Raw genomic sequence first — 72,089 nt, 5'->3', positions numbered from 1 at the left:
GATCAAATTTTAGAAGCCGCTGAACTAGCAGGGAAGGATGCTCTATCAGCCACCTCTGAGGTTACAGTTGATATTATTTCACACAGGTACTGCGATTCGGATTCTGTTTGTATACTTTGCTGGACCAGGAATTTTTATATGTGTGCAGGTTGAAATTGCAAATATGAATTTTATTTGAGTGCAGGTTTGGGGAGGATGCTGGGCAGGTGACAAGCGACACGCTTGCAGTTGGGGGGCATGCTATGGGAACTGCGTGGAACGTGTTTAAGATTCGGAAGACCATCGATCCTGTAACGAATGGAAGGGTATCAGCATCGGCTTTGAAGGTTGTAAAACTCAAGAAAACCAGCGACGCAATCAGGACTGCATCCAAAACTGCATCCAAGAATTTACGTTAAGCGTGTTGCTCGAATTGAATTGCTTCTCTTTCTATATTTTGATATTGATGGAGTGGAATTGCTCCCCAGATTTGTATATTTATTTTGATGTAAAGAGAATGTGGAAGTAGAAAGATAATTCTAGCAGGAGCACAACTTGGGTCAATGGAAAGGCTGTGATTTGAAGTATTTACGGGAGAGCATATTGACGATGTAACCTCCTCTGGATCAAATTGATGGTTTTAACTGTGTAGAATGCCCGTAAAAAATTGAAGCCCAGTAGAAAACTAATTGGATTCTCTTCTCATATTCAAATGAGAACTCATTTAATAATATATGTAATTGGAAAACTAATTGGATTCTATTTTCATATTCAAATCTCATTTACTTTTTGATTTGTTAACAAATTGGGCAATCAGAAACGAGATCTTGAACTTTCATCCCGATGGCCCATGTGAACCAATCAGGAACGAGATCTTGAACTTTCATCCCAATGGCCCATGTGAACCAATTATCGTTGGTCTGTTTAGTTGGACAACATTATGGAGACAGACAAGGTTTCCCAATAGCAGTGATAGATCTGAGCGAAATTGGATTTGGTGTGGGGACTCCACCCCATCGGCACTCTCAACAATTAAGAGGGGGGTGTGGCACCCGGCCGTTATGTAGTTCCTGTGCAAAATGAATCTCCTTTAAGTTGATGAGAGGGTGTATATAGTTATTGGTTTATAAGGACCTTTTGCTTGAGAATTTTTCAAGGGACTATTGAGTTATTAGTGTTGCTCGGTTTTTGTATGATGGAGTGTCTGTTGGATAGGGACTATTGAGTTATTAGTGTTGCTCTGTTTTTGTATGATGGAGTGTCTGTTGGATTTGATTTTGGAACCTGTGATTAGAAAAAAGGTAAGGGACTTCTTTTGTTTCTTACGTTAATGATAGAGATTTTAGTGATCACCTCCATTATGGGGAGTATTGGAATTTTTTTATTAATTTTGGTAGGAATTTGCTTCATTGTTGGGCCTAGGTTTTTAGTGTTCAGTGGTTTTCGTGGTGTTTTGGGGCTTGGCCAGAAGGGGCATCATTGTGTTTGATTCTCGGCAATTCATCTTGTTTGTTGGTCACCTTGGAGGCCTCAAGGTATTCTGTAGACACAGGGGCCGAATTGGGGTTCCGAGGTCATTCCCTACTACTCGAGCCCTGGGGTCTAGCACTAGGTTAGGCAATGTATCATTTCCCTCTTGCTAGTGCTTGTTTGGTGGCGTTTCTATTTCTTGGTGGGTCTAGGTCATTTTCTTAGGGGCCATGTGAAGACACAATTCCTTTCCTCCCAGGTTTTCCTGTGACATTTTTTTGGGTGGTGGGGACCTGAGGCTCTATTTCTGTTGATATCTGGTGGAACGTGAGGTACAAACTGTTAGGTCCCTATAATACTAGTGTATTCCCTTATTATTATTGTCATTGTAGCCTTTATTGTTATTGTTGTGCCCATGTTGTCCCCATATTATTATTATTATTGTGCCCCATAGAAGCCCATTGTTGTTATTGTTGTGCCCTTACATTATTATTGTTATGTCGGCTCTGATTATATTGTGACCCCTTAGACTCCTATATATAAAAAGGAAGTCTTGTCATTTGGATCATCCAAGAATTGTTCATTTTTGTAATGTAAATGAGGTTTCCCCCTCAAAGAGACTACTTTTGAAGTCCTTGATCTATCTCTTTCTTCTATTTTGTGAGTTGGATGCATAACACAAACTTATTTGTAGGGTATATTACTTTGAAGTTCAACTGATAATGCATCATTAGAGCGGGAGAGTAAGAAGAAGTATAGGATAGAGGGGACGAAATGTGGCCATATTTTGGGGACCCTAGCCTTAGTGAGGTTGTCAACCCCAACCTAGCACAATCACTTGGAACTCTGGAACTCCGCTGCCCACCCCTCTAGATAATTTTGACATCCAACTATGACATATTACCCTCCTCGTGGACCAACTCAACAGGGACCATCATGATGATAGGAATGCAATCATCATATTTATGAATGAGCTCCAATGTAATCAGTGGAAAATGCAAGGCTGCCTGGCCGGCTAGCAAAAGGGACAAAGTAGAATACAAGCGAAATTGGGATGCTTTGAAGGAAGGTTTTCCTTCATGGAGAAACATGTCCACTGTGACTTTAGACCTCCCCCATCACTTGCCTTTGGTTCAAAGAATCCCGCTCCGATCAATTTTTATGATCCTTAAACGCTGTTGGCTACATTCTAATTTTGAAATTTTTCTAGTATCACTTGACAATTTGGTTTTGGTTAATACGGTTGTTTTGACAATGAACTATATGTTTTAGTTGTCACCTACTAGCCATTAAATTTGATAAATGTGAAACCAATAAAATTTTGAAAAAAATTATCAACTATATAATCGTTTAAATAAAAAATAAAAACCATTGTAAATTCCATATATCACATTATGTAAACATAAAAATCACCTTACTTAAAGCCTATATATGTCACATTAAGGAATTAAGGAATTTATTCTCATTAAACTCAATTAACCCATACATACATACATATTTTTTGAAATGAGTGGGAAGAATCATTTATCTTTTATATGGGAATGAAAAATAATAATCGAAAACATGCAACTTTGCCCTTTTGTGTTTCTTAATTAGCTGGAAGAATCATTTATCTTTTATATGTGGGTGAAAAATGTAATTGAACACATGCAACTTTTCCCTTTAGTGTTTATTTACTAGCCATGAAATATTGAATATGAGGTAGGTGGTATATAGGTTATCGAATTTAAATTATTTCCAAATGTTTACCACCCATCTAGTATTAAACAATGAGTAGATGATATATAAGTCATCAAATCTGAATTATTTCTGAATCAGATAACCTACCTCACCTCAATAACCTAGTGAAAAGACATAACGAACTTGCATATTTCGTGGACATTCACCCGAGCTAACATGAACAAATATTTCCATTCAGTGTCATTTACGGTTTTAAGTGAAAATTAGATAAATAATCTGTGAGAATTACCCTTACTAAAAGGAATTTAAGAACCCCTTCTATCTAGTATCATTATCAAGTGAAACACTTATGTCCCACTTAACGGAAAGTCATCGGAAAGAAACGATGATAATGATGGGAAAAGAAGAAAGTAAAGAAATTTGTATGTATTATCATTATCAAGCGAAACACTTGTGTCCCATCGAACCGAAAGGCATCGGAAAGAAACAGTGAGAATAATTCCAAAAGAAGTAAAGAATTTGATTTGATTGCGAACCAAAGAAGTCACGGACATATTATGACATTTAAAATTCGAGCTCATTAAGCTACTCTCGAGTTTATATTGGTTGAGGCTTACGAGGATAAAATACTATAAAGTGTAAGATAAAATACCATAAAGGCTGTATTTTTTCTAAACGCATAGTCAATAAGGTAGAGGAGTTGTCTGTAAAGTTATGGAAATTTTGGTTATATTTAGAGAAAATATGGCAAGGATATTTGTAAATTCAAGTTATAGTTGCTAAACTTCAAAATCTTAGGTGTCTTAGACGTTTTTGATGGTGCTGAATCCATTTCCACCATCAAAAACACGATTCAAACATTGCCTCTACAAGATTTTTTGAAATTTTTTTGCCCGGCTTCTAGCCACTTTTAGTTGTATGGGCAATTCCTCCGCCTCATTAAACTACTCCTTTTCTAAATGAAAAGAGCGTTTATTATTATTAAAATTTTATAAGTGAAATTTAACTATATATATATATATATATATATATATATATATATATATATATCTATGGAAAACTATCTAATAAGTTTATTCATTCTCATGTTATAATGATTTCATGGATTATTATTTATTATTTATCTTGTTATTTAAAATATGAATAATTATATTAATAAAGTGGTTGGTATATAAATATAGTTAATATTTTTCACTTATAATGGTACTAATTGACACATGAAAGGTGTAAAATGAGGTTGATCAACATATATCAATCACTTTATTAATGTGATTGTGTTAGTTGATGGACAACACCCATGCCACTGATTAATAGACCATAGTTGACAATGGTCAATAAGGTTGATCATGGTTGAGGAGGGTTGACCATAATTAACTAATGCTAACCATGGTTGACCATTAATATAACATTGTATTTATGTTACAATAATCTTGACCATTGTTACATTAATGGCTAACCAAGGTTGGCAAAAAATACCATGATTGACCATTGTTAGCCATTATGTTTGACAACATGTTTATGTCACATTAATGTAATATTGTTGAACACGGTCAACCATGGTTAAACTTGGTGACCATGTTTGACCATGGTCAAGCGTGCTTGACCATGTTTGAACATGGTTGAGTATGATCAATCATGGTCAAGTTATGGTTATCCATGAACATCGTAGTCCATGGTTTGACCATGTTGAGCATAGTTGACTATGGTTGACCACGATCGAGGCTTTTTTGAACAAGGTAGTGTATGGTTGAACTTGGTGACCATGTTTAACCATGGTTGAATAGCTTGACCATGTTTGACCATGGTTGATCTTATTTAACCATGGTTGCATTTGGTCAACATTAAGAGATTAGTGTTGTCAGCATTTACCTATAGATGACTGTGGTCGACCATCGTTGACCATGATGCCCATGTTGACCATGGTTGACCACAATTAACCATTGTCAACCATGTTGACCATGTAGATCATTATCAATCATGGTTTGGCCATGTTTGAACTTGGTTGAACATGGTTGGCCATTGTGACCATGGTTGACATTATTGTCTACTATTGACTATGTTCAACCACATATGACCATAATTGTTTATGTTTAACCATGGTTAAAGAGGGGAAGAACATGGTTGATTTGGTCAAGCACGGTTTACCATTAGTGTTAATGGTTTTATTTGTTGCATTGCGACATTTTTTTTTGTCCAATTGCAATGACATTTGATGTTCATCAATTGTGATGTCATTTATTCTACATCACATTGCAATGACATTTATTGTTCATCAGATTATGATGTTGTTTATTGTTTGTCACATTCTTGTGACGTTTGTTGTTCATCAAACTGTGATGTCATTTTTTGTTTGACACGTTGTGATGTCATTTGTTGATCATCATATTGTGATGACATTTTTTGTTCATGACGATGCAACGATGCTTTTTGTTCATGATGTTGCAATGATGTTTTTGGTTCATCACATTATGATATTGTTTATTGTTTGTCACAATTTGATGCCCATTATTGTTCATCATATTGTGATGACATTTGTTGTTCATTAAATTATGACATTTTTTTCTTCACATTGCGATGATGTTTGTTGTTTGTTACATTGCGGCATTTTTTGTTTTTTTCATAATGTGATAACAATTATTGTTTGTTACATTGTAATAAAGCTTGTTGTTTATAACATTGTGACATCCATTTTGACCATGATTTTCCATTTTAACCATGCTTACCATGATATACCATTGTTAACAATAGTCAACCATGTTGACCATGGCGTGGCCATATTTGACCTTGGTTAAACATATTTGGCCATCTTAAAATTGTTAACCACATATGACCATCTTGTTGTCTACAATTAAGTATGCTTGAGCACATATGACCATTGTTGACCATGTTTGTCTTTGATCAACCAAGGGAATATCATGGTTGACTGGGTTAGATATGGTTTCCACGACTCTCAATGGTTTTTTTATTGCATTACAACATCATTTTTTTGTCCAATTGGTATGGCTTTGATGTTGATCACATTATGATGCCATTTGTTGTGCATCATGTTGTGACATAGTTTGTTGTTCGCCATATTGTGATAACATATATTATTCATGACATTGCAACATTATTCATCACATTGGAACATTGTTTATTGTTAGTCACATTGACACGAAATTTATTGTTTATCACATTGTAATAATTTTTGTTGTTCCTTATATTACAACGATGATTTTTTTTTGTCATCTTACGAAGATGTTTATTATTCATTACATTGCTATTAATTTCATTGTTCAACACAATGTGATGACTTTCATTATTTATAACATGGTGATGACTTTCATCGTTCATCATATTGTGATGATTTTTATTGTTTATTACATTATGATGATGTCTATTGTTCATCACATTGTTAGAACCTTGACTATGGTTGACTTTTGGTTCATATGATTGACTTTGGCTAACTTTTGTTCATAATGGTTGACCACTGTACATATAATTTCCAAAACATTTATTCCCATATTGATTATGGTTGACCTTTTTTACTATCGTTGAGTATGGTTGACTAGTATACATATAATTTCCAAAACATGATGCCCATGTTGACTATAGTTTATTATGGTTGACTTTTGTTCCTTGTGGTTATTTTTTGTTTATCATAATTGATTATGGGTGATTAATGTACATGCAATGTCTAAAACATTATGCCCATGTTGATTATAGTTAACTATGTTTGACTTTTCTTGACTATGCTTGATTAATGTTACATATAATTTCCAAAACATGATGCCCGTGTTGAATATAATTTACTATGGTTGACTTGTTGAATATGGTGGACTTTTGTTAGCTATGGTCAATTTCTATTGACCATTGCTAAGTACAATTGACTTTTGTTGACTATGGTTGACTTTTATTGACTATATTTGACTTTTGTTGACAATCATTGATTCACCTGTTGAATTTTCTTGAGAATGGTTGATTGATGTACATACAATTTCTAAAAGATGATACCCATGTTGACTATGGTTGACTTTTGTCAACTATGAATAAATTTGGTTGACTTTTGTTGCATATGAGTGACTTTTGTTGACTATGTTTTATTTATGTACATGTTATGTTGAAAACAAGGTGCACATGTTGAATATAGCTGACTATGGTTGACTTTTATTGACTAATGTACACATAATTTCCAAAAATGATGTCCATGTTGACTATAGTTGACTTTCATTCTAAATTTCCAAAATACGATTTGAATGTTCACTAGATTTCACTGTGGTTCTATAATCTCCAAAACATGATTCCCATATTGACTATTGTTCTCTATGGTAGACTATTGTTGGCTATGGTTAATTAAAGTACATATAATTTCCAAAAGATGATGCATGTGTTGAGTCTCAATAGAGTAGTTAACATCCTTGGAGTGTGGGGGATAGTGTCCTGTAAAGTGCCAAACTAAGATTAGATCATATCAAAATGTTGGGAACTTATGATAGTCTACCACTTAATCGCTCAACCTTGCATTGCAATGCCAATGGAAATGGGTGGTAACAATGATTTGGTAAACCAATTTGTTGAAAGTTCATTTAAAATCTTTTCCCTGATGAGGTCATTCCTCCTTCTCCATTCATGGATATGATCATAAATATGGCGGGTAGTGTTTTGAAATAATGACATCAAAATACCTACTATAGTTTCATACAAAATATTTAGCTGAAATTGCTTTAAAATGCCATAGTTAAGGAAACTATATCATGATAAGAAGTGATTCCTAACTTAATGTACCATTTAGTAACACTTCTAAACAAGGTTCTCTAAAAAAGGCACAATCAAATATTGTCCTCAACCAAAGTGTTTAACAAGCACTAGAGGTGGTGGGCCATAATGTGGTTTGAAGGGTCTTTTTTCTGACTTTCAACCAAACTTAGGAATAACTGATGGAAATTTCTTGGGAATTGCTAGCCACATAGGGTAGTGTTACGTGGGGTCATTCATTGAAAGTAATAAAATAGGAAGATCTAGTATTGTTAGGAAAAGGTAACACATTGTTGAAAAATGAATTGAGGTCAAACAGAGGTGTGGCTTGTAACTTAGATGGACCTTATCTTTTGCCCATATAATAGTTTCTTGAAGAATACATTTCTTAAAAGGTATTTCCCCTAAGGATACTTGTTCCCCTAAAGAAATTACTATGGTTGGGGATATTAGAAATCCCAAAAAACATTATTACCCCTTGGTATATGAGTTCTCTCAAAGAGATCACTGCCCTTGGGGATATTATGCATTTCCAAAAATGTTGTTGCCCCTTAGTACTAGTGAAAAGACTAGAAGTAGGACCAAACCATTGATTAATGTTCCAACCAAATGGTAATCCAACATTTCGTATTTCCATGCCACCTATAGCGATACCAAAAGAATTGGGGAGTCCACTCTTAGTGTTTCTATCGATGGATTGTCCCCCATTGAAAACAAATATGGATGTGAGATTTGGAAAAGAAACAAAGGGAAAACTAACGCTAGATGGATCATTATCGTAATTAGATCATTATATTATTTGTCATCTATCTTGATGTTTTTAGAGTGGAAAATTTGGAGGAAATATTTGGCAAGGTCAATTTTACGAGCAAGACTCAGTTTAGAGCATTGGGGTTTAAAACACTTCAATGCCATTTTGATGCCTTAAACAACATTTTTTTGCATGAAAAATTTCCTACTTTTGCATCAAACCCTTGGAAATTATTCTACACGTAGTGACCTTTCCTATGGTGCATGAATCACATCAATTAGAGTTCATATGCAAAAGATGTGATTCCTACAAGTTGACCTATTATGTTGACCACCATGACATGAGTGGATGCCACATCATCCCTCTTTACTCATGTATATGGGGCTAGCCACATATGGACTATGAAGAATAATGTTGAAGTTTTAAACCCACAAGTCTAGTTAAGGGTTAGAGGATTCAAATCTAACCCCTAGTTGTCTATCAGGTACTATTATATACTATGCTACTATTTGGTATTATTATATCTTGTCCCATAGTAGAGTAGAGAATTTATGAATGGGAGTTAGAGAACATAATAGAGGGGCTTAGTGTTTTATGCAAACCTAAGAGGACATAGGTATTAAGTAACTCCATAGAGAGTGCCTTCTCCTTTGTATTTGTATTATCTCCATATTAGAGAAAAGAGAGAAATACAAGCTCCCCTTTAGCTAGTTTTCTCTCATAAGGGTCTCACAATGAAAATATTTATGTGCATTGTGGGTGGCATGTGATTTTGTTGCTCTCTATTTTCTACATTTTTTATATTTCATACATAAGTGAGAAATAAATAATTAACAAAGCTAGAATCTAAAGGAATCTAACCTTCACTATGTATATTTTGGGTTATTTTATCAAATATGTTGTGATGAAGTATCTAGTGGAATATCCACGATAGTTTAGAGATCATACTGATGGAAGGAAATGATATAACCAATGGAATTATCCATATGAAATAAGTAAATGTTCTAGGCATTGTGGTGGAAGCACTTTACCACTAATAGAAATGAAAGATGAAGTCAAAGAGACTCCCTTCGATCTAGTAGGTGATGTTGAGACATGGCCTCCCATGCTAGGTGAACCACTCACACTCAGCATGTTTGGTCCCTATAATACTAGTGTAGCCCCTTATTGTTATTGTTATGCCCATGTAGTCCACATATTGTTATTATTGTGCCCTATAGAATCCCACTATTGTTATTATTATGTCATTACATTAGTATTATTATGTAGGCTCTGATTATATTATGACCCCTTAGAATCCTATATATAGAAATGAGGGTTTTTCATTTGAATCATCCAAGAATTGTTAGTTTTTGTAATGTAAAGGAGGCTTCCCCCTTGAAAAGGATAATTTTTAATTTTTTGATCTATCTATTTGTGAGTTGGTTGCATAACATTTGGTATCAAAGCTTTGGATTCTAGGGTTTCAATGCTTCAAGCATGTCATCGTGGAATTTTCACTATAATTTTTTTTATATGAAGACTAAAAAGTTGAAATTGCAACCATGTGGAGCCGAAATCTCGAATAAATCCATGTACAAATTTCATATCTTGTCTCATTATATTTTTGGAGACATGATTCTAAGAAGTTAGGGTTACTGCAAGCTCTAGAATTCCATCTCAAACACGTGACCTAAGGAAAATCGTCATAACTTTCTCTTTGAGCATGAGATTTAAATTTCGCAAAAAGTGATGGAAATGAGATAGACTAGAGTTTTTTGGGTATCATTTTCAGGGCCAAATGTTGAAACAATGATACATGGCACTCCATACAAGTTCTCTCTACTGAACTAGTCTATAATCAGGTCATCGTGGGAGATTGGGCATAACACTTTCTTGAAGAATCCAATATTGGTATGACTTGTTGGGTTGGAAAGAATACTTAGAGGGATACTACAGGACATAATTTTAGAGCTTGGAGATTCACAATTATAGAGATACAACAATTGCAGTATCTATGTCCTACTAAGAAAGAGAAAGGTGTGTATTTTTTAAATTTTGCGTAGCTTTTGTTTGAAAAATCAGTTTGAAGTGATTCAAAGGGAACAATAAAGAACATATATCATTGTTTTATTTCAAAATGCCTCAAAACAAAAAAATGGACACACCTAGTAAGAAACTATAAATCTCTTCTACGACTCATGAAGAAGAGGAAGAAATGCAACATGATATATCAAAATTATGAGACTAAGTGCAACAAATTTCTCTCTCGCAAAGGTTAACCAAAAATGAAATGGAAGCTAAGATAGATATTTAAAGGATCGTTTAAAATCAGACATGGAAGATTTGAATAATGGTTTAAAAGCAAACATGGAAGGTTTGAAGGAAGGTTTGATAAAGTTTCTACAAGAAATGCTTCCTAATGGAAAAAAGGTATTAGATGAAACTGACGATGAGAATGCAAGAAATGTTACTCATGATTTCATAGAATCTAACATTGGATTGAAGACCCACCATATTCCAAAGATAGATATGAGGAAGTTTGATGGAAAGGATCTAGTAACACGGATACTGCAGATGGAGCAATATATTGATCTCCATAATGTTAAACACACACAAAAGGTATGCATTGCAACTTTATATTTAGAAACCAATCAGTTTGTATGGTATCGATAACTTTGTTGTCGTAAACCACTTGTCACTTGGTCAGTTTTACAGAGGAAATGATAACACATTATGAGGATATAAAGAGAAACACCTTCTTAGCCAATTGATAAATCTCAAACAAAAGGGTTCAATGGAAGAGCACTTTGAGGACTTCTAAAAATTGAGTATAAGGGTAAATTATATTTTAGAGTAGCATATGATTGATGCCTTCATAGGTAATTTAAAGGATAACATCCAACATGAGGTTCACCTTTGGGAACCTGATTCATTGAAGAAGGAATTCAGGATGGAAAGAAAAATTGAAAGAAAAATTATGGCAACAAGGAAGCCTACGACTCACAACTATAAAGATGGAATTATTGCTACTCCTAGCCTTCCACAACCTAAAAGGTTGACACCACAATAATTGGAAGAAAAAAGAACAAAAGGGCTTTGTCATAGTTGTGATAGCAAATACACTAAAGGTCATAAGTGTGCTAAGAAGAGATTATTTTACATAGACTGTGAAGAGAAGGAAGAAAAGGAACAAGGAACTTCAAAAGAAGAGGATATACACCAAGAACTAATACATGGGGTCAATTTAGTGCTCAAAATTCAAAGTGTTCGATAGATTTCAAAACCTGTATTATTGAATAGATCTCGATGATCTGAATCCGATGCAACTTGTTTCACTCAAAACCAATATCATATGCTCCTGATATCATGTTCTGATAGAATCTCCAAACAGGGAAAATTTTGCAAAATTGATAGGTGACTGGACATTTTGGGCTAGTGGCAGGCTACGACTTTACCACTTCTGATTGGTCCAAAATTTCAAATTTTCTTGGCTAATGGGTTTTTTCCATTTGTCCTTTTGTGATTGGCTCAGAAATTATTTTATTAATTAATTGGATGTTGACTTTGTAATTGGAGGACCAATGGGGGAGGGTCACGTGGGCCAAAAGGAGGCAACCACGTGGCCTCCCAAGGGTGGTATATATATATATATATATATATATATATATATATATATATATATATCTATATATATATAGATATTAATGGAGGCTGTGCAACCCACTGAATTCGAGCCCGATACCTCTAACAAGCAACACAAGGCCTTTACCACTATGCCACATAATGTTTCTTAACCATATGCATTGGCAATTTTGATTTAAAATGGCGCATGTTTCAGATCGGTGATTGGGGATAAGGCTAAACCCCAGCCCTCGTGCTCGTGCCCTTGGAACCAAGGGGCAAGGTCTTAGCCCCATCCCCATGGTCACAGACCCAGCACCACAATACAACAATGTAGGAGCATGACCGTAGGCAGAAATATTGGGGGGAAACCCTAGGTCACATGGGACTGACACAAGACCTTACATGCAGAGTTAAAAAGGGACCAACCCTTGGGGCCAACCTGGGGTCACATGACCCGTAATATGCCTAGGTGCACAAAGATAATGGAAATGGGCCAACCCTAACGGCCAGCCCCCGTGTCACATGACCCTTCACAGGACCGAGAGCGCGACGCACGAAGTGGGCCAGTCCCAGGCAACATTTGTGCCTATGAGAGCATGCCACAACAAAAAAGGAGTGCCTATTTAGCCCACGACCCCGAGAATAAAGGCCTATAACTTTTTCCTATGCGCAACCACATGACTGAAATTTTCAGAACTAGACATTAATGGGTAGTTTAACTGTCCTATCATTTCTCCCATCGAGTGGGATTGTAGGTGACATTTTTGCATCGATTCCGGGTTTGGGGCGCTCAAGCTAGATTTTAGTCGAATTGTAGGATGACTAGCCATAGAATTTGGGAAAAACTTGTAACATGCATAACATTTTCAATTTTTGGCCAAATGAGGTGTAGAAAGAACCTAGATGGGGGTTTTTGACAGTTTTGGATCCATTGGAGACATCGGTTTTGTTGTTTGAGCATTGTAAATCCATGTAAAATCTTTTTAGCACTTAATGAAAGAGGCCCTACATTGGAAGCTAGATCGAGAGATGTAGCCTAAGAGAGAGGTCATTAGGGTAATTTTTAGGTCTAAAATGGGCCTCCTAAGAAAAATGTACAACCAAATAAAATTTATAAGAACCAATAGGATTAAAGATGATGATGTCAACCACGGGGGATGATTCACCATTTTTGGAGTAAAAGAGTAAAAAGATAATAAAATAATAACACTACATTTTCAACTCTTATTTTAAACTTATCTCCCTAAGTTTTTACTCAAATTTTGAGCGGGAGTACTCGTTGGATGAAAAATTTAATTTCTCATCCAAGGAGTACCCATGTTGCATACTTTCGATGGACCCTACTACATGAAAAATGATAAATACATGAAAAACGTGATTGCAATCACATTTTTTCATGTATTTCTCATTTTTCGTGTAGCATGGTCCATCAAAAGTATAAAACATGGGTACTCTTTAGATGAGGAATCAATTTCTGCATCCAACGAATGTTTTCACTCGAAATTTGAGTAAACTCATAGCGAGATAAGTTGAAGATACGAGTTGAAAAAATAGTTTTTTCTTTTTTCCCTCCAAAAGTTGATGATATAATCAAATATTATTTTATTATTTCCACTATTAATTTATAATTTCCTTAGGAGGCCCATTTTAGACCTCAAAAGTCCCCTAATGGAACTCTTTTATCATGTTTTGTGTTATGTGTTTCAGATATGGTTATTTGTCTCTATTTGGCTGTAAAATTTGGTTAAAAATCACTTGTTTATGTGTTTAGTAACTTGATCCATTACCCAAAACACATATAAAATTTCACTTGCAATTTGTATATCACCTTCAATTTTCAATTACAGATCATTTTGGTATCATAGCATCAGGTTATTGTGAAGGTTTGATTTTGTTTGCAAGTGTTTTTCTGATGCTTACAAGGTTGAAGCTCAAAAGAGGAGAAGGAGAACTTGTGGAGCCAAGATATCAAATTGTTTCAAGGAGAACAAACACACCTCAAGATTCAATAGTCATGGCACATGAAGAAGGTCCTGAAGGGATGTTTGAAGATGAAAGAACTTTCAAAAAAACATTCTTTGAGATGTCTGAAATGGTAAAGGTTATTTATGAAGAGAGAAATGCAAGGTTGTATGGAGAGAGATCAAAACCTCCAAAGGAGATGGGGGAAAGGGAGACAAGCCTCCAAAAGGGAATGGAGGGAATGATTTCAAACTACCACCTTCACCTCCATCATCCTCATCTTCTACTTCTTCTACCCTTTCACAAACACCTCCAAATTCTCTAAATGGACATGGTAATGCTCCTATGCTAAAGCTTAATATTAAGTTTGAATGGCCTATGTACAATGGCAAGGTAGATGTAGAGAAATTAGATAATTGGGTTCGTCGGATTGAAGTAAATTGCAAGTCTATACAAAGAATCAAGGATGATGAGACCAAAATTTAGCTTGATTCTCTTAGATTGGAAGGTTCAACACTTATTTGGTGGTAACCAAAAACTCAATAGGACATGAAGAAACATGGTAAGGCTTTATCCTCTTGGAATGATTTTAATGTTGCAATAAGAAGACAATTTTATCCATTAGCACAGATGCAGAAGCTATTATGGATTGACAAAACTTTAGGCAAGATAAAGTTCAAAATGTGCAAATCTATACCCAAGAATTTAGTAAAAGAGCTTTAATTTTGGGTATAAATTTGTCATATCAAGATAAATTTCCCAAATACATTGGAGGATTACATGGTACTTGAGAAATACCATTTTCATGTTTAACCCTACAAAACTAGATGAAGTTTGTGTGTAGGCGACTCATTTAGAGGCAAGAGGGAAAAATTCTTCTAAAGAAACTACTCAGAAGTCATTCAAGTTTGGAGAAAAAGGAAAAGTGAAATTTAAATGTAAGGATGAAAAGAATGTTGCAGTCAAGAAAGAAGGGTAAAATCTCATATGTAAACAATATTCAAAAGAAGGCCATGATGAAGACCACTATTGGAAACTTCATCACGAGTTGAGACCCAAAAAGTTTAATAACAAGAAGAAACAAAAGATTGTTGCAACTACACAACAAGATCTAGGATCTGATTCTGGAGATTAAACAAAGAGTATAGCTATGGGATTGAAAATTAAGGATTCAATTTCAAGCACTACTTCTTCTAGCAAACTCGTAGAAACTCAAAATGAAGAGAAATAATAGAGTTGCTCCATATTAGAATCATTACAAAACATAACAAGGTAGATACTTCGTTTGATATTGGTTCACAAGCAAACCTCAATTTAGAAGAACAAGAAATTTAATTTTGAAACCATTCCTCATCCTAAACCATATCCTTTGGGTTGGGTATGTGACAATGCCAAGTTGAAAGTAACAAGAAAATGCATACTTAGATTTTCCATCACTGCAAATTTTATTGATGAGGTAGAACTTGATGTGGTACCACTTGACATTTGTGTGATTGTTTTGGGAAGCCCATATCTATATGATAGGAAATCCATCTTTCATCACCATGAGAACATGTACCACTTGTTCAAGGATGGGACTAAGTACATTGTTAGAGAACATAGCAAAAAGATGAATTTATTTATTGTGAATGCTGGACAAATGAAAAGGTTTGTAAATGCTAGTTAGAATTTTACGTTGTTGATGATTAAACTTAAAGGTGATGATGAATTTAAAGTCTTTCAAGGATATGAATCATGTTTGAAATTTGATTTTATTGATATTTCTAAGCCCCGTGATAAGATATTTCAGGAGTCTAACATGTTGCCTCCTAAAAGAGGAAAACAATGTGAAGTTCATTTGTAGTAGGATGCATCATTGTTGAACATTGGTATGAACAAGATACTAGTGTTAAAGAATGCAAGGGTCAAAAAGAAATTGAAAAATCTATTTGACAAAGAAGACATTGGTTCTAAAATATCTTCTTGTGGGTTTCATAATGTTTTCACTCTGAGGAAGAATGGTGAATGGAGATGACATTCACATTTGGTGAAGAGTCAAGCCAAAACCAAGGCGAAACATGTTAATGATCATTATGACTACAGTGGTCAAGATGAAGTGAACTTGAAATTGAATAATTCTCCTTTTCTTGAAGGTTGAGGAGAGAATGTTCATATTTATTTAACATCTATTGAATAAAGTTGTCATTGATGGCATCATAGTTGAATTATTGAAGCAAACTCTAACCCTAGATATTCTACAAACCCTAAGAGTCTTAAACCCTAAACCCCAAATTAATCCTACAAATTAATGTCAATTAAATTACAATATAGTAAAACTCTTCATATAAAACCCTAACCCTAATGATTGAAGAGGACATAACGAAACACTAATTATTAATTATTAATGTCTACTTGTTTTTATAAATCCTAAACATTAGTTCTAAAATCTTAATTCCTAAACACCTACGCAAACATCATAAATATATACCATTACCATATACATAAAATTACTTTTTTTAATGGAAAACAAACATGGAATACATGTTCCCTATGGCCATACATATTACACAATGTATAATTTCAACATGTACATGGCAAATGGGATACAAAGGCACGCAAGGTCTTTTACATGGTAGACATATGTAATGCATTTATGATACATCACATGGTAGACCAATAAAATGTTTGTTAAATAATATCTCCCCACTAAAAGATCACCGTTCATTTAAAAATGCAAATCGAATCCTCTAAGTCTTGGCTATTAATATTAAATAAAATGAAGTAAAAATTAATCCACTTTATGTCAACCAGCAAAAAAAGGGACATGATAGTACTATCAGCTTCTCCATAAACAATGGTGTCTCATCCTCCAAAAGGATATAAATACGATGATAATCAAGTCATTTTTGCACAAGGAAGTTTGGTGAAGGCAATTTGGTGAAGAATATAATAGAAGAAGAACCAAAGAAAACATGAGGTTGAGGAGGAGGAGAAAAAAATATTTCTTTTAGGCATAAAAAAATGGACTGTTCTAGAGAGGACATTGAGATTTCTGTTTGGGCCAATTTATTGGGTTATCATTCCAAATATCAAGAAGCAGACTTTGGTGTACTTGTGACATCAAACTCAGATCTATCTAGACCAGAATTTTAAGGTTCGGGTAGTTTTCCTGTAACAATATTTCTCTCACTCTCTCTACTTTTCTAACAGGTTGATCATTGTAAGGAGTGTCGTGACTACTCCATTGTCGTCTCCAAGGCTAGCCAGAAGTTCTTTAGCACATTACTTGGAGATGTCCTTCTTGCTTCCTTGGATGCTTTCAGTAAGGCACTGAATTTATGTATTTATTACCAAGCTTGAATTTGAATTCGTATCTATTACTAAGTTTAAATTTGAATTACACTAGGATTTAGGATTTAGAATTTCCATTAATTTGATTAAAAATTTTCAATTGGAAAAAACTCATCAATATATTTTAAGAATTTCCTTGTAATTCAAGCTCTTTTGGAATAAGGATGTTTGTTGCTTTGGCTTGCCTCACTGACTAGCCCCTCTTTCTTCGAGTTATTAAAAATATAAATGATAAATGATAACATTAATGTTTTTGAGACAATTTTTTGCCTATAATCACATCATAATTCATTTGTCTACGCCACCAACAAGTGTGGTTCATCGTTAGGACAATATATGGTTCATTGTCTTATTGTCCTGATGATGAACCACACTTGCTGGTTCAAAACGCGTCGGCAAATGAATGTTGATGTGATTATCACCTAAAACTTGTCTCAGAAACTTGATATAGATCACAAAAGCCTTAATTCAATAAATATTGATGTATTTTAATATTTTGGATAATGGCTTGTTAGACTCATTATCTTTTGCTTTTGGATGGATCATCATGCACTGAAGTGATTAACATAACTAGTTTCTTATTAATAGAAAAGTCCTACCAACTTACCCAAAAAACAAGTTGGACATGGAAAAACTATTATTAAATCAGTTCTGATGTTCCATCCCATGTGATCTTGAATAGGCGAAATTTTGAATTTTTGTTACGAATTAGGTCAAATTGGGTAACTATGGTGTATCCCACTACCTTAACAGTTACTAAATAAAGTTTTAAATAGTATGTCTGATAATAATTAGGTTTTTATTCTTGAGTTTCAGATCAAATTTTAGATGCCATTGAACTAGCAGGGAAGGATGCTATATCAACCACTTTTGAGGTTATAGTTGAAATTGTTTCACACAGGTACTACGATTCAGATTCTGTTTGTATACTTTGCTGGACTAGGAATTTTTATATGTGTGCAGGTTGAAATTGCAAATATGAATTTTATTTGAGTGCAGGTTTGGGGAGGATGTTGGGCAGGTAACAAGTGACACACTTGCAGTTAGGGGGTATGCTATGGGAACTACATGGAACATATTTAAGATTCGGAATACCATCAATCCTGTAACGAATGGAAGGGTATCAACATTGGATTTGAAGGTTGTAAAACTCAAGAAAACCAACGACACAATCAAGACTACATTCAAGAATTTATGTTAACGATGTTGCTCGAATTGAAATGATTCTATTTCTATATTTTGATCTTGATGGAGTGGAATTGCTCTCCACATGTTGTTAGAGATAATGGATAATATCTTAGAATAATGAGTTGGTTCACGAGACCTCAAGATAGGAATTAGTTTCAATTTTTTAGGTTATGGTTCTAACTTCCATAAATTTGTGATTACTATATAATGTGTGATATACATGAACAATGTAGAGCATTTTGTAGAGCTAGACTCTCCTGGTTCAGACTCTCTTTCGCAGAGCTAACCATTGGGTTTCATTTTATTTAATACAGAACATTGCATTTTTAACATGGTATCAAAGCGTCAAGGTTGAGGAACCTGTACACTGAGTGGAGGGTGCGACTGAGCCGAAGTCATTGCAAGTTTTAGGTGCACAAACAAAACGATCCCACTGTAGACCTTCTGTGTGTTTTTATTTTGCCACCTGTCGCTGATCTGAGGTGTACGGTCATGAAGACCTTCGCAAGTTTGTGGTGCTAACTCGCATCGACTTTGTAAACAACTAAAGGGATGCATGGAGGCCAAGAGAAGGTTGTGTCCAAGTAGAGGCTGACAACAGAAGGCTGCCTAGAGGTTGAGGTTTGCCAAGGAGGCCATGAAGGAAGCCACGGTGATTTGCGTGTGTGCTGCAAGATCAAACAATATTGGAGATCAACGATCTTTGTCTTTGACACAGATCTAGGGTAAATCTAATTTTTTTTTGACCTGCCAATTTTTTTAAATCGCCAAGATGAATAATCAAATGTTTGAAGCATGCTTGAATGAGCATAACAAGCTCGATGGCTCCAATTATGCGAATTGGAAATTCAAGATGCAGACTCTGCTAGAAGTGCAGAGTGCTTGGATGATTGCAAATGGGGATGAGTAGAAGCCAGCAGCTGGATCAACATCAGTCCCAGACTAGGAGAAGTGAGAAGGTAAAGCAAGGACGCTGCTGAAGATGTCAGTGAAAGACTGTATCATACCACACATCAGAGAATGCAAATCAACAAGTGAAATCTAGGGAATATTGAAGGATTTGTATGAGATCAGGAATACAAATCGTCTTTTGTTTCTGAAGAGCAAGATCTTATCCCTGAAGATGGAGGAGAATGAAACAATTGCTTCCTTCATAGCAAGGATCAAGGATCTGAAGAAAAAATTGTCAAACATTGGCGATATAGTTGCAGATACAGATCTTGTAACAATTACCATGAATGGTGTGACCGATGACTACCAAATGTTCATCACTGGGATAAATGCGAGAGAGAAAATCCTGAAGTTTGAAGAATTGATAGGAATACTGATGCAAGAAGAAGAAAGAAGATCGACTCTAAAGCCCCAGAGTGTCAATCTTGCATTGATGGCGAAAAAGAAATTCTTCAAAGGAAAAGGAAATCTGCAACAACAAAACGGAGGAAGCTCACAGAAAAGACCAAATCCGACCCAAGGTATGAATCCAAATAGAAACAAATCTGTAATTAAATGTTTTTATTGCGGAAAACTTGGTCATATAGCTAGGGAGTGCAGGAAGAAGAAATATCATGAAGAACAACAAAGGTAGAAATGATATGCAGGTCATCTCGCGAATGATAATCATGATCAGAACTTTAGATTGTTCACAGAAAACTTTGATGAGAACGTTGATGTAGACATCTGGTATGTAGATTTGGGAGCATCAACACATATGACAGGGAACAAGAAATGGTTCGAAGATTTTAAAGAAATCAATGACGGAGCACAATTCTACCTTGGTGATGATAGAAGTCATCAGATCAAAGGGTGTGGGAATTTTTTTTTCATTTTACCTAATGGTAATGTAAGACAAATTCATAATGTCATGTACATGCCCAGTGTAACAAAGAACTTGATTTATGTTTCCATGATTACAGATCAAGATCTTAAAGTTGAATTTTTTAAATCTAACTGTTATATTAAAGATCTGCTAGATGGCATGAATACTATTGCTACAGGAATTCGAATAGGAGGTCTGTACAAATTAGATGTAAGACCAGCACCAGTTCGAGCTTTAACAACAACGGGTTTGACTACAGAAGAGCCGTGGCATCAAAGATTTGGTCATATCAACTACAATGATTTGCTGTTACTTCAGAAAAAGGAAATGGTAAGAGATCTTCCAATTTTAAAACAAGTTCCTAATTATTGTGACGCCTATACATTAGTAAAGATGCATAGAGAAGAATTCCCTGTCCGAGTAGAGAGGAAATAGAGAGATATACTTGAATTAGCGCACACAGATATTTGTGGACCCATGCAAAAAAAGTCATTAGGAGGTGCACTGTATTTTTTACTGTTCATTGATGACTGCACAAATTTTTCTTGGGTATATTTTTTGAGTAAGAAGAGTCACAAATTTGAATATTTTAAGTAGTTCAGAAACATGATTGAAAAACAAACAGGGAAGTAGATAAAAATTCCCCGCTCCGATCAAGGGGGAGAATACATGAAGGATGAGCTTATCAAGTATTGTAAAGACCATGGGATTTTACAACAATTCATAGTATCCCATACTCCTCAGAAGAATGGAGTAACAGAAAGAAAGAACAAAAAATTAGTGGAATGCACTAGAAGCATGCTGAAAGGTAAGAATCTTTCGAATGGTTTTTGGATTGAAGCATTGAATACTGCGGTTTATTTGAAAAATAAGATTCCTAAAAAGAGTCTTGATTTTAAAATTCCTTATGAAGCATTATATGTATTTAAGCATGCAATAAAACATTTAAGAGTATTTGGGTCTAAAGCATTTGCCCATATTCCAAAAAGACAGAAGAAAAGTAGATTCAAAAGCCATAAGATGTACCTTTATAGGGTATTGTTCAGAATATAAAGCTTATAGATTATTTAATCCCTCTACTCACAAGATTTTTGTTAGTAGAGATGTCATATTCCATGAGCAGGATCATGAAGAATCTAATAAGCACAATGAGGAATGGGATAATCCGTTCTTGGTGGAAGAAGAAAGTGAAGAAACAGGAAACAATCAGAATCAGCAGACAAAGGCAGAAGATGAACAACAACAGATACAAAAGATACAACAGATACAACAACATATACAACAAAAAATGCAGCAACGGCAACAACAATGGGAAGAAAAAGAAAATGATGATCAGATAAGGTTTGAAGCTACCCCACCACTCAAGAGATCAGGTAGGAAATCTCAATTGCTTGCGAGATATAGAGAAAATGATTTTATAACTGTTAATCCTTCTAGTTATAAGGAAGAAAATGAATGTAGTAAATGGAAAACAACTATGGAACATGAATATGAATCTATAATCAGGAACAACACTTGGGAACTAGGAGAAATTCCTAGAGGGAAACAAACCATAGGTTGTAAATGGTTGTATAAACTCAAGATTAATGTAGATGGAACCATAGATAAATTAAAATCTAGATTGGTAGCAAAGTGGTATTCACAAAACGAAGGCATTGACTATGAAGAAACCTTTGCCCGTGTAGCTAAACTAAATACCATTAGAATGTTGATTGCTTTAGTTACTAACAAACATTGGATGATTCACCAACTAGATGTAAAGTCAGCATTTTTAAATGGAGAATTGAAAGAGGAGATTTATTTAGAGAAACCTGAAGGATTTGTCCAGAAAGGGAAAGAACATTTAGTTTGTAGATTAAAGAAATCTCTTTATGGACTAAATCAAGCACCCAAGTCTTGGTGTGAAAAGATTGATTCATTTGTTTTGCAATTTGGCTACAACAGAAGTAAAAACGACCCTAATCTATATACCATGCAAAATGAACAAAGGAGCATAGTGTTGACTTCTTTGTATGTAGATGATTTGATTATTACAGGTGATGCTACTTATCTAATCAAAGAAATCAAGCAATAGATGTCACAGGTGTTCGAAATGAAACACGTTGGTGAATTAAGATATTGTTTAGGTCTTGAGCTTTGGAGAGATTCAAGACAAACATTTTGTCCCAGGGAAAGTATGTCAAAGGAATATTAGAAATATTTAGGATGGATCAGTGTAAGGTTGCAGCAGTACCATTACAATAGAACATCAAACTGCAGAGTGAGGATGGCTTTGAAGAGGCAGATGCGACACTTTACAAACAGCTGGTTGGAAGCGTAATATACCTGACCACTACTGGACTGGATTTGGCTTATGCAATCAGTGTGTTAACTCAATACATGTCTAAGCCACTTGAAATTCATTGGAATGTAGTGAAATGTGTTTTGAGGTATCTACAAGGTACCGTAGATTATGGTATTATTTATACTGATTCCTCTTATGTTAGATTGACAGGATTTACAGATTCATACTGGGCTAGAAATGTAGATGATCGTAGATCCATAACAGGCTATGCATTTAGCATTGGATCTAGGGTGATTACATGGAGTAGCAAGAAAAAAAACACAGTTTCCTTGTCATTAGCGGAAGCAGAGTATCAAGCTATGTGTGCAACAACGTGTGAGGTAGTTTGGTTGCGAAGACTTCTCTAGGTTGTTGGGGAAGAATAGAAAGATGCAACAACAATCTAATGCAACAATTAGAGTTCAATCAAACTTGCTAATAATCTGGTGTTTCACAAAAACACTAAACACATTGATACACAATTCCACTTTATTAGGGAAAAAGTGCAATCAAAAGAAATCCATTTGGTATATTGTAATACATGTGATAATGTTGCAAAAATTTTCACTAAGCCTCTTGGGAAGATCAAGTTTGAAATGTTTAGGGAGATGTTAGGCATATTTGTGAACCCCTTCTCCATTAAGGGGGAGTGTTAGAGATAATGGAGAATATCTTAGAATAGTGACTTGGTTCACGAGACCTCAGGATAGGAATTAGTTTCTATTTTTTAGGTTATGGCTCTAACTTCCCTAAATCTGTGATTACTATATAATGTGTGATGTACATGAAAAATGTAGAGCATTCTGCAGAGCCAGGATCTCTTGGTTCAAAATCTCTTTCGTAGAGCTAACCAGTGGGTTTCATTTTATTTAATACAGAACATTGCATTTTTAACACATGTATATGTATTTATTTTGATGTAAAAATAATCTAGAAGTAGGAAGATAATTTTCACAGTAACACAAGTTAGGTTTATGTAAATGCTGTGATTTGGAGTGTATATGGGAGAGTATATTAACAATGTAACCCCTTCTGGATAAAATTGATGTTTCTAATTGTGTAGAATACATGTGAAAAAATTAAAGCCAAGCAAAGCATTTATTTTTTATATATGTTTATATATTTGAATTAGACTAAGTTTATGCAGGCCAGTCCTAATGTCATTGTCAAATGTTATCACCAAGATTGCGGGAAGCTCAATCCAATTTATATACTCCTTGTGTTAGTTTAATTTCCTTAGAGGTGCTTCCACTACAACACAGGGGTTTTAAGACAATTTTTTGGTAAATTGTCTTAACTTGAGACAAAATACAACTTGTGTATTGTCTTAAATATTGTCTTTAAGCAGTGTCTCAAATTAAACTGTCTGAAAATATTGTCTCTATAAAGAAAATATACAACACATCCATTTTTGTCTCTCTAGAGACAAAAGTTGGCATTAAAGAGATATTGTCTTTAAAGAGACAATGTATTTGATCCTAACTATTTTCTCTCCAGAGACAATAAAAAAATAAATTCAAAGATAATACACCATCACTTTTGCCTCTTCAGAGACAATATAAAATAATGAATCTAGAAAAATATCTTACCATTGAAATAAACCAATATTAAAAGTACTTAATTAAAAATAAACTACAATATCATTGATTAATTCAAATTAGGACACAGTGGAATTGAACCACCAACCTCTTAGTTATGAAGCAGACACTCTTCCATTGAGCTAGCGCCCTTTAAAGAATTATGTGAGAGTTATGGTAGTCCATGAAATTACATATATAGGCATTGATTTTAAAACTATCAATTGCACTGAGAGGTGCAAAGGAACAACGATAGAAGTGGGAATGTGGAACTGAGTAAGTAAGTGAAATATATGAAAAGTGAAATAAAAATGAAATTTGAGTTTCTATATATCTTCTAAAGCATGTAGCAAGGAGGTTAAATTTAAGAAGAAAATTACACTAACATAAATGTCCCAAAACATTGCAAATCTTTACAGGCACAAAGTATATCAACATCTCACAGAATCCAAAAAAAATGGAAATTTTGTAGAGATGTTACACAAATCCAAAGGAACAATGGAAATCATGTGTTTACTAATGTTGGAGATGTCCAATCCCCCTTGATCACTTGGTAAAGTGCAATTACAAAAAACTCAAAGACACCATATCAATCCTTTTTACCCCACCTTGCTTGCCCAATAAAAGTTTTGGAGTACTTATTCCAGCATTTTATAGGCTACTTGAGAAGAAAAAAAAGACACAAAAACCAATGTGACCCACTGTTAGAAATTGATCAACAATTTCAATCTTCTTGGAAGATAGTAGGTCAATATTACTTCAAGCTTGAATTTTTCTTTTTTGAAACTTGGCTATTATCCATCTCCAACAATCAACAACTGAAAAACTATTTATCGAAGGACCTGCCCAAATAAGAAATAGTCTCCCCAAGATTCATAAGCTTTCATTTATGATTCAACCAAGTAGGGGATTCATCTTGGCCAAAACGAAACCCTGTTTTTCCTTTCTAACAACTACTCTTGCTCCTTTTGCAAAAATGTCAGAGCAAAAATTAGTACCCTCCATAAACTGTTGAATCAATGAATGTGTTAAATTTGAGCCATCTACAAAGTGGAAATTTGGGTATGTTACAATACATATCCTGAAATTTGATATCATATGAATAACTTACATAAGATAAATAATGAAAATCTTTGACAAGTGAGTTTCCGTGGTTGAATTTCAATTCTCCAACACCTTTATTATAGGTAATAATACTTTGCTATTTTTTCCAAATAATATCTAATACTAAAATAATGAGGTGGAGATTGCAAGTTACCTTTAAGTTGGTGTTCATCACTCATTCCAACCACTGAAATGGTCTATATATCAATGCATGTTTTGTACATAGTAAAAGTGGTAAGCTTTTAGGAGCACTTTCTAGTGGACAAATTCTTTGACTAGCCCGGTGATCTTACAAGGGTGTGAAAGGCTTCACCTAACGCTCAATCCATTGCCCGCATCCCATAAACATCTAGCACTATTTTGTGATCTTTCTTCTAGCAGGTATCCAATCTTGCAAAAACTAAATACCTTCCCTAAGATTGTATCTAGATACAACAAATCTTGTTGCTCTTTTCTTTTATGTTCAACAAACAGAAGCAAAGAAACAAAATTTTGGAAAAACTATCTTCTACAATGGTAATTGTGTCCTCCGACTCCAGGTAACAAGATACTAGAAATAAAAGAGAACAGTGGGGCATGAAACTAGATCACAATAGTGCTTGCCAACAACAAGGCTGACACTACCAAGCAAATAAAATTTTACATTACCCGTGTCTTCTCAGAAAGACTAGTTGGGCTTTGATCCTAAATCTAGCAAGGTCAAGGATCAACTTTTTGTTAATTTAGTGTTGATCATCTTCCAATGCTTGGAGTATACATTGTTGATGCAAGATGATAGAGATCAGGAATCAATCAATTTTCCTTGTAAGAGGGAATCACATACATATAATTGTATCTTGTTTTAGTATCGCCAAAAATCCCCACAAGAACACATTCCATCCTTGAAATGATGATACCGACTGACATCCCTCACAATAAGTTCTCACCCTGCAATTTTAGAAACGAGTTTGGAAGTAGTATGATAATCACCAAAAATGCAACGATTTTTGATGATTCAAATAGGCATTCTCCCACGAATACTAGTAAGCCCAAACTCAATTTCCAGTTTCTCACTATGGTAGGATAAATATTGTTTTTTTGCTCATCCTCTACACCGTGCAAAACAAAGTTTGTATTGGGCACATATCTTGCCTCCTTCATCAGCTTGGTTAATTCCTCCAACTTCTCATAGATCACTTTTATTTGTGGATGCCTTCTGTATTTGACAGTGAAACTATGCACCCTACCTTTGACCTCAATCCAGCTAACTCTTGGTTACTTTTTTCAATCCTTTCTCTTTCATCTTTTTCCTCACATTTGCAAGACAATCCCACTTGCCAGTTGCAACATATATATTGGACAAAAGCACATATGTTGGAGCATCTTGTGGTTCCAACTTGAGAATATGTTTTGTTGCTTGTTTCCCTAAATCCACATTTCCATGGATTCTACAGGAAGACAACAAGGTCCATCAAATGATTTGAAAATCACTCGTGAGTGATCTCGGTTAATTAATTAATGAATGAAGGTATTACAGACTCATGTGCTGGTGTGTGTCTATGTTATCTTAGGCAATGGATCGATCAGATTGGAAAATACATAGACATTGGAAAATGGAAAACAATAAGGGAAACACAGTAAGCAAACACAAGAACACAACAAATTAAAAAGGAGTTCACCCAATCCTCTTAGGCTACGTCTCCGATCCAACTTTCAGTGCTGGCCTTTTCTTATTGTGTCTTTAAAACAAAGTTTTTATAGTGAGGAGCTCAATTTTGAGTCTCCTAAAACAGATACTGCTTAGTAGGGTGGTTCTTGGATTCCGCAAGCCACTAGAGTGCATAGACTCTTTCCTTACCAAGTCTTAACCTCAACTGGTCTTGAATGGGATGAGTCCAATGTGGTTCTCAATTCCTGATAGATATCCTCACAGGGATTGCTTGATCCTCTCAAGCCTTCTGTCTGCTCGATGCTGCCTTACGCTGCAGGTCAACTCAAATCTCTATTTTTTTCTTCTTGCTTATTCTCTGTTCTGTCTCTCTATCCCACTGTCTCCTTTCTTTCTTACAGTGCTCGCTCACTTTCGCTTCATGCTCTCCTATCCCTATCTCTGTTTCTGTCTGTTCATGGCTTAAAGCCAATACAACTCATGACTATTCGCTTCCTCTTCCACCCCTTTGGATCGCCTACTGCTATTCACTTGGAGTTCCCTGCATCTGCATCATCGCCAACGTCTCATAGGGAAGTGGCCACTTGTCCTCTCACGAACTACACCAGGTCTTCCTCAAACAGTTCGGTATTTCGGTTACGCTATGTAATGATTCATCCGCCAACTCAGTAGTCAAATCAGACTTCAGAATTTTATATGCCGCAGCTTAATTCTCCCTCCAAACCCTGTCATTCATCGGGTGCAATCTCCGCCATCAGATCTGGAGCCCCCAGATCCTATGGTGTTCGCTCTTATCATGCGGTTGACTTGCTCAATCGTTAGCCCGCGATGAGAGGCAATTTTCTCTCTCATCCGCTGGACAAGCATTGTGCAATGTATGGAATCGCTTGTTCTCCTGCCAAATCTGCTTAGTGCCCAATATGCCTCCGATATTCCATCAGTTTTGGAGCACGGGGCCCGCCTTTTGCTATAGCGCTTTCCCTACGATTTCCCAGCTTCCCATGCGACCAAGCGCTTCGAGGCTTTTCCTTCTCGAGGGGTTTTTCCCAAGTGCTATTCGCACATCAAAAACGGACTCCGTTTTCCGATCTGGACTTCCTAACTGCTAGTTTGCATCCTGCGCAGTCTCCATGGGCCTCGGTCAGCGCACTTTGACTGACATCCTCGTCGTTCCTTGCTGGCTACAAACTGCCAATGTCCAGAGGTCCTTCCTAATAGCTCTTTGTTCACAAGTTTTGAAGTCTGTCATGATTTTTATACAGTCATAGCACTTTCAGAATTTCTAGGGATCGCATTCAGATCACGTCCTTCCCACTGAAAAAGTTTTTGGACCACCAAAATTTGGTTTTCAAGCATTGATTAAGTGAGGGTATAATTGTCTCACTTGTCCAATCTCTATCCACTTTGCACTGCTCGGCTTTGAACCCTTGAGCCCAACTCTGAGCTACTCAACATCTCCCCTGCACATTGTCCTCACCTTCCTGTCCAAAACTGTGGCTTCCTGCAATTCATTAAGATATTTAGGTAACAGGTCATCAATAGAAGGCAATTGACTCTACTCTTCAGGATCTTCAATTAGTGACGTTTCAAACAATCTCAAGCAATTTGCATTCATGACTGAGTAGATGTGCATGTAAGTTGGTAGATCAAGGCGAAAAGCATTCTCACCAATATTCTAAAGTATCTTGAAGGGTCCATACCTGATAGGCTTTGGATTTTTACCTTCACCTTGCATCTCGTCCTTGCTGATATACAACCAGACTTGGTCACCAACTTGGAAACTATGCTCCATCCGATGCTTGTCATGCCTTGCCTTGTATTTGGCTTGGCTCTTTTCCAGCTGTTCCTGTATTGGCTGGTGGATCTCTTGGATCTGTTCAATGAACCTAGTTGCCTTGTCCACATCACTGTGTCCCTCAACTGTGGTGTATTTACCAAAGAAAAAATCCAAAGGAGACCTTGGTGTGAAACCAAAACATGTCTCAAAAGGAGATCTTTGTGTAGAAGAATGTCTTGCTCTGTTGTAAACATGTTGCACATAACAGAAGTGTTCATATCAAAGCTTAGGATGCTTGCTGCAATATCCCATGAGTAACTAGATCACTGTCCTGTTAACTACTTCTATTTGGCCATCAGTTTGTGGATGGAAAGTTGTGCTTTTCTTCAGTTTGGTGTCCATCAGTTCCCACATACTTGACCAAAACTTTCCCACAAATCGGGTGTCTTGATCAGATACAATGGAAGTGGGTAATCCAAAATGAACCCATACATGTTGAAAGAACAGTTTTGCAGTTTGTTCAGCTGTAATCTATTTATTGCAAGGTATCAAAATACACATTTTGCTGAACCTATCCACAACAACATATAGATAATCATGACTTTCCTAGATTTAGGTAGTCCTCCAACAAAATCCATGGAAACACTTTCCCAAGGGTGAGAAGGAACCGGTAATGGAGTGTACAAGCCTAGTTTTCTATTGCCGGGCTTACTTTTTGCACACATAGTACACCCTCTTACATATCTAGAAACTGTCTCATTCATTTTTGGCCAATAACAAAATCTTTTCAGTTGTGAAACTGTTTTACTTACCCCAAAGTTACCTGATATTAGAAAAGTGTGTGCTTCTCGAACTATATTTACTCTCTCAGTTTGTGGAATTCATAACTTCCCGTAATGATATAAGAGTCGGTCCTTTACATGATAATCCAATTCTTCTACTCGTTTGCCTTGACATAAAGTTGCATGTACATATTTAAAGTCTATATCTTGAGCATATTGTTCAATGTAACTCTCATGTAACACAAAATTATGCTTAAGTATAGTAGATGCATTTATAATGGGTCTAGATAACATATCTGCAACTTTATCGTGTATGCCCTTTTTATATCTGATGAATAAATGAAAATGTTGTAGAAAACCCATCCATCTATAGTGTCTTGATTGCTGCAACTTAGTTTTGGAGTGTAGATATTGAAGTGGTTGATGATCAGTATGTATTACTGTCCCTTTGCCCATTAAGTAATGCTTCCACTTTTTCACACTCTGTACTAATGCATACAATTCTTTATCATATGTAGGATAGTTAAGTACTGTAGAATTAAATGTCTCAGAATGGTAACATATGGGTTTACTGTGCTGTGTCAACACTGCTCCCATGGCATAGTCACTGGCATCTACTTGGATCTCAAAGGGTCTTTGAAGATCAGGGAGTGCTAGTACATGTGTTAAACTAATCTTTTCTTTCAAGGTGTCGAAGGCTTTCTGCTGTTTGCCTCCCCACTGAAACACCTTGTTCAATCCTGTTAAAGAATGTAAGGTAGCTGCAATTGAGGAAAAGTTAGAAATAAACTTCCTCCAATATTGTGCTGCTCCTAAGAAGCTTCTAACTTCTGCAGCGATTTGGGTTTAGGCTAGTTCACAATGACTGCCACTTTAGAGGGATCTATCTTCAATTCACCACCCCCTACTATATGACCCAAATAATTCAAATATGTTTTGCCAAATTCACATTTTGAGAGTTTAACATAAATTTTTTCTCTTTTCAAAACATCTAATGTCTTCTTAACATGCTTTAAGTTTTCTTCCCACGTTTTTCTAAATATCAAAATTTCATCTAGATACACAATAACAAAATCATCAAGAAAAGGTCTGAGTACATCATTCATTAATCTCATGAAAGTAGTAGGAGCATTAGTTAAGCCAAAAGGCATAACTAGTCACTCACACAATCCCTGCTTTGTTTTGAAAGTAATCTTCCATGCATCTTGTTCTGCAACTCTGACCTGATGGTATCCACTATCCAAGTCTAGCTTGGAAAAATAAATAGCTTCTTTCAATTGATCTAAAAGATCATTGATGCGAGGAAGGGGATAATGAATTTTGATTGTTATCTTATTCAGTGCTCGATAATCAATGCACATTCTCCACGAGCCATCTTTCATTCTCACAAAAACGATTGGTGACCCACATGGTGATGTGCTAGGTATGATGAACCCTTTCTTGAGCAACTCCTGCACCTGCTTCTTGATTTCTATGTTCTCTAAAGCGGACAACCTGTACATTCCAATCTTAGGCAATGGAGCATCTTGCTGCAAAATAATATCATGCACCATTTCCTTTTTGGGTGGTAGACCTTTACGTTCTTGAAACAAGATATCATACTCTGAAACAACCTTCTCTATATCATCTTGTTGTTTAGCATTACAACCCTCAAATACATTGGTTTTATCAGGTTTCTTTTCCTTTACAACCATCAGTAAGAATTTTTTTCATGAATTTATCATTCTTTTCATCTACCCTAAGTTTATGAGAGTATAATTATTCTTGAGATTATGAGCTCTTACAAAGTATTTGATTCCATCTTTAACAAGTAGATACTTGTTCTCAGCTCTATAGAAAATAGCTTTTCTGTCATACAAGTAAGGACTACCTAAAGGAATTATGTCTAACTCAACCTCATCTACAAATGTTGATCCAGAAGAAAACTTGAATTTGCATTGTCTAGTCACTTGTAGTTGTGCTTTATCATTTAACCATCCTAATGGGTATGGTTTCTTGTGAGGTGTAGTCACTAATCCCAAATTCTTTACAATTGCTTCAGAAATTAAATTTACTTGTGAGCCACTATCAAACAAAGTATTAATCTTTTGATGTTTGGAAATAACTCGAATATGGAAAAGCTCATGTCTTTTTCTCTCATTTTCTTCATCGATAATAGACTGTGCAGAATTACTAGTAGATGCTTTAGAATTCTTACCTCTTATACCTGTGGCTGCAATAGTTGTTTCATCTCCCGAGTATGACCCCAAAACTTTCTGAATAGCTGTAGTAGTCTTCTTCTTCTTGCCCTCGAACTTCTTAGGTCTCAGCTCTGAATGCAGAATCCAACAGTGCTCATCACCATGCCCATCCTTTTTACAGTGAGTGCATGAAGCCTTGCTTTTCTATGCAGTGTTAGCCTTCCTTGATTTCCATTTCTACCTTCTTTTCTCCTTACTCTTGCTTGTAGTGGGTTGGGATGACCCCCCAACTTCTGGACTTCCATTCTTTCCTCTAGCTTCCAGATGAGTAGCTTGTACATATACCTCATCTATACTAGTGGGATTAAACATGAGGATAGTGTACCTTATGTAGTTGTGTAGACCACCAATGTACTTCAACAGAGTCTCAGGTGAGTCTAATAAGATTCCTAGAATCAATGCTCTCTTTCTAAATTCTTGAGTGTATCCCTGTACACTTTGCCCTTTGAACTATCAAAGAGTTTGCCAGCTCATCATGGCTTGTTGCATGTAGGCCAATGGATAGAACTTCTTTTTGATTGCAGAAACAAATTCACTCCAGACAGAGATATTCTTACCATGTCTCTTCAGGTCAGCTTGGGTCCTGCCTTCCCACCAAACCAAGGCAGTGCCTCTAAGGCATAAGCTTGCCAGCTAAATCTTTCTCTTGTCTGAATCGATATTCTGCACTTTGCAATAAAGATCAATTTGTCTAATCTAATTATCCAACTTTTCTACATTCAACTCTCCATCATATATAGGTAAATAAAATTTAACATCCAGTTTAATCAAAGATGCCTTATTTTTATGTTCAGGGCTATTAGGTGGTGTGAGAAAGCTTTCTTCTTTCCGCTTGCCTTTTGAGTGGTCATGGAAGTGAGACTCATCTTCTCCTTTATCTTGTTTGGAGCCTGATGAATCTTCATCTTTGTGTTTTCTAAAATCCCTATACATTTCCTCTACCATGGACTTTATGGCTAGGAAACTATCTATGAATTGAGGGTCTGGCCCCATAGAACCTTCCTCTGAAATTGTCTTCTAAGGATAGACTCTCCCAATTTCAGGATTAGTTTCAACCAACTCTCCTTCTCCAAATTCGAGCTTTGATGTAGTTAGCATTCAACATCTAAGTCCAACACAAGCTTGTCTAACCTTAACAGCCTTGACCTCTGATACCACTTGATCTAAAAATCACTCGTGAGTGATCTCAGTTAATTAATTAATGAATGAAGGTATTACAGATTCATGTGCTGGTGTGTGTCTATGTTATTTTAGGCAACAGATCGATCAGATTGCAAAATACATACACACTTGAAAATGGAAAACAGTAAGAGAAACACAGTAAGCAAACACAAGAACACAACAAATTAACGAGGAGTTCACCCAATCCTCCTAGGCTATGTCTCCAGTCCAGCTTTCAGTGGTGGCCTTTTCTTATTGTGTCTTTAAAGTAGAGTTTTTACAGTGAGGAGCTCAATTTTGAGTCTCTTGAAACAGTTACTACTTAGTAGGGTGGTTCTTGGATTCCCTAAGCCACTAGAGTGCACAGACTCTTTCCTTACCAAGTCTCGACCTCAACTGGTCTTGAATGGGATGAGTCCAATGTGGTACTCAATTCCCGACAGATATCCTCACAGGGATTGCTTGAACCTCTCAAGCCTTCCATCTTCTCGATGTTGCCTTACGCTGCAGGTCAGATCGACTCTCTATTTTCTACTTCTTGCTTATTCTATGTTCCGTCTCTCTATCCCACTCTCTCCTTTCTTTCTTACAGTTCTCGCTCGCATTCGCTTTGTGCTCTCCTGTCCCTGTCTCTGTTTCTGTCTGTTCATGGCTTAAAGCCAATATAGCTCATGATTGTTCGCTTCCTCTTTTGTCCCTTCAGATCACCTGCTGCTGTTCGCTTGGAGTTCCCTGCCTCTACGTCATCGCCAACGTCTCACAAGGAAGTGGCCACTTGTCCTCTCATGAACTGCACTAGCTCTTCCTCAAATGGTTCGGTATTTCGGTTACGCTGTGTAATGATTCATCCGCCAACTCAGCGTCAAATTAGACTTCAAAATTTTATATGCCACAGCTTAATTCTCCCTCCAGATCTGGTCATTCATCAGGCGCAATCTTTGGCATCAGATCTGGAGCCCCCAGATCCTACAGTGTTCACTCTTATCACACAGTTGACTTGCTCGACCGTTAGCCTGCGATGAGAGGGGGTTTTCTCTCTCATCTGCTAGAAACGTGTCATGCAATGTATGGAATTGCTCGTTCTCTTGCCAAAGTCGCTTACCGCCCAATATGCCTCCGATATTCCGCCGGTTTTGGAGCACAGGGCCCACCTTTTGCTTTAGCGCTTTCCCTACAGTTTCCTGGCTTCCCATGCGACCAAGCGCTTCGTGGCTTTTACTTCTCGAGAGGTTTTTCCCAGCGATGCACAATTAGTGCTAAGCGCTAATCACGCATTAGAAACAACCTCCATTTTCCGATCCGAACATCCTAATTGCTAGTTTGCATCCTACACGGTCTCCATGGGCCTCGGTCAGCACGATTTGACCAAGGTCCTCGTCATTCCTTGCTGGCTACAAATTGCCACCATCTAGAGGTCCTTCCTGATAGCTCTTTATTCACAAGTTTTGAAGTCTGTCATGATTTTGATACAGTCATAGCACTTTGAGAATTTCCATGGATCCCATTCGGATCATCAAACCAAAGCATTTGGTTCAAACAACATTTTATGTATTAAATATTCAGCCTCATTCAATTTCATAGTCTTTATAATGCCACATGTTGTTTGCTACATGGCTATAAGTTATGGTCACAATGACCTCAGATTGTGCGTTGGATAATCTGACTAAAGAAAAATTCAGTTGTGTGTGTTGTGATGTTGAGACTCGAGAGAAATGGATGGAACAATATCAAATGTCTGATGATGTGACGGAGTAGTGAATTAATGCTAGTAACAAACAACACCCTATAATGTTCAAAATCATCAAAATTTTGACAAAATAGAACCCACACACAACAAGTCGACCTGGATTGGGGCATAGAATGCAAGCCACTTGTACTAATGGCCTGGAATGAGGGAGTCTTGTGCAAGCAATAACAAGGATAACTAAGAAGGTCATGAATGAATCCATCTAAAAATGAATGATGACGAGGATAGGAATAGGTCATAAATGAATCCATGTGAAAACTAGAATTCTAGATTGAATTCTTTAAATGCAGGAGCTAACATGTGATTACATAAAGCCTCTGGGATTGTATGTAAGAAAATTCCATGGGATTTCTACGAACCATTTTAGAATGAAAAAAATCTTGCACAAGATTGCTACATATTCTCACCTACATTTGTTTTATTGTCTTCAACTCCTTAGTTCCCCTGCATCGTCGTGCTTCAACTTGCATCTTTCATTCAATAGAGACAGGTTAAGCAAGAAAATTATTATATCGAATTAACACTTTTGAAATTTACTCGAATATATATGATGTTACATGTACCTTTAGCTTTTGCTCTGCACAATGTTTTTCACAATATGCTTTATGTTGAACCCTTCCACCATGAGTACTCACAGTCATGTAAAACACAGAGTCTCTTGCACATAAGGGATGAAAAGTACTTTGGCAGTGGCCAAAATTGCACTGTGAAACCACAAAATATTTCTATCAATTAGTGCAGAAAAAAATATAGATTCCGTGAGAATTACCAAGGATAGAACAATCTACTAAACCATCAAGTGTTATTATAAGTTTCAAACTTTCATATACACTGAAACCTAACCTTCAAACAGGCACTTTGTCGATGAAAAATACTGCATGGCAACATATATCATTCTCTGAAAGGTATTTCTTGAATTTCATAGCATACCAATCATTAATTTTAGCATTGCACAGATCCACCTTCATCAATATGTTAATGATCAAATCATTTAGTAAGATGCTAATATAGATCTCTAACAACATCCCACTAGACAGAATCCAGATGCAACAATCATGCAAAAAACAAGTAAAACAAAATAGTTGAACATGATCAAACTTATATCCATTACTGGTAGTGAAGAAAAATCTCAATTTAAACATACCAACCCTTCAATAAGCTCCGTTTGACCCCTCTTGAACGTGTTATCCAACAAACACTGCAGGTTGAAAAAGGAAATGAAGATACCATAAGGGAGAAAATATATTGCTCCTCACCAAATCATTAACACACAAGATAAAATCAACAATAAGATTTTGGATAATTAAATTCTTGCATTCTTTTGAAGTGAACACCATTCAATCAGAGATTTTTACCTCAGTGCAAAATACATGAACCCACTCGCCATCAATAGTCCTCTTAAAATCACCACTCAAACCACCACATAGAGAAAAGTTCACACCACAACTATGCATACCATGGCTAGCTACAGTTGGACGCCTCATGCCTTGGAGTTGGTATTGCCAGTTTAAAGCTTCACATGGCTGACAATACCATCCTCCAACATAATTCCTTAAAATACCATAGCAATTTTGGTAAACTGCTACTTGCAATATAATGTTGACGTGGAAATTTTAAGATAGTCAGTATAATCCACTATAACAATACCGCAGAAAATAGAGAGATAAAAATAAAATAGAGAAAGAAATAGCTAGATTACCCTGCAGTAATTTCAAACGCAGATCTTGTTTGAGTGAGTAGATTCTGGAAATCTACAAATATTGCACAAAAGAGATTCTTCTCTTGGTGAGCTAGATGACACCTGGTAACAATCAAAATGCCTTTCTGATGGAACTTTTGCAACAAGGGGTCGAGACATTATCTCTTTAGCCCACAACATTGTCTAAGAAGAAGAGATTGAGCATCTAGCAGTAATTTTCCCTTTCAAATGTTTCTACAGTGATACTTTCATTGGTTGTGATGTAGAAAATATGCCATAAAAAGCAAGTTTCACATTATTCCAATCATCCAAGTGTGAATGCTTACTAGGAAAGCTAACTTGACGCACACTATGCTCTTCAATTTCATCTCCAATTCCATCCTTCCTGGATGAACTAATCATAGGATAAGTTGTAGTTGTTGTCGTGGCTGTAGCCAGGATAGCCTATGCCTCCTTACTCCTCTCTTTCCTACCCTTCTTCTGAGCTTCTCTTGCCTAATTGAGGTAATTGTTCACTAACAATGCATCACATATTTGCTTCCACAATGCCTGGTGCTCTTCAAACAAATTCATTATCACCCTAAGAATTAAATTCTCTACAAAGATATTCATGGCAATATGATTATCAAAACAAACAGGAAAATAGATATTAAATCAAGATATTCATTGATCTAGAAAAGAATGGATGTGAAGGGTCCAACCAGAACTAGAGTGATTTTACCTTGCATTTTTACGAAGTTTGTTTTGCAAGAATATAATTTCTCCTTCTAATTCATCTTTTGGTGCCATATCTAAAACTTCTATATTCCCCACCTCAGAAAGTTGCTTCCATTGAGAATATTTTGATATCATTTCAGTATTGGATAAGATAGAAGCAACGATTTCTTTCTTGGCATATGGTATTCCACAAATTCAATTTTCTATGGTGTTTGGCCCCTATACTACTAGTGTAACCCCTTATTGTTATTAGTACAACCCCCTTATTATATTGATGTACCCATGTAGTGCCCATATTGTTACTATTGTGCCCCATAGAAGCCCACTATTGTTATTATTGCGCCCTTACATTATTATTGTTATGTCGGCTCTGATTATATTATGACCGCTTAGACTCCTATATATAGAGGAGGTCTTTTCATTTGTATCATCCAAAAATTATTCATTTGTGTAATGTAAAGGAGGTTGCCTCAAAGAGGCTAAATTCTAAGGCGTTAAACTATCTTTTCTATCTTTTTGTGAGCTGGTTTCATAACATTTGGTATCAGAGCTTTGGATTCTAGGGTTTCGCTGCTCCAAATAGGTCATCGTGGCATTTTTCACTATAACTTTTTTTTTTTCTTCGACATTTCAGAAGAGATAAAAAACCCATTTGAGAAGAAATCGCACTGAACCTTGGATCTTAATTTCAAATATTTTTGCACTATATTTGCAGAGATATGATCTGAGGAAGTTGGTTTTTTTGCAGAATCCTGAATTACATTCCAAACAGGTGACCTGGCGAAAATCGTCATAACTTTCTCTCTGAGCATCAGATTGAAATTTTGTAAGAATTTACAGAAAGAGGACAGAATTTAGTTTCCTATATATATTTTTCATAGCCAAAGGTCGAAACAGTGACACGTGGCATGTCATACAATTTCGGTCTACTGAACTAGTCTATAATCAGGTCACTATGGGAGGTTTGGCATAACTCTTCCTTGGAGAACCCAATTTGGATCAGACTGGTGGCATTGAAAAGAGGATGCAGAGGGCTACTTTAGGTTGCAATTTCAGAACTTAAAGATCCAAAAGTATAGAGTTAAAGTCATTTCAAGATCGAGCTCCTAAAATCAAGAAAAAACAAGATGAGGAAGTTTGATGGCAAGGATCCGGTAAATTGGATATTTTAGATGGAGCAATATTTTGATCTACATGGTGTACCACTATTAAAAAAGGTATGTATTGCATCTTCATATTTGGAACCGAATCAATTTTTATGGTATAAAGGGCTTTGTTCTAATAAACAACTTGTTACATGGTCAATTTTCACGGAGGAAATGATAGCACATTATGAGGATACAAAGAGCAACACCTTCTTTAGAGCAACACCACAACAATTGGAAAGAGTTAAAGGGCTTTGTTACATATTGGAAAGTAAAATTATGGCAACAAGGATGTCTACCCCTCACAACTATAAAGATGGAAGTGTTGTTTCTCCTAGCCTTCCACAACCTACAAGGGTTACACCACAACAATTGGAAGAAAAAAGAGAAAAAGGGATTTGTTACAATTGTGATAGAAAATGCACTAAAGGTCATAAGTGTGCCGAGAAGAAATTATTTTACATAGAGTATGAAGAGGAGGAAGAAAAGGATCAAGAAACATCAAAAGAAGAGGATATACGCTAGGACCCAACCCGAGAGAAAGAAGAAATGAATCAGACCATATCTTGTAAAGCATTGGCAAGAATTACCACTCAAACTCTCAAGATAGAAGGAAATATCAAGAAGAAAAAGGTGCAATAAGTGAAGATCACATCGAGAAAGAAGAAATGAATCCAACCATATCTTGTAATTCATTGGTCAGAATTACCACTCCTCAAACTATCAAGATAGAAGGGCATATCAAGAAGAAAAATGTTCAAGAAGTGAAAGATCACATCGAGCATCAAGAAATGAATCCAACCATATCTTATAAAGGATTGGAAGAAATTACCACTCCTCAAAGTCTAATGATAGAAGGATATATCAAGAAGAAAAAGGTTCAAGCAGTGAAAGATCACATCGAGCATCAACGACAAGTTCTCCAACTTTTAAAGGATAACACCACTTTGGTGCAAAATCGAATGAAACAATAGGTAGATCAACATCGTAGTGAAAAATGTTTTGATGTAGGTGATTGGGTATTTTTATTGCTACATCTCAAGTAAGCTATTTATGAGAAGGAAATGTTGGCAATACTATATGCACTTAAGAAATGGTGACCTTACCGAATGGGAAGACACTTCAAGGTAAAAATGGATCATGATATTCTTAAATACTTTTTAGAACAACTATTACCTTTAGAAGAACAAAAAAAATGGGTCACAAATATGTTGGGTTATGACTTTGACATCATCTATAGAAAAGGGACGCAAAATTTTGTCGCAGATGCACTCTCAAGAAAGGATGAGGATGTGGAAACATTGTTTTGTGCTATTTCTATTATCGATCCAGATTGGATAAATGAAGCAAGGGATGAATGGAAGAAGGACGAAGAAGTATGGCCACTCATTCAAAAGTTGTAGAAGATCCCTATTCAAACAATATTGCCAAAACTTGAAGAGGAAGGAAAAATAATATTGGAACCTGGAGCAGTCACAGAAACAAGAAGCCGACAGCTACGAAATCAATCAATTTCAGAGTATCTCATCAAGTGGAAGAACTTACCCGCTGAAGATTCCACATGGGAGGACAAGAATTTTATACAGAAGCATCAAGAACTACTCAAGTGTTGAGGACAACACTTTTTGAAGGAGAGAGGCATGTTAGGCCCCTATACTACTAGTGTAACCCCTTATTGTTATTAGTACAACCCCCTTATTATATTGATGTACCCATGTAGTGCCCATATTGTTACTATTGTGCCCCATAGAAACACAGTATTGTTATTATTGTCCCCTTACATTATTATTGTTATGTTGGCTCTAATTATATTATGACCCCTTAGACTCATATATATAGAAAGGAGGTCTTTTCATTTGTATCATCCAAGAATTATTCATTTGTGTAATGTAAAGGAGGTTGCCCCCTCGAAAAGGCTGAATTCTAAGGCGTTAAACTATCTCTTCTATCTTTTTGTGAGCTGTTTTCATAACATATGGTTACTCCATCTCCTCGTTGTTCTGCTCCAAGAAAGTCAAGATAGCAAAATTCAGTAAGCAAACATGTAAAACATGATATTGTTAAAAAAGAATGAAATGGCAGGAGAAAGAAATGCAGACTCTACTAGTGCAATACGTTCTTTGGTCTCCTTTTGAAAGGACCAAACCATTTTGAAGTTTCAATAATCTCCCCTATATGTAGGGATGCACATAGCACTTGGGTGCCTCCTTACCACATCTGCATTTTGATGATAGAAATTTCAGTGTCTCTGAAGCAATCTCTTGTTCTCCACGAATCAGTGAGAGAAAATACTAAAGACTTACATTTACATTAAAATATAGAACAATAATAATTGATGATGATGTACCAGGAAGCTACAAAATATCTAGCAAACTCAAATATAATTTAAGCATGAGTATTTTCTTACTTCATACTAGTCTCTATTAGTACACCATCCTCGTTATAGTGTTCTACTTGATCTCCTACTAAATTTAAACCAACAATATATATTTCCATTAATTCATCCAACTCTTGCCAATTTGATCATCCCTTCAAAGAAATGTCAGTACAATCTATTTCAGTATTCCCCGATTGCACAAGCACCATATGGTTAGACACCTTCAAAACATGTACTTTGAAGGAAACATGCTTTCAATTACTGTTCTTTTCAACAACAGAATTTTCGATTCCCTCTGGAACATTTAACACACAACAAAAGCTTCACTAAACATACGTATATTCATAAATCTAGATTGTGCATATGATCACCCAATGGCTATGGTGCCTTTGACACTTTGATCAAAATCCCGGATAACTTGTTATCTATCATAGAGAAGAATAAATTTATTAATTTTACCATTACCAAGGTTGATGTTATTTTTTCCTAGTAAAACATACCTTTAGCTTCAGTAGGATACCCTTTTAAATTATGCTTCGGTTTTGTTGTCATAGGCCCTGCTTGTTGTTTCATTCCCTGATTATCATCTAGATACATGGTATGTGTCAAAAAGCTATTATTCCATGCAAGATGCAGAGAGAATTGTTGGCATTGAAATTTATAGAACCCCAAGTAAATACCTAAGAAAGTTTGTAATTTATGAGTTCAACAATGATATATAGATGCTACAAACATGAACAATAAAACACAAATGATGGAAAGTAAATGAAATGTAAAAAAAAATATATCCTCTTTGATGTATATGAAAACAATATATTGCAGACAAGTTTTGGCAAGATATAAGCAACAAAAGAATTTGGTCCCAACAATCAGCATAAACCCCCACCCCCACCCCACCCCCCCACCCCCCCAAAAAAAAATATATCCAAAGAGCTAAATTTTGTTATTTTTCCATTCCTTTGTACATTAGTATTTAGTTAAAAAACCTTAAAGCAATGTCAACAATGATTCAAATGATGATAAATTGAATCAATGTCTTCAATAATTCAAATATTGATACTATGAACCATGAGATTAAGTGTGGCAAGTCCTACTTATAAAAATAGCATTGTATACATGCATCACAATGCACATCCCAACATCAAAGTATGCAACTAATAATCAGTCAACAATAGCAAGAGCCTACATAACAACCACCTACTTCAAGTTTGGGAATATTTATAGAACCCAAGTTCAGAATTATCTCAAACCCAAAACCTATGAGGAAACATGCCACAATATACTTCAATAATACATGTTAAAATGTCACATTATGGCATTTTTTCTAAATCCTAACTATTCCCAAAATCCTTAACATAAACTAGTTTTAAGGAAAAGATGACAAACAACTTCTAAGAGTGAAGAGATTAATTAAAAAGAAGAATAAAGAGGACAAAAAATGAAGAAACTACATATTATACAAATCCCCAAACGGAAAACCTATTCACACTTTGCAGCATCCAAAGTTTATACCCACAAGCTAAATCTAACCAAATAGTTGCAGGTCCTCCTTGACATGACCATTCAGCGTGCATCCCACTCTTATTTAATTCCATGAAACAACATCTTGAGAAAACATTCTGTGCAAATAAAAGTGCCTTCTCTATTTCCCCTAGGATTCAAAATGTTGTAAGGATCAACATGCCGCATCCCTTTCAGGCAAAAAGGTAATGCAAATTGGCCATCCCTTTTAAGAAAAAAAGAATCAACACTCATAAATTTCACTTTATATCCACTCCATGATGATATACAAAACTAAATGACAACCTTCCCACAAACTTCTTTGTCTCACATATATAGGGACAGGAACAAGGTAGTTGATGGTCTTTCTAAAAGGAATTGGGGCTAGGGCAGGGTGTTTGAACCATTTCAGTTTCTCAACATGGGCATACAAATGATTTCATTCATGAACCTTCCCACACACTTCTTTGTCTCACATATACAGGGATAAGAACAAGGTAGTTGATGGACTTTCAAAAAGGAATTGGGGTTGGAGAAGGGTGTTTGAACTATTTTAGTTTTTTAGCGTGGGCATACAAATGATTTCATTCATTCATGAACCTTAGCTATAAAATTATCTACAGAAAGATACTCTCACTTCTAAAATGATGTATTTTTTTTTTAAAGCCATGAAAAGTTTTTTTTGTTGTTGTTGATATAGCTCATAGATTCTGTGATAGTCGATAGTTTTCAGAGCCTGCTTTTGAAATTTATATATAATATATGTCCTTTTAATTCAAGAAACAAATTTTTATTTTTTTAATTAGCTCACTGATATGTAAGCCATGTATGAAAATCTGTCATGAGCTAAATGTGAGACCTCTCACCCAAAGTTAGGGTGGTTACAAATTCAACTCTCTTGATCCCCTAGAAATTAAGTACTGTATATAGGGCCACTGGTTTACCAAATTTACCATCCATGGATCATGGAAAAGTACTTGAAAGGTTTTCCACGAGGTGTTCTACTAAGAAAAATAATACTCATAAGGTTTCTTTGGAAAAGAAAAAAAATATGTGGATATATATCTAGATAGGTAGATAGGTAGGTAGGTAGGTAGATAGATAACATTTTTTTGTAGCCCCAATGTTTAGTTCAAGTGATTTTGCATGCCATGCCAAAGCCATAATGACCACAAAGATCACAAGGTATAATCCACTTGGGTCCCTTGAGGGTTGGAACATGTCTACCAATAGCAGAGCACCATTCAAAAAATGTGAAGAAATTGTTGGAGGGTTTCCCCAAGGAAGTTGTATATGGAAAAATGATATTATCATCGTTTATATCAATACTTAAAGAAGAGATTTATCAAAAAAATCAAGGGGGAAATAACACTCTATCGTTCTCTTAATTAGGCTTATATTGGAGAACCTAGAGAGAATGTTGCATATGCTTGGAACTTGTTATTACATTTGGGAGTGTCAAAGCTTCTACTTATTGATGCTTGTCCTATCTTTTGATAATACAGCTAGTATAGATCCAATGCTTTGGTGAGATATTACTAACATAGTCCCAAGTGGCTCTTTATGGGGAGAGGATGAAATGTACAATTCCCTCCATCTATGGATTAATGTCACATATGGAGCATTTCTTAGCTTGTATTCATCTGTAGTACAACTACAATCTATTTGAGAGTTCTCGCATATTTTGAAGGAATTCCAGAGTCTAGTTCTCATCATCAAGATCCTGAATTGCAACTAATAGAATGCAATGTTACAACCTATTTTCATTATGCATTTAAAAAACATGGTTGCAAAGTTTTCATAAGACTCATTCCTTTGAAAATATTTGAAAGGGATTTTCCAAAGAAACAAACAATAGTTTTTACACACACACACATATGTGTGTGTGTGTGTGTGTGTGTGTGTGTATGTATAGATACACACACACACACACACACACACACACACACACACACACACACACACACACACACACACACACACACACACACACACACACACACACACACACACACACACATATATATATCTATGTGTGTGTGTGTATATATATATATATATATATATATATATATATATATATATATATATATATATATATATATATATATATATTGCAAATAGTATAACAATGGAACATTGTTTGTCTTTTCTGCAACCCTCTCTGTTGTAATCTGAATATTAAGTGTTTGACTCCTAACAAAAATACAATATATGAATTTCGATCATATCAAGCAATCAATTGCAAGTGAAAACTACTGCAATATCTCTTTCCATTAGTTATTTTGCATTGGATGTTTCTTATTGACTGAAACTGTGCGCTAATTTTAATTTTATTTTGCAGTGAAAAACACAAATTGAAGACTGAAACTATAAAGTAGAAATATCAATTGGTAAATGGGTTTGAATTTTGAAACATATTGGTTTTGGGATCTCTGAGCTCGATCCTCATCTCTTCGTTCAATCCAAAATGAAGAGCATAGCATGGGAAAGAAGTAAAATGGCATCTCATCTCTTTGTTCAATACAAAATGAAGAGCATACCACGGGACAAAATAAAATGGAATTTAGAAAGATTATTATTTCTCCTTAACTAGAAGCAGTGGTCAGGGTTAAAATGATTCTCATGTATGATATTATTACAATTTGTGGCAGGTGAATATTTAGACAATATTTTCCCTAGGTCCATACGAGCCATACTTGGGAGTGCTTGCCACTCATAGTCTTGCAACTATGATCTCCTGTCCGTAGATAGTTAGCCCGAGTACTTGCCAATGATAGTCTGGAAATTATGATCTCGACTGTCCATAGATATTTAGCCTTCACTTCTAACAGTAAAGGCTTTTTTCTTCCACATTTATCACATTGTAATGTGGAAGTGCCTTTTCTTTATTCCAAATTTCATTGTCTACTTGGAACTTATTTTTGTTTTGCAACATTTTATACTAGTATATTGATGAGCTAGCTTTTTGCAGGTAAAATTCAGGACATCAGACCATAATACATACCAGGCCATATCCCATGTGATGCAGTGTGGTGACATCCTTATCAAAAAAAGGAATTTGTTTATGTACATTGGATCTAATCCAACAAATTCTAATGCTACTTTCACCCATGACAACGATTTCCAGAATTCCCTGATGAGAAGGACGTGAGAGTTGTAAATCAATGAGATGCAGATATTCTCTATCTATGGAAAAAGGTAGTATATTGATGATAATCCCCCCCATAAATGTGGGATTGATCCACCTAACTACACTTTTTATTCACTTATTTATCAAATTGATCAAGTTTGGAACCAGACAATCTTTCAATTCAAAACTACTTATTTTGTTAAGCTTCAATCTCTTAATATAAGTTTTGTTATAACTTTTCCCCTTGAATATTAGGAAAGGAAAGGGATTACATGAAATATCTTGCGGTATTAGTATATAATTACATGAACTATCTTCTAGTGTTAGTATATGTTTTCTTTTCAGTCTGGTGTATTTTTGGACTTTGAGGCAAAAGCCAATATCTAGTGATTCTTCTGCTTTATTTTGTAGTATAAAAGATCTAAGGAGGGCTCCATTGAAAAGTTGGTATCACAGAGATAGAGGGTGGACTTGATGACACATCATATGCATATTTACAAAAGCATGAATCCCATTGGAAAGATTTTGTTGGGATCTGCAAGGGGTCCTAATATGTTGAACATTGTATGACCAACAAGTCAACCTTTAGTAGATGATTGGGACTGTCTCAAAGCAATGGTGATTTTCTAATCCTATGATCCTACTTTACTTTTTATTTGCTGATGTGTGTAAATGCTATTGTTTCATAGTTGGGGATCTATGAACCCAACTCTGTAGATATGAAACCTAAGTGTGCATTTGCATTAACTTCATACAAATGCCCATTTTGTTAACCTTGCATTTCTCCGATGATGATCATGTTGTAATCCTCTGATTATACTATCGTTGTCTATGAATGGTTAGCCATATTGAAAAATTACACTAATTAAAGCATATCATTCTCCTTATAAGATCTGACTCTCAAAGTTCTAAACATAAGCATATTTTTATTGCTGTCGCGTGCGCACATTTGAAAACCATTGTGGATCTTTGTCGTAGTATGGCATGAAACACATCCGTTCTCTTGCAAATATGTGTAGAGAAGGAGTCACTGAGAATACCATGACTGTGGTATCTGCAGAGGCATGTAATCAAATGCCATCTAGGTTTAGGGATTCACTTCATAGAGGTTTCAATGCTTGATGATTTCAGTTCTTCATAGTCACAAAGAACTAGGTGACTACCATGGCCTCTTTCAATTTAAAGAACAATGCAAGTTTTACAAAGGGATATATAAGCATAAACACCTATTTGTTATTAATGTTCTTTCCAACATTCACCCTATTATGTTAGTGAACAGTTCCATAATATACAGTAATCCTTATATAAAAACAAAGGATCGACATATTGGATAATAATGTCTATGGTTTGAAAAATTCCAATCATAATTTTGTTAATCTATTTAGATTAGAGTAATAAGGCTTTAAAAAAGTCTCTTTGCAAAACTCCATAACAGTATAGTGGGGAGAGTATTCATTATACTTATGTAACTCAATCTACTTAGATTGAAGTATCAAGGAAATAGTTGCAGACTTGACAATCAAAACTCGAAAAGGTGTGGAAATAGGCATGTTATCAATAACTAAAATTGTCCAAAATTTCAAATTTCAGGTTGCCTATAGTGAGTTAAATTCTTGTCAGTCCCAAGTTGATGGCAAGCAAAAACTGGGCTAGTTACTATTAGAATCTCAAATCCTAGGTGTTATATTTTTACCTTGTTTTCTCAGTAGTTGATTCTCCTTCCTCATAGTGTAGTTGTAACAACAAATCCATGCCTCGATATATGTTTGCAACATTGATAACAAATGAAGCTAGGCATAACAATACTTTTCTTTGGGAGGAGTGTTGTTGTTATGTAGATAAGTTTGTAGGGGGTGGAAGGAAGCATGCATGCATGCACCATCATTAGTTAATTTCCTATTTTAGATTTAGAGAAGGCCCAATTATCTATGAGAAAAGTGCATGTTGTAGGGCATGGATCCCAAGAAGGTCATGCATTAATTAGTCTTAAGTTCAGAGGCTCAGTGCATGTATGCAATGACCTAGTGCTCTCGAGTTGAGAACACTATTTCTGGAAGCGTTATCCATGCATGAGGGTGGACTCAACATCATCACCTAGGGTTAGGGTTAGGTTTTAACACCATCACCTAGGGTGCATCATTAGATGTATTTAGCATCCCCCATCCACCCAACTGAGGGAAATTACCCTTGACCTCTTCCTCTAATGCCATAAATTTAACATTTCTTTAACCTCTGTGGGAAGGTAGTCAAATGTCTTCTCTAAATCCATTTTCAACATTTGTTTCCTAGGATCGGGTTCTATAACATCAATTTGGATGCATTAGGGGAATTTTGAGGTCTAAAATGGGCCTCGTAAGAAATATGTACAACCATAATAAACTCTATAAGAACCAACAGTATTCAGGATGATGATTCCAACCATGGGGGATGATTCACCATTTTTGGAGTAAAAAGTAAAAAGATTAAAAATAATAAAATAATAAAACTATTTTTTCAACTCGTATTTTCAACTTATCTCCCTAAGGTTTTACTCAAATTTCAAGCGAGAGTACTCGTTGGATGAAAAATTTAATTTCTCATCCAAGGAGTACCCCTATTGCATACTTTCGATGGACCCTGCTACATGAAAAAACGTTATTGCAATCACATTTTTTCATGTATTTCTCATGTCTCACGTAGTATGATCTATCTAAAGTATGAAACATAGGTATTCCTTGGATGATGAATCAAATTTTTCTTCCAACAAGTGATGCCACTCGAAATTTGAGTAAACCCATAGGGAGATAAGTTGAAAATACTAGTTGAAAAAATAGTTTTTCTTTTTCCCTCTAATTTGATGATGTAATCTAATATTATTTTATTATTTCCACTATTATTATATAATTTCCTTAGGAGGCCCATTTTAGACCTCAAAATTATCCTAATGTTAGGCATTTTAATTATGGCTTCATTTATAATTTTGTGGTTTTTCAAGTTTTTATTTTTTATTATATCTATTATGTAGCTTGGGCTTATTAGGAGATAGTATATTCTTTGTATTCCTCTAGTTAATAATCGATTGGACATGAGTCCCATTGATCTATCTTTTGGTCATTTGTGGATAGTAGTGAAATTCTGCATTGATTTTGAAAATTTGATGACTTAGAATTTTAACATAAAATCTGCACAAGTTGAAAATGACAAGATCAATAAAAAGTATCTCAGATTAGCTCTAGATCACCTTCAACATTTTTCATTGAAAAACCCTAAGATTTATCAAAATTAGTTACACACTACACACTTCTCTTGTATAAAACCATTGTCCTTCATGTTCACACCTTAATAGGCAACTGGGGCTTGGGGCTACACTCATCTCCAAATTTTTAAATATGAATAAGGACAACCAAATACCCTAGGCCACATATGTATGTAGAGCCTTGAAGGATTTTTTCAGCATTATCAATCATCCAAGAATGAGAGCAAACAACCAGAGTCCTATGTTCCCACTTGTTACCATTCAAAATTTGAAGGTTTTTATTTCTAATTGATTGAAAAAAGTACATTTAACAAGCCTTGTACGTGATGCATCTCTTGGGTTAAGATTTTGTTATATAGGGCATATTAGAGAAATATTCTTGTTTTAAATGACTTGTTAGATTCCAAACTTTTTTCCACCATCAAACACTTTGCCCAACCATTATTTACTACATAACATTCTAGAACAAACTTGATCAAAACTAACATATCGCTTGACAATGAAAATATTAAATGAAATATAACATAAATGGACAATAGGCAAGAAAAGTGATGTGGATAGAGAGAAGTAGCTAGCAAATAAGGAGAAATGATGATTTCCCCAAGGTGAATTAAGAAGTGAAGAAAAAATGAATTCCAAAGTCATTGATTTTGACCCTTATTATGATGTGGATGATGAGAGTCATGGTAAAAATATTAATAAGAGGGTTGATGAATACTATGGAAAACATGTCCTGAGATCCTTGTCTTGATAGGGATCCATACTAGTTTCGACTCTTGAAGAGCGCAGTATAGACTGCCCTTTTGATCTCATAGCTCGATTTTCATAGGTACCTAAGGGTTTGCAAACATTTATGTCAAGAGTGGATGAATTATAAAGTTCAAATTCAGATAAGTGCTTCGAGAGATCGATTTTATTTCAAATTGGTTAATAACCATCAAATCTTCCAGACACAGAATTTCAATAAGAGAAATGGCGTCAGATAGAAACTTACCATTGCGAGAAATGAATGCAGTGGAAATTTCTTTTCCAAGGCTTTGCGAGTCGGTGGGCTCCAAGATTTTTTTCCCTCTTCCATAGATTTATCAACGACCTTTGTTGTAGTAGCCTCAAAGGGGTTTTTGTTGCCTGTGCTTAGGAAAATGTTCGATTCATAAAGGGATGTCCAAAAATGAAGCTTTCTCATTAGCTACTCAAGTCTAGAATTTCTGGAACACCTCTATCCATGTCTTTCATTGCCTTAGAGGAGAATGTGAATGACTGCCAAGCTTTAGAGACAACCTACAAAGATAGGGGCGCTTTTTGGGTGATGGTGGAAGGAAAAGCCATGGTTGAACCTTATGTGGGTGTAAGGTTCCATAGAAAAATCAAGGAGCCACACAAGATCTAGTTAGTTGTCCGTTCCCCTACACAAAACCTCAACAATCATCCTATCTCTGTCAAACTGAAAGGGAAAAACAATGTTGGTGTAAGATCCATTTGGAGCCTCAGACACATTGGAAGAGCCCCTTTGGGCTTCATTGAGAGTCTTAGCCACATTGACCAAATCCTGAACACAGGTCATTTTCTTAAAGCATGAGCTGTGATACCTATAAAAACTTAAACTTAAAACTATTGACTTATGAGGACTAGCTATCGCAGGAACCTCAAACATAGAGGAAATGTTCATGATTTTTTAACAGGCTACCAAAGGAAATAATCATCGAGATATAGTGTCAGTGGAAGAATAACAGAGTTACAGGAACTCGTGGCAAAACCCTAGTCTCCATTGCTAAAACCTCCTCCAGAGTTCAAAAATCCCTTTTTCGAATTAACCATAACTTGTTCTTCCATTCTTGAAGGTTCCTTGAGGGTTTTTTCTTCCATTCTTGAAAGCTCCTTGAAAGCTCCTTGAGGGTTTGAACAAAAATGGCACCACCCACCTCCAAATTTTATTTGGTGGCATGGTATGTGGGCCTTTGAGTAAAAAAAACAATCGTAAATTGCCATTGTATATATTAAAAATGGTTGAAAAAAAAATATGAAATTAAATGAATGTCTTAAAAACTCATTCGTGTAGTGGTGATTTAATGGAATTGAATTACTTTTAAATGTTTCAGATTTTTTTTTCTAATATGTTATTAGACATTTCTCTTCTTTCTAGACAATTTCAACCTTTTTAAAGGGGAAGAGGTGAGAGTCTCTTGTAGTAGTGGTTCAATAGAATGGAATCATCTTTAAATTCTTTGGAGACCTTTTGCCAAGATGTTTTCATACATTTCCCCTCCTTCTAAACAGTTTCACCCCTTTCAAAGGGGGAAGAGGCGATAGTCTCTTTTTGCTCTTTCTCAAAAGGTGTGAAAGGGACTAGGGTGACATGCTTCAAAATGTCACATTCTGCCATGGTTTGTGTCCAGATTTTAAGCCAGTAAGGTGGAAGGGTCTCTAAACTTGTTTAGGTGTACAATTAAAAATGAACATTTCATTGCCATTCTCGTTTTCAAATAAAATCTCAGGGGAGAGATCAGTCTTCTCTTTTAATAAATTTGATAAATATTTTACATATGGAACAGGGCATATCTTGGCTGCAAACATGGGCTATAAAGGTTGGGGTGGCATGGGACAAAAATAAAAAGGTCCCTTGACAAATGTAGATTCTCTCAATCTCCCCCCAGGATAAGGCCTTGGTGCAAAAAGGTTACATGAATCTTCAAAGGAAATTTAGGATGAATATTGTGTTCACAAGATGAGGTTTCATGAATAAGAGATGGAAAAGGATATTTTTGGGACTTTTAAGAAAAATTTAAAGTAAGATACATATGCTCATAAACCCCAAGTAGAAGCCCAAGATAAACATATGAGCTCTAGCCCTCGTCCTAAGTCATCTAATGCTACTTCTTAACAACAAGTCTATTATTGGTGTTGGTGGATAAAGAAAAAAAGGAGAAGGATGCTAATGATAGGGAAGGGAGAGTGAAGATGAGATAGAGGAGATAGACTTGAAAAATACTAAAAAAGAGGAGGAATCACAAGTGGAACCCAAAGATACTTCTAACCAATATCTTTCCTCTACCTAGAGTACCTCTATCACATCTCCTTCTTCATCCCTTGCAATTTTTCTCAGTACTACTTATATTAAAGCTTCCTCAATTATTGTGATATCCCAATCAACATAAATGTACATGCCTAGTGTTAACCCTTCTTCCAGTGTATTAATTACCTTATAAGTTCCCTTTTTATATTCCCCTTCTATTACAATTCCATCCCCTAGTATCTTGGCTACCTTTTTGTCTACTACTGATATCATGATCATCATGATAGTTGTTGAAGCCCAAGTTTCTACCTCGTGTACATTGTAATCATTTCAGCCTTGAGATTCTTTTGCTAATTTTGTTGAAATAAAATCATAGGATAAATGGATTCAAGATAATCTACCACCTTTGGTAACTAATGAGGCAACTGGTGAAAGGATTCTAGCCACCATGAATCTAGAGATAGGGATCCTTTCCCTATTGGCTTTTGATCATAAGTGGACATGTTACATTAAAAAATGAAAAAGTCGAACAATGATTTATATTTTGAAAGGATTATCGATAGAGCTAATGATAAAGATTTAAAGGACCATAAACTAAACTCATTAATATATAAGCAGGGCCATTAATATAGCACTTGAGGTGTTGGGTTTGTTACAAGTGATATTAGAGCATATTACAACACTATCCTACTGTGGGAAAAAAATAGGCTTAAAGGCTAAAAGTTTCTATAGTTTTTGTTATGGTGATCACTTGTAACTAAACACTAAATTGATTGCATTACAACATTGAAGAGAAGACATAAGCAGGTGCTAATAGTACAGATGAAGTTATAACATTGATAAGATTGTACAATTCCCTCTTAAATGAACCTTAGACATCATATATAGGGAATCTAAAGATAGAAGGAATGTGGAAACACCTAAGGATACAAAAGAAATAATGAGGAGCCTAAAGGTGGGGATCCAAAGCTACCAGATAAATAATAAAAGGATAATTTAGGACCATGAAAGGAAATTATAATTGAATGTTGTGTTACTACATAGTCTATCTAAAATCTAGAAGAAATTGTAGCAAGGAACAAATTCTAGCAATGCTAGAAGAAATCCCTATAAGAAGTTGTAAAACCCATCAAAGATTCAAAAACATGGCCCAACTACCAACAACACATGGAAAATATCCCATTTGAAACCTATTTCAAGAATGTTTCTCATGACATCACAAATGGTTATTTTGATTATTTGAAGGTTAGTGTTTCATTTCATTAAAATGATACTGCAAGTACCAAAAACAACAACATATATACTACAAGTACCAAAAGTAATATAAATACTTGGTCTACCATTTTGTATAGACACCAAGAAAATATGGATATATGCCACCATTGTACTCCTGTGAAATGGGCCATGAGAAACAATGGTTGAGGGCTATAGCGTATATGGTTACACCCTACACCCTCATCTGTAGTATGAAAAGATACACTAGTGGGATAATACTGATTAGAATGACTGGAAGCCATTTTTTGAAACTTTTGAATGAAGGTATTTGGGAAGTTATTTACTCTTGTGAAAGTTTATATTTTGTCAATGACACTCGTGATTTAAAGGGAGTGAGCACTCATAAATAAAATAATTTCCTTGGGCCAACAATGAGGTATTTCTTCGTTAGCAAAGTCAAGTATGACACATAGCTTGCACAACCCATTCTACTCTCCTAAAAAAGAACCTAGAGCTCACATGAAAATCCTAGGTATGAGTCTAGAAAAATCCATCCTCTTAATTGACCAAGATCACGAGGGATTTCTCCTATGGTGTATTGATTAATAATGTCTTAATTGACCAAGATCACCAAGGATTTCTCCTATGGTGTATTGATCAATAATTTGGACTTAAGCTCAACTATGATGGGTCTAGTTTGGACTTGAGCTCAACTTTGATGGGTTTAGTGTATAATGCTCAGTGATCTTCTTTGAGAGGGAAATATGTCAATATCTAGCAAGCCATTTTTAATTTATAATAATTAAAAAATAGATAGTCTTAAATAAACATCTTAAAACCACCTTGTGTGTAGTAGTGATATTAATAAGATGGTCGAGGAAAATAATGTTTTCAATGAAATGAGGAAATGAGGCTTGTGTGAAAGGCTACAAAATTCTTTGATACTGACAAGTCCCATGTACTTATAGTCGGAAATACATACATCCAAAATGCCAGAGCAGAGTTTGTCATGATGAATTCATGATTTATCAAGGCATGTCATACCTCTTGATTTGAAAAAAAAATGTATAGAATGTGAAGTTTGTGTGACTAGAAAATTGAAGCATGTCACCTCATTCAAAAAATATATTATTAATAAAACAAGGAACTTATGCCATGTTTTAAGGGTTCAAATATAGTATGAAAATGATCAGTTTCAATAGCTTCTCCAACTAGTTGAGGAGTACCTCTTATATATGGAACAAAGTTATTCCAAAAAAAAAAACTGACGATAAGCAAAATTGCATAAACCACAATGTTTCATTCATATACCTCACACACAATCAACTTCTACAAGGTATGCACAAAAACCCTTAACCCTGATCTGTTAGTCAGTTTGGCTACTATTTTGCACTACAATTAACCTAACTTTGGTTAGATGGTATAAGAGGATATAAATGCCTGAAATATTGGCTATGAATGCGCTCAATACACTTCAATATTTTGACCCCATGAAGCACTAATTGCGTAACTTTATGTTCAATATAGAATAGGGATTGCAAGAAGATTGAATATTGAAGGGTGCATAATTGTCCACCTGGCACGGTACTCCAAATGCTAATAACATGCAAGGCATCAAGAGAATTAAGTAGTTCACTCATACACTATACGTATATTCTTACTTAACCACCTGAATATATGATATACACTTGAAAAAATAGATTGCAGTGGTGTTACGAGAATGATGAAGGACAAAACTAGATTGCTACTATGAATAGTTCTAGTGATTTGTATTGATCTCATAATTCTACATTTTAAGTGCGGCACAATATCATTAATATATAAGTCCATTTAGACTTGTGACAGGGCATGATAGTATAAAAAATTCCCAACTGGACAAATAAGGGATGCTAAAAAATGAATGAGAGTGATCAAAGTCCAAGCCAAAATTATCCAAATCAAAATTATTAATAGTGCAGAGAAGCATTTGATGGGAACCTTAAGGTACTTGAATGATGTTAAAGGTGGAACGAGGAGCAAAAGATTACACAAAAACTATAGAGAAACATCCGTTAATGTTTTCACCATCTTGACCACACTCTAATATGCAAGAAAAAACCCTTAGGCTACAAAATAATAAACATCTTACCATCCAAATGACATAGAATCTGCGAAGTCCAAGGATAATATATCATTCAATGTAGTGATTATTTTAGTTTTGCTTAGCACTACAAATGGTTTATCACTCCCCCACATGCACATATCATATTTAATCACATTCATAAGATGGAGGAGAATCACAGTTACTAAAAATTCTCTGTCTATCTGGAGGTAGGAATGACTACCAAATTCTGATTCAAAGCATGAACATAATGTACCTAAGAAGCTAGAATTCATTTGAAGACTTAAAAGTGATTGTGTGTGTTTAGTCACATAAGAAGTCAGAATTTTCTTGAAGATTTTAAGAATGATTGCGTGTGTTTAGTGTGGCAAGGGAACCTTACCGATACATAAACACATACCTTTTCAGTATATATATATATATATTATATATATATATATATATATATATATATATATATATATATATATATATATATTTCCTATCTCTCAAACTTTTGTTCCCAGATGGAATGGGAAACTGAGTGAGGTGAATGATATTATGTAGAGCTAAGTATATCCACCCTTTGCATATCTTCCACAGTTCAATTTAATCATGCTAGAGTACTAGAGAAAAAGAAACAAAACCTAGGTAAGTACTTTAACATTCCCTTTCTAGAATTAGTAGCATGAGTGAGCCTCCTACATGTTGTCTATCTATTTTGATTTGCTCACACTACTTATAATTCCCTCATGCTTGGCCACATTGTTGTGATGCAGATTAATAGTTATTTCCTTAAGAAAGCAACTATGATAGCAACCTCCTCTTCTTACTTGGCTAGTACTTGATATCCTAACTTAAAATTCCATTTTGGCTATCAATAACTCTTTTAATAGATTTTTCTTTGGAATAGTAGGGGATTTGTGAAGCTATAAAAAGAGTGCTTGATGCACAATGAAATTCTCCATATAGATATGTCCACAAGAAATATAAATAAAAAACACAAGAAAGAATTAAAAAAAAACAACACAAAATATATGACTTAAATGACACCATAGGTTGATGTACATAAAATTCAATAATAATAATATTAAAAAATAAAAAGGGGTGTGTTACAAAATTTTCTTGAACAATATTGCTCATAAGCCATGGGTGAACCTTCATAAAACTCCTCCAAATATAGGATATGTCGCGTGGGATGTGCGCGAAAAAAATTATCCACAATATCATCGATTTATTTTAGAAGTATTTAGTTTTTATGATGTTATTCTAGATACCATCTCCATTTAGATCCCCCCAAAAAATTTTCATAAGTAATTCCCAACTCATATGCTCGAGATCAAGGATGCCCCATCCTCCTTCCTCTTTCCTCTGAGTCATTATCACTATGCTAGCCAAATATTACTTGTGCGTATCAGAGTTAAAATCCCAAATAAAGTTGGAGATTTTGGAGTAGACCATTTTCATGATATTCTTAGGTAGAACGAAATGATGAAGCTAGTGTATAGAGATGCTCTGAAGGACTACTCGAACTAGAGTAAGCTTTCCTCCTAGGGAGATCCACCTGTGTTCCCAAGATAAAATTTACGATGGAATTTATATATAAGCCAAGTCCAGTTCTTAATTCCATAACAATTAGGTTTGATGATAAATCCAAGATATTTAAAACCCACATCCAATGCAGTGCAGATAACACCAAAAATCTAAGAAATCTCCAGTACCAGTGCATCATCTGGGTAAATTAGAAATATACGAGATTTAGTATTACTCATAAGGAGTCCAAAGGTTGTTCCAAAGAGGTCAATAATACCATAAATGTGTCTCTATTCCAGAATAGATAATCTACCAAATAGTAACACATCATTGACAAAAATAAGATGAGTAACCTTGACTTGTCTAGTAATAAAGATACATGTCAGTGACCTATCCATATGTGCCTACAAGAGAAATATGTTAAGCCCTTCAATAAAAAGAATGAAAAGAAGGGGTGATAATGCACATCCTTTTCAGAGACCCCGAGAGGCAGAAAATAATTTAGTAGGAAGTCCATTAACCAATATGAAAAATTTTGCAGTAGATACACAGGCCATGATACATTTTGAAACTTGAAATGAAATGCCAATTTTGTGTAGGAACAACCAAAGAAAGGTCCAATCTACATAATCAAAATCTTTTTGTAGGTCCAACTTCATAATAATTTCCTCGAGATTCTTATATTTGATAGTATGTATAGTCTCATGTGCAATAGAAACCACATCTTGAATTTGTCTTTGATGAAGAAACCCAAATTGTTCATGGGTGATACCATCCGACAATGTAGGTTTCAGCGTATTAGCAATGATTTTGGAAATAATTTTTTATAAGGTGTTGCAAAGAGGGATAGACTTGTAATCAACAAAATTTGATGCATGTGAAACATTAGAAATCAATGTAATGAAAGTGGAATTAATATCACCAGGGATATAATCAATCTTTCAAGATTCTTCTGCAACCGCTAATATATTAGTGCCCATAAGTTCCTGGAAGTGTAAAAATAATTCAATGGGCCAGCCATCAGGCCCAAGGATTTTATCACGAGCAAAGGATTTCATCATAGCCTGTAATTCTTCCATTGTAATGGGCTAAAATATCATAGTATTTGTGTTGGCATCGAACATAGTCAGATATGAATCAACGACCCCCATATGTTGCATAATATCCACCTCTGCTCTAGCCCTATATTGATTGAAAAAAATATCCACGCCTCAGCTTGGAAGGGTATATAAGAAATTACCATTAATATCCTAGATTTCCCAGATGGATTTCTCCTTGCGGTGCTTCATTGCATGATAATGAAATAATTTTGTATTTTTGTCTCCTCCTGATACCCAGAGAGCATGAATTTTAAGTCTCCACTCCTCCTCTTGTAATTTCAAAATTTCATTCTTCCTCTTTTATAAATCCACAACTAGTAATTGATGCGCCACCGTGTTACACAATAATTTTTCACTGTCCTTGTACTCCCTGTTCCTTGATCTTGGAGCACCTTTATAGTAAACCATATGTACTTCCTTATCATGAAGAACATCTGTCTGTGTCACTTTCCATCTCCAAAGCATTTTTCCTTTACATAATTTCCAGAGATACTTCCTTTAAACCTAGTTTTAAAGGCCGATGCTATCCCTCAGTTTCTTCCCCGTGCCGATTTGCTAAGAATAATACTGAGCCTCACACCGATCAACATTGTTATCCCTTGATTACCCACGCCGATCCTCTTCTAGAAAGTTTTTAAAAATTGAATCGAAGATTCGAGATCTATAATCTTTGTGGGTGGAAGTCTCGTAAATGGTTAGTCGAGACAGAGCCGAGAGAGACTGTTTGGGCTCCTTTCCCTTATTGAAAAGGAACTAACCTAAGAGATAAGGCTTCTTCCCATCATAAGAGGAACTATATAACCTCTTTCATACCTATATAATCCCCTTCCATTCCAACCTCTGCTAGCTTTGGATTAGTCTTGGATGGGCATTGGATGCAACTTGGATTTAGCTTAGTTAGTGATAGGAGAGTTTGATAGTCTTAGCTCTTAGTTTATTCTTGTTAAGAGCGTGTTAAAGGGAGAATATCTTGTAGAATGTTTTGGTGTGAATAAGGAGAAAGAGATCTTAAATTCCCATGATTGAGGTGTTTTAGGAGATGTTAGAGTGATGCTTGCGATCCTAACCCATTGAAGGAAACCTGCAATGCTAAGGCAAAGGTTGTACTTTCCTTATTGTCATAATAATACAACTGATATTTTTTTTCCTATATCAATTGCAATATTTTATTTGGTAGCTTAAGACTCCTTAGCCTCTTAATTAGATTGAGCTCGATTTTATGCTATCGCATTTGCTGTTATTTCTTGTATGTTTGTTTCAGGTACGTGAATGAAAGGAAGCTAGAGCAAGGAAGTAAGATCACCATCAAGTGGATTAGCGTTATAAGAGGTAGGCCCTCTTATTTGATTCTCAATCTAAGGGAAATTATGTTAGATTGTCTTGTTTATGGCTAGACCCTCTCCCTTGGGCTAGAGGGATTGTCTTTGTGATGAATTTCTTCGTACAACCATTTCTCCTTTGTTTTCTGAATTTTACACCATTTTCAGCCTTTGGTTTTGAATTTAGAGTGGTTAGTCTGTATGTCGTTTGAGAAATTGTTTTATTTTTCTTTAAATACCTTGATCAGCACTGCTATTTTGTTGATAGTCATGCTGACCAGTGCTAGTTCTGCTTAAACAAACGCGCCATAGCCCTTTATGGTGCTTTCTGCCCGTTAAAAAGTGATGCCGATTCTTGTAGGTTAAAATCGGGGTTTCTTTAAAACCATATGCCAATGTGTCTTGCCCTCCTAGATTTTGTTGCTTGGCCTATCTACATCTATTTTCCCTGTGAACTAAGATGACTAGGATCCTTTGTTTGCTAGGTTTGATTGATTGATTGGCTTGAAGTTTCATTGCTTGATTTTTTGAGTTTTGGATGGTTTCTACGACCTTAGGGCATCTAGGTCAATTACCGTTCATTTGTTTGTTTACTCATTGTGTCAAGTTTCTAATTTGCTGCTTCATTTAATCCATCTTTCAATCGCAACATCTTCCTTGCTTCATTTTTTATCGAATGAGTGAAAGAGTCTTGATTTTTCTGTTATTTCGAGTGTCTCTTTTCTCTTTTCATGCATAGATTACATTGCTTGGTTTGTTGATTAAAGCATTTATGTGTTTGGTTTGTTCGATTCAGGGAAGAAGTTGATTTTAGTTTCATTTATCATGCTTTGAATTTGATTGATGGTTGTTTGTTCGGAATTGGTGAAATTTTCATTAAAGTGCTTTATATGAAAGATTCATTTTTCATTTTATGAAAAGAAGAACATCATTCTAGTTTACTTAAGTGAAAATATTGCATTAGTAGCGTCATTGAGAAGCTAGAATTGAATCATCATAAGCATTGGAAATGAAATGAAACCTCTTTTGTTGTTAAGGGAAGATTAAGTGCATTTAGGACATGTATTAGTGAATGATTTCATTCTTTGATTGTTGCATTGATTGTGTGCTCTCTATCCCTCAATTAGTGTTAACTTTCATTGAAGAAAATATTTCTTTTCTCATATAGTTGCATATAGGAGTTTTTAGATTAAGAGGTAGGCCCTTGGAATTGAAACCTAATTCAAGATCAACCATTAAAATTTATTGAATTAACCTAAGCAAGCATTGAAACTTAACACTCACATTTAGTGGTCTAGGCTAGAGACGTGTTTTGGTGTCTTTAAACCTAGCAGTTGTTGTTAAATTTAAACAATTCTAGGACAGACTTGTGCTCCTTGTACCGTCGCGTATATAAAGGGAGACCCCACTAGGTTGCAATCCCTTATCCGTAGGAAGCCAAGTCTACCGCCTTATAAATGTGAGACACCGAACACAACATTCAAGGAGATTGCCTGCTCGAACTTTTTGGTTTGCCGAGAGGTCTTCCATAGTTCACGGTTACCTGGTACTCCCTTTTGACTAGATTATCCTGAGTAGTCATTTTGGTCTTTTTGACTTTTTAAACTTAAAATATCATCGAGCACTTGTCCTTTCAAGCTCGTTAACTCCAAAAGTGACTAGGGTCACCTTTCATCCTTTTCTCGACTCCTAAAACATGAAAATGCAAAGTTTTGCTTCAGTATCTTAAAATTAACTGCCCACGAAATATTCATGGTTAAAGTTATCTTCCTTAGTGATTCTTTAGGGTCGATTCCAATGGAAACATTTCCAGAGTCTACTAGTTAAGGATTCCCCTTGGATGGGAATTCTGGTCCTTTTCCTTATTTTGGAAATGTTGGTGCTCCTTATATGGCAACGTTGTCCCTCCACCATTGGTTTAACTATCTGGTTATTTTTGACCTCGATGGTCCCGTGTGTTGCCACTCCTGCTCAGCCATCTCCTTCATTTGAACCACATCACATTGATTAGAAAGTTTACCTCTCACCTTTTCCCCCTATTTCTTCACCTTCCTCCTCTACTTCACCAAGTGAAAGTTTGAAATCCAGTAACCAGGAGGCTAAGAAGAAGAAGAATAAGACGAAGAAGAAGAAGTCCGATAAGAAAGAGGCCAATCGTGCGGTTGTTACTCCAAATGAACCTCCCGTAGACAAACCTTCTGATCTACCACAGAAGGTTAGTTTCCGTTGCAAGTTGTGAAAGGGTGACCATATCCTTCGAGACTATCCTGGCATTCCTAGAGTCTTAGAGGTATGGTCTCAAGACCTGAATCGACCATCCCCATTGACCTCTAGAGATCATGTTGATGCTACTCCTTTAGCTAATGATGGTAAGAAGAAAGGAAAGATTAGATTCCCCTGTAGGTTATGTGAAGGGAAGCATATTCTTCACCTTTGTCCTCTTATGGATAAATCTTACAAAATTTTGGAAAACCTCACAGCTCCTCAAACCCAACTCCCTGTTGGTTATCAGAGACTTTCTTCTGAACATCTCTTAGTTGGTAAAGAGATTGATTTGGATTCATCTCTTGCCCATCCTGCTCTTCCTATGCATGACTCTCTTCTGCCTGTTCCTGACCAACCATTGGTCGAAAAGAGTGTTGACTTGGCTTTGCCTTTAGTTGTTCACTTTGTCTCCGAAGAGCGTAGTGATCATACTGATCATGTTCTTCTCATCTCCTCAGATTCTCATGAATAAAAGAGTGACCTTCCCGTCCCGTTTGTTTAGGAGAGTCCTCCTATTCCTGTAGAGCATGGGGGCAATCATATGATACCCCCACCGAGTAGTCAATTGATTGCATTCCACCTTCCATCTTGTGTAACTTTCCAGATCACAATACAAGCCTATAATATGGTAATACATGGCACTATATTATATGAAGGCGTGTCTGTTAGCATCATGTCTTCTACTACTTGGCAAGCTTTGGGTTCCCCACAACTTGTGCATGCCACCTAGAATCTGTTGGCTTTCAATGGAGGAACCAGCCAGCCCTTAGGGATCCTTCTGAAGTTCCTTATTACTTTGGGAAGAAAGACCATCTATATAGATCTGATGGTATTCCAAGGTCCTTTAGAATTCAATCTTCTCCTTGGACGCGACTATGTTTATGTCATGGGAGCTCTTGTTTCTTCGCTTTTCCATGTGGTTTGTTTTCCACATAAAGGGAGAATAGTGATCATTGATCAATTGCCATTCATTGGTCACTAGGTGCCTCTTATACAACCATCATCCCCTATTGGTTCTTTTCTGCAAGCAATACCCTCCTCGCCATAGGTCAATTATGTGGTTATCCGTTCCGTCTCCACATCTGTTGATGATCACATAGATGGTATGGTACATTATTTACTGGGGGCATTGGAACTTGATCTGTCATTGGTACTAGTTGACATGTATTCCTCTCAGAGTGTGGTTCCACCGTCTAGTGAGGAACTCTTGGGAGCCATGTTCTCGAATGGTCGATGAGCAGGGGTGCGAGGATAGTTTATTCCTGTATCAAGCTCATCAAAAAATGAAACAAGGGTTATCGGAGAAGAGTTACTTTTCTTGTGTCAAGCTCATTGAAAAATGAAACAAGGGTTACATGAGAAAAGTTCCTTGTCTTGTGTCAAGATCGTTAAAAAATGAAACAAGGAGATGGAGCATAATTGCCTGTCTTGTGTCAAGCTTGTTAAAAAACGAATCAAGGAGTCTGAACATAGTTTGTTCCTGTATCAAACTCATTAAAAAATGAAACAAATTTCAAGGATAGTTTGTTCCTGTATCGACCTCCTTAAAAAATGAAACAGATGTCCAAGGATAGTTCTTTTACTATGTCAACCTTGTTAAAAAATTAAATTACTCCCTTTTCCAAATCGAGTCTTTGATTAGGATCTCATAAAATCACATTCTAGTCTTTCTTGGATCTCGAAAGTGAACCTTCATTCCATCCACCTAGCTGAATGAAATGAAGCTTGGGGGGTATGTACCACAAATTGAGTCATTATGTTGGGGGACATGCAAACCAAAATCAAGCATATTTTTTCATTTCAAGCTTGTGTAAACATGAAACCAAATTCAAGCAGAGTCCCCCATGGTTCAAGCTTGTGTAAAAATGAACCCATGCCCAATTTAAATCTTGTGATTGTTGTTTTTATCATCTAATTTCTGCTAGATGAGCCTTGGTTGTTTCATTCCATCACCACCATCTCTTTGGTCGATCATATGCTTTCAATTGGTTATTTTTCCTTTCCTGAGGAACTGAAACAATGAGTGATTTTTCTAGCTAGCCTCTTGACATTTCAGTGTTTTGAGTAGTTCCCCCTTAATCAGAACCAGTTGCTACCCTTTATGCCACTCGTTCCTCTAGGATGAGTAACCTTTAAGCTCTTTTCTGAATCGTAAAAAATGAAAAGATTGTCGAGTATTTTTCCCTTTTAGACTCGTTAAAGAAAATAAAAGTAGGGAGTCATATTTGATCTCTTTTCTGGCTCTCAAACTATGAAAAGATTTTCGAGCTCTTGTCGTTTTGAACTTGTTAAAGGCCACGAAATGTCGTTTACCTAGTATATGTTTACCAGTTTTTCGGGCTGGGATAAACTATTTATGAAAAAGGTACTCCTTGGTTGACATAGCCAAGAGGTTGTATCGAGTATTGCTTTCTACCTTTTCAGGCGCAAGAAACAACTCTACAAAAAGGGACCTTTTGGAGTTTTCTTTTCCGTCTTTTCAAAACTCTCTAAACATGAAAAATATTCAGAGTTTCACCTTTGTGAGACTCGTTAAAATATTAAACGACATAGGACTTGTCATTATGACGAGACTGATCTCATCCTTCTTAGGGCGCGTTAATATTTACTAGGTAGGATCCATCTTAAAGATGGAATTATATTACAAGCATATTCTATCCCCATCAAGCTTGTGTAAAAATAACTATGATACTCACCAAAAATGGTGGGGGAAAATTAGAAATATTTCATCAGTTGTATTCTTCACTTGAGGCATAATGTTGCTCTTGAACATTGACACTCATCTACTATTTGTGTCGGGTTTCTGGATGTTCTCACTTTGTCACTTGCCTCCCTAGGTTTTGGATTATCCATTTTAAACCTCTCATATAATCTCTGCCACATCACCATGACCTCTGATCCTATGATGTCAAATGCTACCAAAATCTGGAGTCATGTCATTCAAGAGAAGTCTTCTTTCCTGTACATTGTCTGATCATATTGTTGGGTTGTTTTATATTCTTTCCACGACTAGCCCACGTACTTAACTGGGGGTTAGAGGGGGGGAGGTCACAGGGGGTTTGAGGGGTACCCGTAACCCCACTTTATGGGGTTTGGGGAAACGCCCCAGAATATTTTGGTTTCGGACCCTATGTTAGGTCGGGTGGACCGATCTATGGTTTTGTGCATGATTTTTGCACATGTTTTTTGGACGCGATGGTTTTCGGTCCATCGTTTTGGACGCGATGGTTTTCGGTCCATGGTTTTGGACACAATGGTTTTCAGTCCATGGTTTTGGATGCGATGGTTTTTAGTCCATGGTATTGGATGCTTCAGAATGTATAAATATGTATTGTAACATTGAAAGGAACATAATAAAAAAAAATCAAGCTGGTAGTCCCAGTTTTGGGATCTAGGGGAAATCTCTATATATATGTGTTTTATCTGTTATTCTCTCACATTGTTTATTTTCTTTGTTTTAGAATTCGTATGTAGGTAATTTATGTATGGGGTAAAAACCTACATTTGGAATCAGAGCTATTTTGGCTTCAAGGGGATGCCTTTGTTGCTGAGGGGTTTCGCTCAGGCCTGTGGTAGACCCTGTTCAGTGGGAGATCTGCGAGATTGATTCTGGTGGTGAAAGAAGATGGTGAGCAGTGGAAAGATAGATATCAAGAAATTTAATGGTCAGAGTTTTGAGTTGTGGAAACTCAAGATGGAGGATCTGTTGGTGGGTAAAGATCAGTGGATCGCGGTAGATTCGGTTACTAAACCAACGGGCGTGTCCAATGAAGAATGGAAGAAGTTGGATCGGAAGGAAAAGAGCATAATACGATTGTGTGTCTTAGATTCAGTATTGCTGAATGTATCAGGGGAAGCTACGACGAAGGCTTTGTGGGACAAGTTAGGGACTTTGTACAAATCTAAGTCTCTGGTGAATAAACTATTCCTGTAGAAAAAGCTGTATAACCTGATGATGAAAGATGGAGACTCAGTGATAGAGCATCTGAACGAATTTAATATTATGGTAAGTGAGTTAGCATCTGTTGATATTAAAATTTTAGATGAAGATAAGTGCATCCGTTTGTTGTGTTCTCTACCAGATTCGTGGGATAGTCTGGTTATTGCAATAGGTAGCAATGCAACTGCCTTGCATTTTTATGAAATAGTCTCATCCTTACTGACGGAGGAGATGAGACAGAAAAAAATGGAGAGCCAAAATGGTGATGCCTTCTCTGTACGAGGGCGGACCCATAACAGAAACAAAAATAAGACATTGAGTGGGAGATCTAAATCTAGAGGGAGATCTAAATCTCCAAGAAAACTTGTAAAGGTGGTGTGCTGGAAATGTGGAAAGGAAGGGCACTACAAAAGGGACTGTAAATCTAAATCTTTTGACAAAGGAAAGAGATCTGATGATGCTCCTTCTGTAGAGGCGAAAGCCACCTCAGATGAAGGTGGGGATACACACTTGGCGTAGTCAAGTACACATTTAGATCATGAGGCATGGTTGATTGACTCAGGTGCATCCTTTCACTTCACTCCCCATAGAGAGTGGTTTTGCGATTATGAGAAATACGATGGTGGTGATGTCTTCTTGGGGGATGACAAGAAGGCTAGAATCATTGGTCGTGGAAAAGTAAAGTTGAAGCTGCAAGGTGGAATGGTTAGAACACTTTCAGGTGTTCTACATATTCTTGAATTAGCCAGAAATATGATATTTGTTAACAAACTGGATGATGCAGGTGTAAAAACAATGTTCGAGAAGGATACCTGCAAGATGGTTCGGGGAGCACTGGTATTAATGCGGGGAGTTCAGATTGAGCTCTGTACAAGCTGCAAGGTAGCACTATTATTGATGGGTGCAACAGTTCTGTGGTTCCTAAAAGTGGAGCAAAAAATCTAGTGGTCTTTGGAGAGAAGACCATGCTGTGGCATCAAAGGCTTGGACATATTGGAGAGAAGGGCCTTCGGATACTTCATGGTAAAGGTATGGTAGAAGGTATGAGTAATATCTCTTTGGATCTTGATTTCTGTGAAAATTGTGTATACGGGAAGCATAATCAGGTGAGTTTCCCCTTTGGTGGAAAGAGGGCGAAACATATATTAGAGCTTGTTCAAAGTGATGTGTTTGGACCTGTGAAGGTTCTATCATTGGGTAAGTCTATGTACTATGTATCATTTATAGATGACTTCTCAAGGAATACATGGATATATTTCCTTAAGAAGAAATCTGAAGTCTTTGACAGGTTTAAAGAATTTAAGGCTTTGGTGGAAAACTAGATAGAGAAGAAGATAAAGGTGTTGAGGATAGATAACTGTGGAGAGTTTTGCAGTAAGGAATTTGAAGAATTTTGTAAGAAGTGTGGTATAACATGGCAGAAGACTACTCCATATACACCTCAACAAAATGGATTTGCATAAAGAATGAACAAGACATTGATGGAAAGGGCAAGAAGCATGCTCAGTGGTGCCGGGTTAGGATAAGAATTCTGGGTAGAGGTGGTGGAGACAACATGTTACTTGGTCAATAGATCACCTTCATCAGTGTTGGAGGATAAGACTCCCCAAGAGGTATGGACTGGTAAGAAACCCTCTCTTTCACATCTGAGGGTATTTGGATGTGATGCATATGTACATGTTCCAAAGGAGAAAAGAACCAAGTTGGATAGTAAATATGAAAAGTGCTCTTTATTGGGTATAAGGATGGTTTAAAGGGTTATAAGCTTTGGAACCCAGTAACAAGGAAGGTTGTGTACAATCAAGATGTGGTGTTCAGAGAGGTGAAAGATGTTATTAAACATGACGTCCAACCAAAGGAACTTGAGAAGATAGAGTTTGAGCTAAAGGAGGAAGAATCAAACTCTACAGCAGAGGAGGAATTAGAAGATGAAGAGCCACAAACTCTAGGTGTGTGAAGATCAGTTCGAGAAAGAAGGCAGCCAGAAAGGTATAGTCCATCTAATTTCTGTTCAAATTTTGCTTTGTCTGTTACTGATGATGATCCCAGAAATGTGAAGCAAGCAGTGGAGTTAGAGGATGGAAAACTCTGGAAAGAGGCCATGGTTGATGAAATGGCATCTTTGCACAAAAATGAGGCTTGGAATCTAGTGGATTTGCCGGATGGAAGGAAACCCATTGGTAGAAAACGGGTGTTGAAAACGAAGACAAATGTAGAAGGAAAAGTGGAGAAATAGAAAGTTCGGTTGGTAGCAAAAGGTTATTCCTAGGTGTTGGGAATTAATTTTGGTGAAATTTTTTCTCCTGTTGCCAAGGTAACTTCTATTAGATTACTTTTATCTGTTGTTGCTGCTTTTGATTTTGAGGTAGAACAGATGGATGTGAAGACAACATTTCTTCATGGGGATATGGAAGAGGAGATCTACATGAAGCAAATTGAAGGTTTTGTGGTGAAGGGTTAGAAATAACTGGTATGCAAGTTAAATAAGTCTCTGTATGGGTTAAAACATTCACCAAGGATATGGTATCAAAAATTTGATACATTTATACGGGGACTTGGCTTCACCAGAAGCAAAGCAGATCACTGTGTGTATTTTAAATTAATTGGTGACCGTGTTATTTATTTGGTCAGTTATGTGAATGATATGTTGCTGGTTGGAAATGACAAAGAAATTATGCAGGATTTGAAGACCCATTTGTCTTCCAAATTTGACATGAAAGATCTTGGTGCTGCAAACTATATTTTGGGCATAAAGATCAGACAAAGTGGAAGCTCTCGTTAAACTAGAGGAAGTATGTCAAGACAATATTGCAGATTTTTAATATGTAGGATAGTAAACCGGTGAAGGTTCCTATTCCTGTAGGTGTGAGGTTATCTACTGAACAGTGTCCCAAGACACAAGAAGAGGAAGAGGACATGTCCCATGTTACATATGCAAGTGCAGACAATAGCTTGATGTAAGCAATGGTCTGTACTAGACCAGACATTGCACATGCAGTGGGAGTATTGAGCAGGTTTATGTCAAAACCAGGGAAGGAGCATTGGACAACAACGAAGCGAGTTTTTAGGTATTTGCGTGGCACTAATGATTATGGTTTGTGCTACCAAGGAAGATTAGGATTGGACAGAGTATTGGATATTCGAAGCTTTGTTGATGCAGACTGGGCTGGAGATCTGGATCAGAGATGATCTACACGTGGGTATGTGTTTAACCTATTTGGAGGTGCAGTCAGTTGGATGAGTAAGAAACAATCTGTAGTGGCACTATCAACTACATAGGTAGAATACATGGCAGCCACTCATGCAAGCAAGGAAGCAGTTTGGTTGCAGAGATTGTGTTCAAGTATGGGGTTAGTATAGGAAGCTATAAGGATAGACTGTGACAGCCAAAGTGCAATTTTCTTGGCAAAGAACCCTACATATCATTCAAAGACAAAGCACATTGATGTTCAGTATCACTTTGTGAGGGATATGATGGAAGAGAAAAAGGTGTTGCTGGTAAAGGTGGACACTTTGAAGAATACTGCAGATGCATTGACAAAATCTGTGAGCACTGAGAATTTCTCTTGGTGTAGAGAAACAATGGGCATTGTAGGGCTGGATAAATGACTAAGCTCTGTTGTGGCCCCCTGTGGAAAGAAAACAACAAGTGGGAGAATGTTGGGTTGTGTTATATTCTTTCCATGATTAGCCCACATACTTAACCGGGGGTTAGAGGGGGGGAGGTCACAGGGGGCCACCTATGGTTTTGGACCCTATGTTAGGTTGGGCGGACCCAACTATGGTTTTGTTAATGATTTTCGCACATGGTTTTTGGACGCGATGGTTTTCGATCCATGGTATTGGATGCTTCGGCATGTATAAATATGTATTGTAACATTGAAAGGAACATAATAAAAAAAATCAAGCTGGTAGTCCCAGTTTTGGGATCCAGGGGAAAATCTCTGTGTATATGTGTTTTATGTGTTATTCTCTCACATTGTTTATTTTCTGTGTTTTAGAATTTGTATGCAGGTAATCTATGTACAGGGTTAAAACCTACACATATGTCATTATCTTGAATTACTCTAATTCATCGTGCTTCCTTTTTTGTGTCGATGATGAAGCATTCATTACGACCTTCCTTCGACAGATCGCTTCTTGTCGACTTTAGCCCATTATCCAAGAAGTTGATCTAGAAACTCCCTTCTAGTACCTTAGAGCTTGCATGCCCCAATGACAAGTTCTTCACACTCAAAAACAGGTTCTCATCATTGGCCTTTGATAGAGTGATTTCGCAGGTGTTCGACTTCAATTCCTTATTCACACTTCGTGAATTGTACTAATAGTACCTTGACAACCATTGACATTATGGGTGGTTTCTCTCGTGCTTGTTAACGGTTCACATCATTGACCGGTAATCAGGCGACTTTCTAGCATGTTTGACTTCAACACGTCTATTCACATGTTAAAATTTGTACTTCGATTGGGTCATGTTGGTGCACATCACCCTGGGCTCAAATTACAAAAGTCCAGGTTGTGAGAAGTGATGAATTCATGATTGTATACATGATTCCTTAGACAAATGGTTGTGACCATGCCGTGGGTCTCATTTTTTTTAATTCCCTCAGTCGGATGGTTGTGTCCATGCCGAAGATTCATGCACATGATCCTTTTCTGGATGGATAGTTGCACCTATACCATGGATTCATGTATTGTTATATGCCTCTTTGATTTATTAGGCATGACTATGATTTCAAATATGTATATGTATGCTTGACTTGTAGGTTTTTTGATGATGGTATCCGATTCCTTACATCTACTCATAAATCATTTCACTCCTCACTCTTGTTTGACTTTCATACTTTAGGGGACATCTGTTACACAGTAATTTGTCATTGTCCTTGTACTCTGTGTTCCTTGATCTTGGAGCACCTCTATAGTAAACCCTGTGTACTTCATTATCATGAAGAACATCTCTCTGATTCCCTTTCCATCTGCAAAGCATTTTCCCTGTACATCATTTCTAGAGATACTTCCTTTAAACTTAGTTTTAAAGGTCGGCGCTATCCCTTAGTTTCCTCCTCGCACCGATTTGCTGAGAATAATACTAAACCTCACACCGATCAACATTGTTATCACTTGATTACTCTCACCGATCCTCTTCTAGAAAGTTTTTAAAAATGGAATCGAAGCTTCCAGATCTAGAAGCTTTGTGGGCGAAGGTCTTGTAATTGATTAGTCGAGATAGAGCCAAGAGAGACTATTTGGGATCCTTTCCCCTATTAAAAAGGAACTAACCCAAGAGATAAGGTTTCTTACCATCATAAGAGGAATCATATCCCTTCTCTCATACCTATATAATCCCCTGCCATTCCAACCTCTGCTAGCTTTGGATTAGTCTTGGATGAGCCTTGGATGCAGCTTGGATTTAGCTTAGTTAGTGCTAGGAGAGTTTTCTAGTCTTATCTCTTAGTTTATGCTTTTTAAGATCCTATTAAAGGGAGAATAGCTTGTACAATGTTTTGGTGTGAATAAAAAGAAAGAGACGTTAAACTCCCATGATTGAGGTGTTTGAGGAGATGTTAGAGTGATTCTTGGGATCCGGACCCATCAAAGGAAATATGCAATGCTAAGGCAAAGGCTGTACTTTCCTTTTTGTCATAATAATACAACTGATATTTTGTTTCCTATATTAATTGCAATATTGTATTTGGTAGCTTAAGACCCCTTAGCCTCTTAAGTAGATTGAACTGGATTTTATGCTATCATGTTTGTTGTTGTTTCTTGTATGTTTGTTTCAGGTACGTGATGAAAGGAAGTTGGAGCAAGGAAACAAGATCACCATCAAGTGGATTAGCATTATAAGAGGTAGGCCCTCTTATTCGATTCTCAATCTAAGGGAACTTATGCTATATTGTCTTATTTGTGGCTAGACCCTCTCGATTGGGCTAGAGGTATTTTATTTGTTTGTAGAGAGAATATTCCTACACCAAACACCAAGAAATAATCTGCATTTGAAGGATCATCCAATATACCAATTTTTTTTATCAATATCCAAAATTTCAGCAATATATTTCCTCTTTTTAGTTCAAATCTAGTTACTAACAAACTTTTTAGGAGCCCTCTGACATTCTTTTCAAGAGCCCTCTGACATTCATTTTAAGAGCCCTCAACTTAATCCCAATAATTTCCAAAGATATGTGGTCAAGGGGTCCAATCCTAGTGCCCAAAAGGTATGCACTAATGAATCAAATTCAGGAAATTTTATGCAGTGGTGATTAAAGTTGAATGGGAGACCGTCAAAATCCCCATCTGTCTGTCACTGGAGTATGATAGGAAAATGCTCTGAAATTTGGGATGAAATAACCCAAGATTTCATAGACCCTAAGCACTCCACCAAATTTTCATGAAGCATGAAACAATCAAGTCTCTTAGCTATGCCTACAGACCCGACCCAACCATTTCTCTAGGTTGAAATAAAGGGAGCCAACAAAATATCCACCAAGCGGTTTGTGCCAAAAAAATTGTTGAAGTACCCTCCATTAGGTCCAATTTGCAATCATCGTTTGAGACCTCATTATCTTCAATGGTGAGGTTCAAATCCCCAGCCAAAATAAGGGATCCCATCTTTAACAGGCCATGGGATTCCAATTTATTCTAGAAGTATCTTCTGGAAGAATATGGCGCTCTGTCCTTCGAGCCCTTGATGAAACCAGATATAAGGATACATGCAAAGGATTTATAGGCAAGAAAATTCATGACCCTAGGATCCCAAAAAGCTGAAGGACCACCAGATAAACCTAAATCATCCATAACACATACCCGCCACTTGAGATAGATGTGGAGGAGAATGGGTCAAATTTTGTCTCCAATCATCATCGTCTCTTGTAAAATGATAATAAAGGGGTGATTAACCCCAATCAAGTGTCGGTGTACGAGAATTTTTCGGGCACTCTCCAAG

General features: G+C 36.1%; 1 protein-coding gene and 1 pseudogene across 2 annotated transcripts in view; both read left to right on the top strand.

The window, feature by feature from the left end:
* LOC149197261 (senescence/dehydration-associated protein At4g35985, chloroplastic-like) overlaps nt 1-749 on the top strand; it is a 20,411-nt gene extending 19,662 nt beyond the window's left edge. For both annotated transcript variants that reach the window (XM_089405796.1, XM_089405794.1), the window contains exons 3-4: nt 2-86; nt 185-749. In XM_089405796.1, the coding sequence (XP_089261922.1) occupies nt 2-86; nt 185-398 (299 nt within the window). In that variant the 3' untranslated portion in view covers nt 399-749. The remainder of the gene's footprint in view (nt 1; nt 87-184) is intronic.
* A 17,266-nt stretch (nt 750-18,015) lies between these two features.
* LOC149197260 (vacuolar-processing enzyme-like) lies at nt 18,016-46,568 on the top strand (annotated as a pseudogene).
* Nucleotides 46,569-72,089: the final 25,521 nt, after the last annotated feature.

This window comes from Pinus tabuliformis, chromosome 2_2, assembly GCF_031772625.1.
Source record: "Pinus tabuliformis cultivar Carrire ecotype Pingquan chromosome 2_2, CPIR1, whole genome shotgun sequence".
Lineage (NCBI taxonomy): Eukaryota > Viridiplantae > Streptophyta > Pinopsida > Pinales > Pinaceae > Pinus > Pinus tabuliformis.
This window is presented reverse-complemented; position numbering and strand designations above follow the sequence as displayed.